Genomic DNA, 70,888 nt, shown 5'->3' on the forward strand with positions numbered 1-70,888 from the left:
TCTGGGAGGCCGAGGCTGGAGGATTGCTTGAGCTGAGGAGTTCGAGACCAGCCTGAGCAAGAGGGAGACCCTATGTCTACTAAAAATAGAAAAAAAATTAGCCAGGCAACTAAACATAGAAAACAATTAGCCAGGCGTGGTGGCACATGTCTATAGTCCCAGCTACTGAGGAGACTGAGGCAGGAGGATCGCTTGAGCCCTGGAATTTGAGGTTGCTGTGAGCTAAGCTGACACCACGGCACTCTAACCTGGGCAACAGAGCAAGACTCTGTCTCCAAAAACAACAACAACAAAAAGAAATCACCAACAGAACTAAGGATATTTAATCTGAAAAAGATTTGGGAGACATGATAGCAATTTTCCAGTATCTGACAGCTGTTGTACGGAAGTGGGATCAGAATTTCTGTGTTGCAATGGAATGATGTAGAATATGAAGGGAGGTAGATTTTAACTTCTTTTAACAGCTACACAATATAGAAAGGGCTGCCTAGTGACACAGTAAGCAATGTGTTACTGGAAATGTTAAGAACAGAAGATGGGCTGGGCACAGTGCCTCCCACCTATAATCCTAGCACTCTGGGAGACTGAGGCAAGAGGATCGCTGAAGGTCAGGCATTTGAGACCAGCCAGAGCAAGAGCGAGGCCCCATCTCTATTAAAAATAGAAAAAATTAGCCAGGCATGGTAATACGAGCCTGTAGTCTCAGCTACTTGGGAGACTGAGGCAGGAGGATCACTTGATCCCAGGAGTTTGAGGTTTCTGTGAGCTAGGCTGATGCCACCGCACTCTAGCCCAGGCAACAGAGTGAGGCTCTGTCTAAAAAAAAAAAAAAAAAAAACCACAGAAGATGGATGAAAGCTGCATTTTAAGGAAGAAATTCTTACAGTGGATGGGTGATTAATCTCTCAAGTCCTTCCTAACTAGATATGTATAGTACTGTGTTAAAACATTTTGAGGCCGGGCACGGTGGCTCACGCCTGTAAACCTAGCACTCTGGGAGGCCGAGGTGGGAGGATCGTTTGAGCTCAGGAGTTCGAAACTATCTCTACTAAAAATAGAAAGAAATTAGCTGGACAACTAAAGATATATAGAAAAAAGTTAGCTGGGCATGGTGTCGCATGCCTGTAGTCTCAGCTACTCAGGAGGCTGAGGCAGGAGGATCACCTAAGCCCAGGAGTTTGAGGTTGCTGTGAGCTAGGCTGATGCCATGGCACTCTTCCCTGGGCAACAGAGTGAGACTCTGTCTCAAAAAAAATTTTTTTTTGAATGCACAGACTAAATGAGAATGAAAAACATCTAAAATAGAAATTATCAATCAATAGTACTTACATATGTCCATACAGCAATACAGAAAGTGGCTCCAGTAGCTAATATAGCATTACCATATTTGTCATGAAAATCAGGTGTTCGTTTCTGGTGGCTCTGCCTTGCCATTGTTTGCTGAATGTTTCGAACTTACAGGAAAAAAAAATACAGAAGCATATCTATCAATTATCAGGAAAAGAGAACACATGTAACTGATACTGCTGATCAGGAAAGCAGAGGAAGTTACCTTTACAGTTTTATGCAGTTCAATAAAATGTTAAAACATATTGTAGCTAAAAGCAAAGTAGCATACTTTGAAAATGCACCAAAAATAAGATGGACAGATACATGATAAAACAAATATAGCAAAATAGCAAAATTTTAACAATTGTAGAATAATCTATGTGGTGGGTATGTGGATGTTCATACAATTCTCCCAACTTTTCTGTATGTCTGAGAGTTTTCATAATAAAATGCTGGGGGAAGAAAGCAAAGAATGGGGGATATCAGTAACATTCACTACAAAGTGGTATTTATATAACCTCTGGAATCCTATTCATTAATTTGCATACTTATAACTTTTCACTAAAGATTACTCAATAGTGCTCACCAACTTGCAACATACGGGGCAAATAAACTCAAAATGAACTTTAAATTAAAGCACACTAATTTCTGACCTTAAAATTACTACAACAAAAACCTCCAAAAACTAGGGTATCTTGATTTTTTAAAAATTAATCAATATGGCACCAAAGAAATGGGGTATATAAAAATGTGTAAGACACAGACCTTGTCCTAGGTTAACTTCCAGTCAGAAGTAATTTTAACACTTACTGTATCTAGAGGAAGTAATTGTAACATTTACTGTAATACAAAGTTGTAACACTTACCGTAATACAAGGAAGTATAATTAGCCAAGCACTTTGAACTGCAGACAGGATTTGGTTATGTAGATGTGGGAAAGGGGAATCTGAACAAAGGCAGATAGAAAAGCCCAGTGTAGTGAAAAACGAATTAAGTTTGGTTGAAGCACAAAGTGTATAGGCAAGTAATAGGGGATAAAATTACAAAGGATCATGGCGGGCAACTTTTTTTGGTAAGCAGAGGAAGCTGGTAAAGGTTTTTGAGCAGAATGGACAACATTGAAACTTTGTTTTTACTATTATTCTAATACAGCGGTCCTCAACCTTTTTGGCACCAGGGACCGGTTTCATGGCGGGGCGACGGCACTAGGGAGGGTATAGCGGAGCTCTGGGGCCAGGTCCCTAACAGGCCCGGGGGAGGGGGGGTGGAGGACGCGGCGGGGCGGGGGGGGGGGGGGGGGGGGACCGTAGTTCTACTGGAAAGAATGGAGTAAGTTTTTTTGGAAAAAGTGTGTTTCCTGCTGTTTTTTTCCTTCCTCTCCAATTTAAACAGCAGGTCCTTACTGTTTTAAAGAACCTCAAAATGTACTTACATATAATGAAAAGCATGTTAGGGAAACAGCAATGTTGCTCATCCACTAGCACTTAATATAACGGCTTCTATGTGGTACAACAGGTTATTTCATGATAGCTGTTTGACCATTATTGGATCTTTTCCTAAGTGCCTTACATAGCTTTCGTCTTCACTTTTTAAACAGCCACACAGAGATGAGCAAATTTACAAACGTTTCACATTCTGCTTCAGAAAAGTTAAAAAGTGGGAACGTGAATTCCACATTGGAAAAAAAAAAATAAAACCCTTTCCTGAGGTACAAGAAGGCCTACTTGCTCAAAGGGCAAAGAAATTAAGATTACCCAACAATTCTGCAACACCTCACGACTTCAAGTGCATTTCTTTAGACCTCTCCTCTGTGAGAAGAAATAGTTTAGCTACCACACATTGGTAATCTCATATAATTCTTCATAACTCTATGAGGTATTATTTACTCACCCCGTATTTTACAAAGGAGGAAAGTGCAGTTTAAAGAGGTTAAATCGTTTGCCCAAAGTGAAGAAGATAACAAACACAGTTTTTGGAATATGAAAAACCAGTCAGGCTACTATTTTGTGGTTATTTTCAAAGTTTCTTGAATGTTTAGAACACAATCTAGTAATCGCCCCAATGACTCTGTTAAATTTTTTAAATGGCTAATAGAGAAGCTAAATGGTAATTCAGGTCACCTTCATTGTAAAATAACTGCTCACGTTACTCAAGGTCACCTTCGGTGCAAATCAAGTATGGAAATACATTTTTTCTCTCCATTCTAGTCCATTCTCAATACACAATGCTGGACGCAAAATTTCCCTGTACCTGCCCAACTTTTAGATAAGAAAAAAAATGAATACGATTGCTTTCAGAGCAGCTAATATTCAGTTAACAACCCACAAATAACTTCAAAGCTGCATGGGTACCATTTAAGTAGTCTTCCTGCAATGAAAGCAGGTGAAGGGCTAGATTTACACTTCCGTTACGGTTACTAGGAACTGGAGAGGAGCTTCTTCTATATGGGGTTAGGAGTAAATGTACCCTCAAAGCTAAAATTCAGGACATCACTTACGGAACGAGAGGTGTTCACCAAGAGTGTCCTTCCCTGAAATCATAGGTTACTTAAGAATTAAAAAGCAGGGCTAGGGTATGACTGCAATAACAGAAAGAAAGCTGGGAACTGAAACAGAAACACTGGGTGATAAAGCCAATGGTAAGGACATCTTCCCAATAACTTCGGACCAGATGGGAGATAGAGCATTTAGAATTAGAAGGTCGAGATGCTGGTAGAGAGAGAAAGGGCACGAGTGACCAAGAGGACAAATGCATATAAGACTGCTGTAAGTGATTTGCTAATAATTTTTGCTCACCTTGGAGACGGCTTAGTGCGTTTTTGGCCAAGGGAAACATCGTGAAGCTGAAGATAGAACTGCGACAACTCCAGCTGCTGCTTGTGTGCAAATTCACTTCAGGTACCCTTGCAAAAAACGCTGAAAAACAAAATGGCTTTCGGCTGGGCTCCTTAATGAGATTTGACGAAATCGCGCGAGATCTGTGAAACCTGTAGAAATTCTAAGCTCCTTTACCGCGAGAATAAAGGCCTTTTGGGAAATGTAGTTTCAGGCTTTATAAATGACGTACTATGGTATTTAATGAAGAACTTGAAGCCAGGTTTGGGGCTCTATTGAGGGAAGCTGAGACACTGACGTTAGACTGAATCATCTAAGGCTGTGGTCCCCAACCCGGGCCGCGGCCTGGTACCGGTCCATGGCCTGTTAGGAAAACGGTGCCACGCATCAGCGCCTGAGCTCCACCTCACCACACCTCCTCCCTGCCTCCGTCTGTCAGTGGAAAAACTGTCTTCCATGAAACCCATGAAACTGGTCCGTGGTGCCAAAAAGGTTGGGGACCGCCGGTCTAAGGCACCAGCTTCAAGATGGTGTTAAAGTCCCAGAGGCTTGGGTTTGGTATCTCGCTCCACACGAGCTCCTTCTTTCTGTTCCCCCCAAACTTCTTTTATTTGTTTTTGTCTCCTCTTACTAATTGCAAGAATAGTAAGAAGGATCCCTGTAATACGTGATAAAGAAAATTTAGTAAACTATTGTAGAATCTTGGTGGTGGGTGTTCACAGTACTATTCTTTCAATTTTTCTGTATGTTTGGATATTTTCATAATGAAATATGGCAGGAGGCTGGGTGGTGGCTCACACCTGTAATCCCAGCACTTTGGAAGGCCGAGGCGGGAGGGGGAGGATCGCTTGAGCCCAGGAGTTGGGGACCAGTCTGGACAACAAAGCAAACCCTGTCTCAAAGGGAAAAAAAAGATGGGGTTAGAACTCTTGTGTACCCTTTACCTGTGTACACCAATTAATAATATTTTGCTACATGTATTTTCTCTCTCTCTTCCTCCATACATATATATATATATATATATACACACACATAGATATATTTGGGTGGGACTTTTTTCTGAACCATTTGAGAGTAACTTGCATACGTCATTCACCTTTACTTGTTAATACTTCAGAGTTCATTTTCTAAGAGGATATTCTCTTACATGATCACAGTACAGTTATCAAATTCAGAAAACTTAATATCAATACAATACGGCTCATATTCCAATTTCACCAATGTTCCAGAGATCAAGGTTTGCCTGAAGTTATTTTTTTCTTCAGACTAATGGTACATAAGCAAAGTAGTGTGTTCATAAGGTATTTAGATTAGTTTTTTTTTTCTTTAGTGTGATTGTGTTTTTCATTTGAAATAGAGCTGGGCTCCCTTTATTGTTTGCATTCAATTTTAGTTTTTCGCCCATTCTTACAGATTTTAATTTTTAAATTTATTTTCTAAATTGTGGTTAAATATGCATAACATAAAATTTACCTTTTTAAGTGTACAGTTCAGTGGCATTAAGTACATTCACATTATTATGCAACCATTACCACCATCCATCTCCAGGACTTTTTTCACCTTGTAAAATTAAAGACTTGGGGCCAGGCACGGTGGCTCACGCCTGTAATCCTAGCACTGTGGGAGGCCAAGGCGGGTGGATCATTTGAGCTCAGGAGTTCGAGACCAGCCTGAGCAAGAGCGAGACCCCGTCTCTACTAAAAATAGAAAGAAATTATCTGGCCAACTAAAAAATATATATAGAATAAATTAGTCGGGCATGGTGGCGCATGCCTGTAGTCCCAGCTACTCGGGAGGCTGAGGCAGTAGGATCGTTTAAGCCCAGGAGTTTGAGGTTGCTGTGAGCTACGCTGACGCCATGGCACTCACTCTAGCCTGGGCAACAGAGCGAGACTCTGTCTCAAAAAAAATAAAAATAAAAAAAATAAAATTAAATGACTTGATTTTACATTTTGATTATTTAAAATGTTAACATTATTCCAAAAGTAAAAACTATACAAAATGGTGTACTTAGAGAAGTGTCATTCCCTCCCCTAACTGTTCCACTCCATTTCCACTAACTCTTGTAGGTAACCAATTTCATTAGTTTTTGGTTTATCCTTTATGTATTTCCTTTTGCAAAAATGGGCAAATACATGTATATTTTCTTATTTCCCCTTTTCTTTTACACAAATGTAGCATAAAATCCATTATCATTTTACACAGGTCTTCCTCATTCCTTTTTTACAGGTGCAAAATACTCCGTGGTGTGTATGTATGACATTATATTCAATCAGTCTCCTATGTTTGAACATTTAGGTAGTTTCAAGAACATTTAGATTATAATAATGCTGAAATGAATAACTCTGTACACATATTTTCATATTGTTAGATATCTCTCTCCAGGGTAGATGCCTAGAAATGGGATTGCTGGATCAAATGATATATGCATATGTGGTTTTATTAGATATTGCCACATTAACCCCCATAAATGTTGTACCATTTTGCATTCACACCAGCAATGTATAAAGGGTGGTTGTTTCCCCACAGCCTTGCTGACAGCATGTATTGTCAAGCTTTTGGATTTTTGCCAATAGGCGAGATAACCCTTTTAAACTTTTAAAATTTACCTTAATTTTTATTTTTTAAATACACATGTAGTAAAATTCACTCTTTGATGTACAGTTCTATGAGTCTGACAAATGCGTAAAATCATGTCACTACCACAATTAAGGACAAAACAGTTCAAGCACCATAAAAATGCCCTATGTGGCCTCTTTGTCATCAACCCCTCTCCTTACCCCCAGCCTCTGACTGCCACTAATCTGTTCTCTGTTCCTATGGATTTGCCTTTTCCAGAATGTCATATAAATGAAATCATATAGTACATCTCAGTGTACTTTTATTTTGTATTTTTCTTAATATGAATGTCCATAATGATTTTAAATATTTTCCATATCTCTATTTTACATCTCTTCACTTCAGAACCAGGTATTTTTTCCATACCCATCTCCTTGTCTCTCCAACATAATGAAATTATTTTCCTGTGTTTTTTCCAGCAGATCTTAAAAGAGTAATCATATGTTCCACACCATCAAAATAAATCCAAATTATAGGCAGATTGATTTTATCTTGTTGGTGTTTTTCTTGAGTATATTACTATTCTCTAGATTAAAATCATCCCAGTTTTACAACCCACTAAGATAAAAACAGAACTGGGTCAAATAAATGGAAACTTCTTCAGCTATGTAGGATTTTAATTTTTTTTAGATGAGAGACTTGGATGTTCAATGAAAACAGACTACAACCGAAAACCTTTAAAGAGGGAAATTGCTTCTTTACAACCTTACGTTTGCACCCATCCCAGAAACAAAATAATAAATAGAAAAGAAGCCATTTGCTGTCTCTAACCCACAATTTAAGTCCTTGGCGCTTTAATGAAGTCAAGGAATTTAACTAAAAAAAATGTCATGAACAAAAACTTTAAAAAATTATTTTTGATGTTCTTTTTTACTCAGCGCTCCTGGCACAGTTCCTAGGACACAAGAGGTATTCAACAAGCTCTTGTTCATATTTACTTTTAAAAATCTCCCTCAGTTGATACTAGATACATTTTTGCTTTCCTAGTTTGACTTTTTTTCATTTTAATTTGAAGTACTTTGGAGGCAGAATGAGGGACGAATACAGCGCTTCTCACTCAAGTGGTCCCATTTTTCTAGACTGTTACACGAAAGAGGAATTTCAAGGACTTCCAATTGAGTCTTTGGGAAAACGATTGCGTTTTACCAACCTCAAGCCATTTTGCACTGCGAAAAGCCTCAACATTTTACAACTGCGCATGCGTGTTTGAAGTGCTGGTGAGCGCGAGATATTTACGTGAAATGAAAGGGGCGGCCCGTCATCTTTTGCGAACCAATGAAAAACCTCCAGATTGTCCATTTTGTATTGGCTAACGGGGACCAATTAGGAGTGATCTGTCTTTTAGCGGGCGACTAGCCGCAGAGCGCTGTGATGTAAAATGAGGGGTTGCGGGGCCGGACTGAGCTGGACCAATGAGGAAAGGCAAGGGGCTGGTTTGCCTGTTCTCACGCCCCACCCTCAGAGCCTGCAGGAGGAAAGTTTCTTCTGTAGGAAGGAAAGGAGTGAACATGGCAGCGCGTTGGTGGTTTTGCTGTGTCTCTGCGACTATGGCGGCGGCGCTGCTGCTCGTTTACGAGGTTCCTTCGGCCTTTGCCCAAAGAAAGAAGGAGGTGAGGACGCGGTTTCCAGCAACACGGGCTTTTCCCAATGAGTGGAGCTTAAGAGGGTCTGTTCGCTCGTTCTTACCTCTTTCTCCCCGTCTCCCCGCCAGTTCTGTGCCTTTGGTGGCTTCAATTCCGCCAATTTCAGAGTTGTGCGATTCGTGAGAAAAGCAACTGTAACTCCTTGTCTTCTGGGGATGTACAGTCTGAGAGTGGAATGGGGTAGGCGACAACCCGGCTTCTATAGGCCTGTGATTATACGTAGCTACCAGTTTTGACACTTCTTCGAGTATGGGCCTCATCGGGTGTTGGGGGTGGGGAGTTTGACTTTAGATCCAGAGGGTAGAGTATCTGAGCCTTTCTACTGTAGGCAGATATAAATCTCTGAATGAAGTGTAACAGCTGTCTAGCAATTTCACTTCTGGAGTGTGAGAATTAGACCGAAGAGTGAAATTATGCCATGTTTGTTACACTGTCCAAATAATTGTTTCAAAGCAACTTACCAAAGTGAAACCTCGTAACCATTTTCAGTCATTCAACAGATATCAAGCGTGCTTGGCACTGTTCTAGGTGCTTGGTATACATAAATAAAGAAAACTAAGCTTTCCTTGTGGAATTTATAGGCTTTAGGAAGTGGAGGAGACACAGTATTTTTTACTCACCATTAAACAAACCAGGCAGAAGAATTTTAACATAGTGTTTTGAAACATTTGTGATTTAGAGCCATATACTCTTTTTTTGTTTTATTTTGGTTTTTGTTTGTTTTTTATTTTTTAGATACAGGGTCTCACTTTGGTTCCCCGGGCTAAAGTGCAGTGGCACGATTATAGCTTACTGCAGCCTCAAACTCCTGGGTAGAGCCAAATACTCTTAGAGCTTTAAAAGATTACTAACAATTATTTATATGTTTTAATTTTGTAGATGAGAAAAATGGAGTCCTAAGTTTACACAGTTAACTATTGCACAGCAAGGACTTAAGCCCTAGGTCAGTCATTCTAATGCCATTTTCTGTACATTTTGTGTTTCCTGTAGTACACAAAACCTGTACACGCACTTTAAAAATACCAGTTAAACATTTCAGATGCTTGTCAACTTGAGCTGAATTAAGAAGCTATCTTTATGTTTCTGAATATTTGAACTATTCCATAAGAAAAAATAAGCTAGTGAATTAAAACAACAAATTACTTATTAGATTGGCAAAAAGTAAGATTTAAAAAATATACCGTTATCAAACGTGTGGTGAAGTGAACAGACTCATCATGCATTGGAAGTAGAGATTGATGTGCTTTCTTGGGAGGGTCCCAAGTCATTGTTATATGGAATACAAGATGCAGAGCAATACATAATTTTACATCCTAGAAGCCTTTTATATTAAAAACAACAAACCGTATATGTAAGTGTACATATATGTACAGAGAAATCTCTGTAAGGATACACAACAATCCCTTAATAGTGGTTATCTGGGCAGTTGGGATTTTTTTTAACATAAAAATTTTTAATTTATTTTTTTTAAAAAAAGAGCTAAGATCTATATCCACGGATAGCAGTGCAATACCAAGTTTATGTCGACTTGAAACAAAAGAAATGCCCATAAGGAAAAAAAAGCTGTATTTTAATTTTATCTAAATTTACTTTCAGTCAATAGTTTAGTAACATTTCCCTCCCGATACAGTACTCCCTCTCTCTATAAGGCTGTTCCTGGGAGCCAGACAGTTCAGGTAATGAGGGAGTTAAGAGAGTAACTGCTTGCAGTCTTAAATAGACAATAACTTTTTGCTTCCCTTTCAATGTGCTAATAGTTGTGTCTTAAAAAATATGCAATTCTTAAAAAGGTCCCATTTCTGATTTCTTTATTATATGTAACCTTTGGAAACTAATCAAATGAAACTACAAAATTAGCAAATGTCTTGAAATCTGTGTATAAAACATAAATTACCTCTAATTTCAAACTCTCATTTATTAGTGTACCACTCAATCTTTAAAAAAATGAAAAAAAAGCATCTCCAAAGATAGTCTTATACCATTCTTTAAAAAAGGAAACTGTTCCTTTTAACTTTACACCCACCCCACACCCCAGTTTCAAAATATATCATTTAATTGTCTTGGTCATGGACATTTCCAAGATAAGATTTTATATTTCGTTCCCATAGCTTCTGGTTATCAGGAAACCCATGCTTTCCTTTATTGAAGGAGTTTGGTCCACCTGATGTTGGTATATATCCCTTCCAATATTCTTCCTCATCTTTGCTTCTGGAGGCATTTTCTCTGGTTCACTACCGTCATCTTCATTAAAAGCCACTGCTACTGAAAGAGTTTTTGGAGCAGTAATCTCTTTCTTTTTTTTTTTTTTAGACGAGAGATTCACTTTTATTTGATGCTTTAGGTTCTGATCAAACCTCTCAGTCAAGTATCTTTTTTTAATTTCAGCATATTATGGAGGTACAAAAGTTTAGGTTATGTATATTGCCCTAGCCCCCCCCCCCCCAATCAGAGCTTCAAGCATGTCCATCCCCTTTAGGCTTACTTGATCCAAGTTTGATGGATACGGCTGATGCTTTCTTTGTCTGACTACCTATGGCAAATCCAAACTTGGAGGTCTTTGTAGGCTTTGTTGGGAGGTCTACAGCTTCTTCAGCTGATCTCTTCTCAGCACTGCTACCTGAACTTTCCCCTCCATTACTGGAAGAAACAGTCTTAGTTTTCACAGGTTTTTCTGCTTCCTCAGATCTTCCAGTAGCTCCAGCTCACTGTGACTTTTCAGGCTTCTCCTCTCCCGCCGCCCAGCTGGGATTGTTGATGATGGGAACATTTTCACTTTTTACTTTATATACTATAATATTAGTATTGTCTGAATTTGTACAATGACCACTTATTTTTTAATGAAAAAGTGAAGGCTTTTTTTAAGCTAGCATTTCTACCAGTGAAATTATATTTATTCATTTAATGTCACTGAACTAACAGAGGGCCTAGCAGGAAATAGATTATTTTTTAAAAAAGGAATCAACACTGAATTATATACTTTAAAATGGTTAATATGATGAATTTTGTGCTATGTGAATTTTACCTCAATAAAAAATTATTTTAAAGAAATCAGAGTCTAATTCCCTTCCCTGCAGGCCCACTTTTTAGACCCTTATCGAATTTGCAAATATATTGCAATAACTGCTTAACTGGCTGCCCTCCAAGCCATCCTTTCTAGTGCTGCCAGAATTGCTAATCTGAAAACCCTTCAACCTATTTTGTGGAGTATAAAAAGGCCTCTATAGCTTGTCTATGGTGTGCTTCTTCCTGTACTAGTTATACTGCATTACATGCCTTCTTTGATCTTTCTGTACTCCTGCAAGTGCATTCACCCTTCCCTCGCCCCCCCCCCCCCCGCCCCCCGACCCCGCACATACAGAGCTTTTGCTGGAGTATCTTCCTTTTCTGTTACTCCACCCTTTCATTCACCTAAAGGTTCTTATTCTTCAAGTGTTAACTTAAACAGTAGTACCTTCTTCCTCAGCTCAGCTTTCTTGGGTCCTCCAGGTGAATTGAGATGAATTGGGCACATTGTATTGTCATTGTTTGTGCGCCCATTTTTCCCATTAAACTGTGAGCGTCTTGAATGCAGAAGCTTATTTACTTTTCTTTCCCTCATGTCCAGGAGTGTCTGTCAAAATGTCCTCATTGAACATTTAATTAATTGTGTGCATATAGAATCTGGAATCTGTTTTTTCACTTGCAGGTTGCCTTAGATTTTACAACCTAAAATTGGGTTTTCTCATCAGTAACATGGAATTAATATAGACTGGTAAAGATGTTTTAGTTTTTACCCCTCCTCCTCTAATTGAGAATGTTTTAGGCTGTTTTTAAAAAGATTACTGTGATACTACTTATACATAATTTCAAAATATAGGTGTTCTGTTGGAGAACATTTATTTTTTGTCAATTATTGAAAACATTTTTAAAAATTCCAAGTCTACCCACTATAGTAGATTTGGCTTTAAATAGGGTAAATGTATGATCTTAAAAAAATCTAAGTATTCTTTTAAAAAGGACACCTTCCCTAAAGGAATATGTTTAAAAATTACTCAGGGCAGGGTGTGGGGTGGCTAATGACTATAGTCCCAGCACTTTGGGAGGCTAACGCAGAAGGATTGCTTGAGCCCAGGAGTTTGAGATTGGCCTGGGCAACATAGTGAGACCCTGTCTCTACAGAAAAAAATTACTAAAGTTCTTCATAGTTGTATATTGTTAAATGGAATGCTACCTTACTTATCTCATTTTTTTGTATGGGGGAATGAGGATGGGGGTTCAGTTCCCTTTTTTTTGTTTGTTTTGAGACAGTCTCACTCTGTCACCCCAGGTAGAGTACAGTGGCAGATGTGAGCAACCTTGCCTGGCCCTTATCTCCTTATTTACACCTTTAATGATGTTTTCCCTGGAACATGGACTTATTCTGTCATATTTATTGAATGCCTTCTACATGCCAGGCACCATGGTTTACATGCATTATGTATAATCCTCACATTAACACTTCAGAGTGAGTACTAATGCCCTTTGATAAATGAGGGAACTGATGCTAAACATGAGAGAGGTTGGGGGCTTGCCCAAAGAAGCACAACTCTAAGAAGCTGAGCTGGGATCCCACCCCAGGTCTGTCTGACTCCAAAGGTATGGTCTCTGCTAGGCCACAAAGGCTTGTTTTTGCAATGACTGGTTTTACTTCTATGGTGAGTTATTTTCCCCTTGCAATGGGAGGGAAGTTGCTTGTCCTCACATCTGGTGTTGTCTTGGGTAGGCAGCATGATAAAAATGAAAAAGCATGATCTTTGGTAAAATTACTCATAATTCTTTATTTCTGGGAATCTATGATAATAGAGAAATAGTGTGAAATATGGAAAAGAGTAAATGCACAAAGCATACAGAAGCATAATAAAAATGGCCATTATAATGCTAGGATGGCAGATAGGTCCCCCCTTTAGTTTTTTTTTTGTTGTTGTTGAGACAGAGTCTCACTTTGTTGCCTAGGCTAGAGTGAGTGTCGTGGCGTCAGCCTAGCTCACAGCAACCTCAAACTTCTGGGCTTAAGCGATCCTACTGCCTCAGCCTCCCGAGTAGCTGGGACTACAGGCATGCGCCACCATGCCCGGCTAATTTTTTCTATATATATTTTTAGTTGTCCATATAATGTCTTTCTATTTTTAGTAGAGACGGGGTCTCGCTCTTGCTCAGGCTGGTCTCGAACTCCTGACCTCGAGCGATCCACCCGCCTCGGCCTCCCAGAGTGCTAGGATTACAGGCGTGAGCCACCGCGCCCGGCCCCTCCTTTAGTTTTAAAAAAAATTATAAAATTTTAAAGAGGACGTGCTTTAATCTAACCCCAGTGATCCTTTTTTTTTTTTTTTTTTTTAATTTTATTTTTTTTTTTTTGAGACAGAGTCTCACTCTGTTGCCCAGGCTAGAGTGAGTGCCGTGGCGTCAGCCTAGCTCACAGCAACCTCAAACTTCTGGGCTTAAGCGATCCTACTGCCTCAGCCTCCCGAGTAGCTGGGACCACAGGCATGCGCCACCATGCCCGGCTAATTTTTTCTATATATATTTTTAGTTGTCCATATAATGTCTTTCTATTTTTAGTAGAGACGGGGTCTCGCTCTTGCTCAGGCTGGTCTCGAACTCCTGACCTCGAGCGATCCACCCGCCTCGGCCTCCCAGAGTGCTAGGATTACAGGCGTGAGCCACCGCGCCCGGCCCCCCCTTTAGTTTTAAAAAAAATTATAAAATTTTAAAGAGGACGTGCTTTAATCTAACCCCAGTGATCCTTTTTTTTTTTTTTAATTTTATTTTTTTTTTTTGAGACAGAATCTCACTCTGTTGCCCAGGCTAGAGTGAGTGCCGTGGCGTCAGCCTAGCTCACAGCAACCTCAGACTCCTGAGCTCAAGGGATCCTCCTGTCTCAGCCTCCCGAGTAGCTGGGACTACAGGCATGCACCACCATGCCCGGCTAATTTTTTCTATATATATTTTTAGCTGTCCATATAATTTCTTTCTATTTTTAGTAGAGATGGGGTCTCGCTCTTGCTCAGGCTGGTCTCGAACTCCTGAGCTCAAAGGATCCGCCCACCTCGGCCTCCCAGAGTGCTAGGATTACAGGCGTGAGCCACCGCGCCCGGCCTAACCCCAGTGATCTTTAGCAAATTATTCTGAGTCTGATTTTCCTCATCATTAGAATGGGAAAAATGCCTATTTCTTTGGCTGTTGTGAAAATTAAATGAGAAGAGGACTGTAAAGTACCTAATACTGTATCTGGCATATAGAAGATATTAGATGAATATTAGAAAATGAAATAAGGCCGGGCATGGTGGCTCACACCTGTAATCCTTGCACTCTGGGAGGCCGAGGCTGGAGGATCGCTTGAGCTCAGGAGTTCAAGACCAGCTTGAGCAAGAGCGAGACCCCATCTCTACTAAAAATAGAAAAATTTGCTAGGCATGGTGGTACACGCCTGTAGTCCCAGCTACTCAGAAGGCTGAGACAGGAGGATTGCTTGAGCCCAGGAGTTTGAGGTTGCTGTGAGCTAGGCTGATGCCATGGCACTGTAGCCTGGGCAACAGAGCAAGACTCTGTCTCAAAATAAAATGAGATCATGTTCCTCTGGGTAGTAAAATGTTTTTCAGTTGATCTTTTTGTGATGTTTTTATGAATAATATTCAGAAAGTAGAATCACCTATATATTTTAACAAGGTAGGCTATCATTGGAAAAACTTCTACATTGTCTGACACATGAAAGTGTCACATGTACAAAAACCCTGCAGTTATTTGGAAAATATCTCATTACAGAGAACTAGACTCAGTATCAGTTGCAAAACAAAACAACTTGAGACACCCAAAAAATTAAGGAAAGGGGACTGTGATATGTTTTAGCCGTATCCAGGAAGCAGGTGAACTGAGAATGGAGCTGATGACATTTAAGAATTAAACATGCTCTCTTCTCTGTTCACTGTTTCCTTTTATCTGCCAATTTCCAGATCTGTGTAATCTCTATATTTTTTTTTTTTTTTTGAGACAGAGTCTTGCTCTGTCACCCTGGGTAGAGTGCAGTGGCGTCATACCTCTCACTGCAACCTCAAACTCCTGGGCTCAAGTGATCCTCCTGCCTCAGCCTCTCGAGTAGCTAGGATTACAGGTGCATGCCACCATGCCCAGCTAATTTTTTTTCTGTTTTTGGTAGAGATGGGCTCGCTCTTGCTCAGGCTGGTCTTGGACTTCTGAGCTCAAGTGATCCTCCTGCCTCAGCCTCCCAGAGTGCTAGGATTACAGGCATGAGCCACCACACCCAGCCAGTCTCACTCATAATTTAGGAATAGAGTAGGAAATGTATGGTTTAACCAGGAATTTAATTTTACTAACATCTAAAGACTGGTAGATGATTAGGAAAGCTAAAAATAATAAAGAGTTTTTGTGAATAAACCCTGATATTAGAACAAAGATACAATCAATTAAGTTTTGGGGGAAAGGGAGGTACATTTTAGAGGAATTCAGACTGATTTTGCGTAGGTTTCTTTTTTTTGGGTTTTTTTTTTTTTTTTTTTTTTTGAGACAGGGTCTCATTCTGTTGCTCAGACTAGTGTGCCGTGGCGTCAGCCTAGCTCACAGCAACCTCAAACTCCTGGGCTAGAGCAATCCTTCTGCCTCAGCCTCCTGAGTAGCTGGGACTACTGGCATGCACCACCATGCCCGGCTAATTTTTTCTATATATCTTTAGTTGTCCAGCTAATTTCTTTCTATTTTTAGTAAAGACAAGGTCTCGCTCTTGCTCAGGCTGGTCTTGAACTCCCGAGCTCAAACAATCCACCTACCTCGGCCTCTCAGAGTGCTAGGATTACAGGTGTGAGCCATATGCCAGGCCGCTTAGCTTTGTTAACTCTGAAATTCAAAGGAAATCTGAATGGCAGGATCAGATTTTAGCTTTAAATGATAATTAATGGATTCCTATACTCCATTTTTGATGAGTGATATTCAATGACAGTAGGAGAATTGGTCATTAAGGCTTAAGCTACTTTGTTACAGCTAATCAGGATAAATATTATGCAAGCAGTTAGAATGAAATTAAACTGCTATCTCACTGCCCTTTCTTGGTCTTCTTAATACTTTCTAGTCCTAGATTTACCTAACATTTTGATTATTACTTGCAGGATTAGAGATATTAATTGACTTTCTAGTAGTGGGGTGATTTTGTAACCCTGCTAATTAAAATGTTTTAAGAGAAGAGAAAGACTTTAAACTTACTTTACTTTGTTGGTAAATATTATATTTTAATTGTGAATATTATTGCTCTTTTTGTTTTATTTGAATATTAGAAAATAGTCCAATGTACTCCAGGGAGAAGGAGGGAAATCAACTAATTGTGACTGTCTTTGCTTATAAATTTAATGTGTTTTTCCATAATGACTGTAATTTGTTTTAAATAAATATATCCAATGCAAATTAAAAACTTTGGATCAATATGTTTTCTTAAATGTTTAGAACTGTTAGTGGAAAAAGTATTTGCAGTAGTTGTTTCCAAATCAGTTGCTTTTTGGGGGAGTTGCTGATAAATAGGTTCACTTGATAAACCTATTACTTTTTTTTTTTTTTTTTTTTTTTTTTTTTGAGACAGAGTCTCACTCTGTTTCCCGGGCTAGAGTGCGGTGGCATCAGCCTAGCTCACAGCAACCTCAGACTCCCGGGCTCAAGCGATCCTACTGCCTCAGACTCCCGAGTAGCTGGGACTACAGGCATGCACCACCATGCCTGGCTAATTTTTTCTATGTATATTTTTAGTTGTCCAGCTAATTTCTTTCTATTTTTAGTAGAGACGGGGTCTCGCACTTGCTCCGGCTGGTCTCGAACTCCTGACCTCGAGTGATCCTCCTGCCTCGGCCTCCCAGAGTACTAGAATTACAGGCGTGAGCCACCATGCCCAGCCAATCTATTACCTTTAAATACTGTAGTCCTTGGAAATTGTGTTTCTTACTAATAATTTTAAAGTATTAATTTTTTTTGATACAGAGTCTTACCATGTCACTCCTGGTAGAGTTCAGTGGCATCATCATAGCTCACTACAACCTCATACTCCTAGGTTCAAGCTGTCCTCCTGAGTAGCTGGCACTACAGGCATGTGCCATGACGCCCAGCTGATTTTTCTATTTTTTAGTGGAGACTAATTTTTCTATTTTTAGTAGAGACAGGGTTTCACTCTTGCTCAGGTTGGTTGGTCTTGAACTCCTGAGCTCAAGCGATGCGCCCGGCCTTAAGTAATACTATTAAATAGTAAATAGAAGGACCTGAAGGGCACATGTGAAATTTTTTATCTTTTCCATTTGAGAGTTGTGACTTTGTAAGATAAAGGAATATTTGGAAAGTGAATATGGGACTGAGTGTAGAGGTGATAGAGGAACAAATTTTTTTTTTTTTTTTTGAGACAGAGTCTCACTCTGTTGCCCGGGCTAGAGTGAGTGCCGTGGCTTCAGTCTAGCTCACAGCAACCTCAAACTCCTGGGCTCAAGCGATCCTCCTGCCTCAGCCTCCCGAGTAGCTGGGACTACAGGCATGCACCACCATGCCTGGCTAATTTTTTGTATATATATATTTTAGTTGTCCATATAATTTCTTTCTATTTTTAGTAGAGATGGGGTCTCACTCTTGCTCAGGCTGGTCTCGAACTTCTGACCTCGAGCGATCCACCCGCCTCGGCCTCCCAGAGTGCTAGGATTACAGGCGTGAGCCACCGCGCCCGGCCGGAACAAAATTTTTAATGAGTTCTTGACAAAGGATGAGAAGCACCCCAGAGAAGGTTCTTCAGGGCTAGAGATTTACCCTGATCAAGAAAGCTTTCAACTCAAATTTGAAGAAAAGAGTAATCCCGTTGTAAAACCATATATTAGAGATGAGACAAGTAGTGAAAGAAGTAAGAATTATTAAGGTATTGTATTTGAGTTATTTAGAATATCACATTCTTCAACTGTTCCAGGAAGATCAGGATGTGGTTTATTATTAGGAATGGTGTGTGTGTTTTTTTCCTGTTGTGCATCATTTGAATCACTTAATGTTTATTTAACTTCCCTGTGTTATACATAGAAATTCATTAACGTAGTCCCTGCCCTTAAGAATTAGAACGTAGAGCTGTAGTTCTCAAACTTAAGTGTATGTGAAGAATCACTTTGGGATACATATAAAAATTCCATATTCTTGGAACCTACCCTAGACCTACTGAATCAAATTTATTGGGGGTTGAAATCTAGATGCATTTTTTTTTGTTTTGTTTTTTAAGAGATGGGAGTCTAGCCTGTTGTCCAGGCTGGAATGCAGTGGCTATTCACAGGCATGGTCGTAGCACACTCCAGCCACGAACTCCTAAGTACATGCAGTCCTCCTGCCTCAGCCTCTCCAATAGCTGGGAACTACAGGCTCACACCATTGTGCCCAGCTATTAATAGAAGTCTGCATTTTTAACAAGCTCCTTTATACTAACCATACTTTGAGAAACAGGGTCTAGAAAGTGTATTATTCATTGTGCTAAGGGCTTGCTCTAGGAAGTTTTGGTTTACTTTCTTTATCACCAGATCTTTGTTTTGTGTTGTATTCTGATCAGCAATGATTTGAGAACAGTTGTTCTCAACATTGGTGGGATGAATTTTGCTCCCCAGGAGATATCTGGCAATATCTGGAGACATTTTTGGTTGTTGCAGCAGTGGGGAGGGGTGCTACTAGCATTTAGTGGGTAGAGACCAGGGATGTTGCTTAACATCTTACAATGCACAGATAGGATAGCTCCCCACAACAAACAATTATCTGGCCCAAGATATCAGTAGTGCTGCTTTTGAGAAACTCTGGTTTAGAATGATCACAGCCACACATGGTGGCTCATGCCTGTAATCCCAGGACTTTGGGAGGTCAAGGTGGGGGGATCACTTGAGGCCAGGAGTTCGAGACCAGCCTGGGCAACATAGTGAGACCCCATCTCTACAAAAAAATTTTAAAAATTAGCCAGGTGTGATGGTGTACACCTGTAGTCCTAGCTTCTCAGGAGGCTGGGTGGGAGGATTGCTTGAGCCCAGGAGTTTGAGGCTGCAGTGAGCTATGATCATGTCACTGTACTCCAGCTTGGGCAACAGAGTGAGGAGACCTTGTCTCAAAAAAAAAAAAAAAATAGAATGATCATGGGCTGTTTGAATCCTAGCTCTGTCTTACTGACTGTGTGTTGCCTTGGGCAAGTTACTTAACCTCTTTAATCCTGTTTACTCAATGGTTAAGTGAGCTTAAAAATTGAGTACTTACTACTTCATGGTGTTGTTTTGAGGATTGAACTAAATTGTATACTCTATAAAATGAGAAGTAGCTTACCTGACACGTGCTAGGCATTCTAAATAGTAGCTTCTGTTTTCTCCATAAAACCAATTCAAGATAGGCTTACTTTAAGATATATTAAAACATTAGATCATTGTGAATAAGCATCATAACTTCTAGTTATCATGTTCCAGGCTATGTTCATGAAATTTTATTGTGAAAGTTTAAACTTAGTTCATTTGTTGTGATCTGTCTTCAGTTCATTTTAAAGAAAATGAACTCAGTAAGTAACCTAATTGCCTCTGCATTAAGCAGTCTTTTGAAGTGATTATTACATTTATAAGAGCCTGAAAAATATGTAATTCCTTTGAACTAATTTCATCTACTTCATAAATCATTTTAGGGAAAGAACAGCAGACATCTAGTCTTTCCAGTCTGTTAATAAACAGGAAGAGGAATATTATAATTTTTTTACATAGACCTTGTTGAAAAAGTCAATTCAAGAATTTTTGTAGGGCCAGATGTGGTGGCTCATGCCCGTAGTAATCCCAGTACTTTGGGATTACTCCTAGCCAAAGTGGGAGGATCACTTAAGGCCAGGAGTTCAAGACCAGCCTGGGCAACATGGCGAGACCTTTTCTCTAAAATAAGTAAATAAATATATAAATTAGCCATACATGGTGGTGTGGGCCTGTAGTTCCAGCTTCTCAGGAGGCTGAGGCAGGAGGAGTTAGAGGCTGTAATGATGCCACTGCAGTCCAGCCTGGGTGACAGAGTGAGACCCTATCTCAAAAAAAAAAAAACAAAAAAACACCTTTGTGTAAGAAACTCCCATATTTATAACTAATTCAAAGCACATATATTTATTTTGTTGGCATGACTGTATGTCTATATGGTTGAATAGAGATAGGAATACATTGCACTATGTAAATACCTGTTGCTGCTTTATACTTTTTTTCTCAAATAGCCCCATATAGAATCTGTAGTCATGGTGAATAAAATAGCCTGATTCGGGGCGGGGATGGGGGGAGGGCAATATACATAACCTAAACTTTTGTACCCCCATAATATGCTGAAATAAAAAAAATAGCCAAATCATATTTGAATTTACTGGTAACTGTCAAATTTAGTTTGAAAATATAGCAAAATTAATGCCTGCTTTAAAATATAGAATGCATATTTTAAAAACGTGAACCAGTATTGTTGTCTGAGCTATGAGGATCATTAAAATGGTATCAAATAGTAACAATTCATTTTGTTGGAAAAACTGAATAAATTTGATCTATCCAACCTTAATTTAAATCAAATATCCCCTACTCTTGGCAATTACTGCTAATTAATTCTACTGTTGAATTGATGAACTGGCAGCTTCCTAAGGCTATCTTGATTACTGCTTGTCCCTTATCCTACTACCCCTAGTTCACTCTCTCCTACAGCCTTTACCAACTACCTGTTTCATTGTTCCACAGTCTTGTTAATTATTTGTTATACCAGTCTTTCAAGAGTATGGGTTTAGGGTCTATGTGGTTTTCCATATGTGGCATATTCATTTTTTTTAATTGAGATAGGGTCTCACTCTGTTACCTGAGCTAAAATGCAGTGGCCTCATCATAGCTCACTGCAACCTCAAATTCTTGTGCTCAAGCGATCCTCCTTCCTTAGCCTCCCAAGTAGCTGATAGTACAGGTGTACACCACCACGCTTGGCTGGTTTTTCTTATTTTTTGTAGAGATGGAGTCTCGCTGTGTTGCTCAGGCTAGTCTTGAACTCCTGTGCCTCTGTCTCCCAAAGTGCTATGATTATACGCATGACCCACCATGCCCAGCTTTGTGACTCTTACAAGAATTATTTTGTATCTGCTACAAACCTAAGTTTTATGCATTCTTTTCCATCATCCATGGAAGTATCTTGGAAAATAATTGTTGTCAGTATTAGCTGATTTCAGATATGCTTTAAAGGCAGATTATGCATTTGTAGAATTCATGTTACTATTCCTTTCCTGAAATGAAAAAAAAAAAAGTTTTGTTTCTGTATGTGTTTATGTGCACAAGCCTCATTTCTTTTTTTTTTTTTTTTTTTTTTTTTTGAGACAGAGTCTCACTTTGTTGCCCAGGCTAGAGTGAGTGCCGTGGCGTCAGCTTAGCTCACAGCAACCTCAGACTCCGCGGCTTAAGCGATCCTACTGCCTCAGCCTCCCGAGTAGCTGGGACTACAGGCATGCGCCACTATGCCCGGCTAATTTTTTCTATATAGATTTTTAGTTGTCCATATAATGTCTTTCTATTTTTAGTAGAGACGGGGTCTCGCTCAGGCTGGTCTCGAACTTCTGACCTTGAGCAATCCACCCGCCTCGGCCTCCCAGAGTGCTAGGATTACAGGCGTGAGCCACCGCGCCCGGCCTAAGCCTCATTTCTTATATGTTACTTATATGTTATGTGCACAAGCCTCATTTCTTTTTTTTTTTTTTTTTTTTTTTTGAGACAGAGTCTCACTCTGTTGCCCAGGCTAGAGTGAGTGCCTAGCTCACAGCAACCTCAAACTCCTGAGCTCAAGGGATCCTCCTGTCTCAGCCTCCCGAGTAGCTGGGACTACAGGCATGCGCCACCATGCCCGGCTAATTTTTTCTATATATATTTTTAGCTATCCATATAATTTCTTTCTATTTTTAGTAGAGGTGGGGTCTCGCTCTTGCTCAGGCTGGTCTCGAACTCCTGAGCTCAAAAGATCCGCCCACCTCGGCCTCCCAGAGTGCTAGGATTACAGGCGTGAGCCACCGCGCCCGGCCAAGCCTCATTTCTTATATGTTATGCAAGTCAGTTCATTCCCAGTTGGGTTCCATTAAATAGAAATTCAGTATAAACTTTTTGAGTGCCTGCTATATGGTGAAGTACTGTTGTGTGTCTGCTTTATAGTAGCTAATAGTCTAGAGAGAGTGCTAGATTATAGGTCATGGGAAATGTAACTGTTGAAATGCTTCTGAATGATGAACCATTCTGTAATTTCCCAGCCTTTTACAGACATATCCATGTAAAGAAGAACAAAGTGATAAATTAGCATTAACTGTACATTGAGATTCTTGTCTTATGCACTTCTTGGTTATCCTTTCCTGCCTTCTTAATAAGACTAATGAAAAGATTAAACACTGAGGGTAGAGATGAAGAGAAAGATAAATATGATGGCATTTAATTTCAAACTGAAATTCCTGTTGACTAACCATGCTTCTCTTCCACTGCTTCATGATGACTGGCTATTAAAAAGGAACAACTAAAAAGTAGCTCTTTTTTTGTGTGTGTAGACATAAATTTTTATTTCTCTAGGATAAATGCCCAGGAATGCTGTTGCTAGGTTATATGGTAAATATGTGTTTAGTTGTTTAATTTTTTTAAGAGACTACCAAACTGCTTTCCAGAGTGGCTAACCATAGTACATTCCCACCAGCAATGTATGAGAGATCCAGTTTCTCCACATTTTCACCAGTATTTGGTATTGTCACTGAATTTCATTTTAGTAACAGATGTGTAGTGGCATTTCATTGTACTCTTAATTTGCATTCTCATAATGGCTAATAATGTTGAACACCTTTTCGTATGTTAACTTGCCATCTGTAGTTCCTCTTCCATGAAATGTTTCTTCATGTCTTTTGACCTTGTTCTAATTGAAATGTTTGTGTTTTTACTATAGAGTTTTGATAGTTTTTTTTTTTTTTAATCCTAAGGCTGGGTGCTGTGGCTCACGTCTATAATCCCAGCACTTTGGGAGGCCAAGACAGGAGGATTGCTTGAGGCCAGGAGTTCGAGACCAGCTTGGGCAACATAGTGAGACCCCATCTCTACAAAAAAAAAATTAAATTAAAAAAAATTATCCAGGCATGGCGGCATGTGCCTGTAGTCCCAGCTACTTGGGAAGCTGAGGTGGGAAGGATCGCTTGAACCCAGGTGTTTGAGGGTACAGTGAGCACTGATCACGCACTGCACTCAAGCCTGGGTGACAAAGCCAGACTGTGTCTCTTTCAAATCAAAACTGTAGTTTATTGTATTTCAAACAAGAAGCAGTACAGTTAAAGTGTGCACCTAAACTGTCAACACAGTTTTGCCATCTTATAACAGTAGCTTGCTTATGCCAGCAGCAAAGAAGCCTGGAAAGCTAGTGTCAAAATTGTGAACGGTGTTTTCCATAGCTTTTTGAGAATTGAATTTTTTCCTTGCAAGAAGTGGTCCAAATCCTGGAAGAAGTGGTAGTCAGTGCAAGGTCTGGTAAATATGGTGGATAACAGAGTTTCCAAGTCCAGCCTCTGTAATTTGAGCAGCGTTATGCGACATGTGGTTGAGCGTTTTCTTGCAAGAGGACTGGCCTGTCTTTAATTACCAATCTTAGCTGCTTAATTGCAAGCATCCTTATCATTTTGTCCAACTGGTTGCAGTAGACATCAGCTGTAATTGACTTACCAGGTTTCATGAAGCTGTGGTGGATAATACCAATGCTGGACCACCAAATAGACACCATTAGCTTTTTTTTTTTTTTTTTTTTTTGATGAATATCCAGTTTTGAACTGTGTTTTAGCACTTCATCTTTATCCAACCATTGTTCTGAACACTTGGGATTGTCAAAAATAATCCATTTTTCATCACACAAACAATATGGTGTGGAAATGGTTCGCCTTTATGTTATTACAGCAAAGAAAGGCAAGCTTTGAGACGATTTCCCTGCTGACGCTTAATTCATACAGTACCCATGTATCCAGCTTCTTTACCTTGCCCATTTGTTTCAAATGGTCCAATATTGTTGGAATAGTTAATGTCAAACCCTGCTGCTCATTCACACATAAGTTGAAATGGATTCGCTTCCACTACAGCTTTCAACTCATCATTATCCACCGTGGTCTCAGGTCGCCCATGTGGCTTATTTTCAAGATTAAATTCACCAGAATGGAACTTCTCAAACTGTTGATGTACTGTGCATTCATTAGCCAAATTCTTCCCAAATACTTTGTTGATATTTCAAGCTGTCTTTGCTGCGTTGGTTCCACGATGGAACTCATGTTCAAAAATAACACGAATTTTTTACTTACTCCTGGTTTCACAAAAATTGCTTTACAAAAAAAATTGAAAGATAATCACAAGCCAAACTGTGTATGTGAAAGAATGAGAATATGTTCCTGATCCATTAGTGAATAAAGAAAATAAAAAAAAGAAAGAATGAGGATATACCTTCACAATCAAACAAGAAGTGTCAAAATGAAATGTCAGAGATATCAACTGTCAGACTTAGTACTTAAGGTAATCAGACGTTTCATAGTTAATAATCTAATATTATATAGACACATACACATATACGTTTTAGCTACCAATCGTTTGTAAGATATATGGTTTGAAAATATTTTCACCTACTTTGTGGTTTGTCTTTTCATCCTCTTAACAGGATCTTTCACAGAGTAAAAGTTTTTAATTCTTATTTGGTCTGATTTATCAGTTTTTTCTATAAAAAGGAATAAATTTTCTTTATTCACTAATGGATCAGGAACATATTCTCATTCTTTCACATACACAGTTTGGCTTGTGATTATCTTTCAATTTTTTTTGTAAAGCAATTTTTGTGAAACCAGGAGTAAGTAAAAAATTCGTGTTATTTTTGAACATGAGTTCCATCGTGGAACCAATGCACAAAGACAGCTTGAAATATCAACAAAGTATTTGGGAAGGATTTGGCTAATGAATGCACAGTACATCAACAGTTTGAGAAGTTCCATTCTGGTGAATTTAATCTTGAAAATGAGCCACATGGGCGACCTGAGACCACGGTGGATAATGATGTCCTTTTGGTGTCAGGTCTGAAAACTCTTTGCCTACCCCTAGATCCTCAATATTTTCTCTTCTTTTTTTCCTAAAAGTTTTATAGTTTTACAATTTAGTATGTGATCCATTTTGAATTAATTTTTGTATAAGGTGTGAAGTTTAGTTAGAGGTTCATATTTTTGCCTACGTATGACCAGTTGCTTCTGCACCATTTGTTGAAAAGGCTACTCTTCCTCCACTGAGTTAGTTGTTCTGCACCTTTGTGCAAAATCATTTGTTTTTGTTTGTTTGTTTGTTTTGTTTTGTTTTGTTTTTCACTCAGAAATTGCTGGCAAAAATCATTTGGCTATACTTCTGTGTGTCTACTATTTCTGGGTTCTTTATCTGTTCTATTGATCTATGTGTTTGTCCCTTCATCAATACTACACCATCTTTATTACTGTAGCTATATACTAAAACTTAAAGTTGGGTAGAGTGATTCCTCCCACTTTACTCTTCATTTTCAAGATTTTCTTTGTGTTTTTTTAAGAGAGGTAAAATTTTACATAAAACTAGCCAGTTGGTGTAATTCAACATTCCTTGGAATCTTCGGCAAATGAAAGATTTCATGATTTTTTCATATTTTATTTATTAGTAAATAAGTAATTCACATCAAAAATATAATGTCTGATTAAATACTGTGAAATAATGTATTTTAATAATAATTATCATCTGGCCCAACTACCAGATTATGTTTTTAGATTTCTCACATCATTTTCTGTGTATCCCTTCTTGTTTGTCTTGATTTTAAATAAGTTGCTTAATTAAAGAAACTTTAATTTTTTTTTTTTTTTTTTTTGAGACAGAGTCTCGCTTTGTTGCCCAGGCTAGAGTGAGTGCCGTGGAGTCAGCCTAGCTCACAGCAACCTCAAACTCCTGGGCTTAAGCGATCCTCCTGTCTCAGCCTCCCGAGTAGCTGGTACTACAGGCATGTGCCACCATGCCCGGCTAATTTTTTCTATATATATTTTAGTTGGCCAGATAATTTCTTTCTATTTTTAGTAGAGACGGGGTCTTGCTCTTGCTCAGGATGGTCTCTAACTCCTGACCTTGAGCCATCCACCTGCCTCGGCCTCCCAGAGTGCTAGGATTACAGGCATGAGCCACCGCGCCCGGCCGAAACTTTAATTTTTTTTAATTTTTTTTGTAATAATAGAAACAGGGTCTTGATATGTTGCCCATGAGTTCCTGGCCTCAAGCAGTCCTCCTGCCTGGGCCTCCCAGAGTGCTTGGATTACAGGCATGAGCCACTGTACCCAGCTGGAACATTAATTTTTTTTTTTGAGACAGAGTCTCACTCTGTTGCCCAGGCTAGAGTGCCGTGGCATCAGCCTAGCTCACAGCAACCGAAAACTCCTGGGCTCAAGCAATTCTCCTGCCTCAGCCTCCTGAGTAGCTGGGACTATAGGCATGCGCCACCGTGCCCGGCTAATTTTTATATATGTATGTATTTTTAGTTGTCCATATAATTTCTTTCTATTTTTAGTAGAGATGGGGTCTCGCTTGTGCTCAGGCTGGTCTCGAACTCCTGAGCTCAAACGATCCACCTGCCTCGGCCTCCCAGAGTGATAGGATTACAGGCGTGAGCCACCGTGCCCGGCCGGAACATTAATTTTTAAATTAAATTTTTTTATTTTCATTTTTTAACGATAGCATCTGGACTCAAACTCCTGTGCTCAAGTGATCCTCCTACATCAGCCTCCTAAGTAGCTGGGGCTGCAGACATGTGCCCCTATGCCCAGCTTAAAGGAAGTTTAAATGCCAAGTTGTGTATATTAACAGCATGCTCACTTTGTCTTTTTTAGATGGTTTTATCTGAAAAGGTTAGTCAACTGATGGAATGGACCAATAAAAGACCTGTAATAAGAATGAATGGAGACAAGTTTCGTCGCCTTGTTAAAGCCCCACCAAGAAATTACTCCGTTATTGTCATGTTCACTGCTCTACAACTTCACAGACAGTGTGTCGTTTGCAAGTATGAACTTTCAGCTACACTTTAAATAACTCATAAGATTTTAACCATTTATCAGTCCCAGAAGAACCAAATGAGTTCAATGGGTACATAAATAATTAATGTGTATACCTTACTTAGGAAGGTATACATGTTGTAACATATAATACTGTTGTTCTTTTATAGTCAATTCTTGGGTGTCTGTATTAGCAGCAGGAGCATGGATAAAGACTGTAGTAGCCATCAATGTTTGCCAATGGCATTGATGTCATGTTTTATTATTTATAAGTGTTTTCAACTTCATACTTTTGTTTTATCACAATAATCCCAGAAGGTAGGGATAGCAAATATTCTCATATTTTTGGAAGGAACAGGCTTTAAAATTTTAACTGGTCTACCCAAAGCTTAATATGTTTATTAATGCAATAATAATAATGGTGGCTTCATTTAAGTTTGGAATATGAGAGAACAGGAAAATTTTTAAAAAAACGAAGATATATGTGATCTCATGTGGAATCTAAAAATGTCAAATTCATATGAGCAGAGAGTGGAATGGTGTTTACCAGAGGCTGGGGGGAAGGCATGGGGCAAGGGGAGATGTTGATCAAAGGGCACAAAGTTTCATTTAGATTGGAGGAATAAGTTCTGGTGATATATTGCACAGCATGGTGACCACAGTTACTAATAATGTATTATATATTTTAAAATTGCTAAAAATAGATTTTAAATGTTCTCACCACAAAAAGATGAGTAGGTGATGTGACGGCTATATTAATTAGCTTGATTTAATCATTTTACAATGTATGCATGCACCAAAACATCATTGTATCCCATAAATATATACAATTATTTGTCAATTAAAAATATTTTTTTAAAAAACCTGAAGATCCATGATTTAGAGATGTTTCTATTTTCTGGATTATTTTGTAATGATTGGAAACCTCACAGGTAGAGACTGATCTCACTTAAATTTTCATCAAATGATGGTTTATTGATTTTATTGTACTGTTTGTGAATGATCTTAGGGATAAAGATTGCTATTTCTTTAAACAAAAACACCATGAACAACTAAAAATGGTAGATAAGTAAAAACAGCTTTTGCTTTTTAGTGTTTTTTTTTTACTTATATTTTTAAGTCAGTATGTTTAATCTGGGAATTCACTTTAAATAAAAAGGCAGGACAAACTAGTTTAGTAAAATTTTGAGGCTCTTCAGATTCTGATAGCCTGGGCCATGTGAAGGAATAGACAGCCTTGTTTCAAAATAGTGTGTTATGCTACCCCAAATCTTGATAACTTTTCTTTCAGAATTTTCTCCCTAGAGGTGAGCGATAGTCAAGGTATTTGGTTCCATAGTGCTTATTTTGAGGGGTATATGCTGAATATAAATTAAAAATAAATGAAAGAAGGAAAAAGAATAGTAGGTATTAACTATGAATAAACTTAAAATCTAGAATTACTTTTAATTCAGTCAGTTCATACAGTAAGAATCAAGAGTATACAAAAATGGCAGGGAATAAATATAAACTCCTTCATAATTCTGTATTAAATGCAAATTAATGGAATTCTTACTAACCTTTTACTGGTATCTTACTTTCTGTGAGACCAAATTTAAAATTGACTCACATTTTCTTAAACTCATTCAACAAATAAAAATTAAGCAAGAGCAATGTGAATAATACTATATTTTTGGTGCTGTTGGAATGAGAAGTGTAAAAAAGATGCCCTACCCTTATCATCTGGTTAGGAAAATGAATTATGCACATGAAAATCTAGCTGACAATATAAAGCAATTTGTGAATAAGTAATAGATGAATTGTATACATAATAAATACTGTAAAGTTTCAGGAAGGACAAATAATAGGAGTGGTTAGGGTTGACCTAATGGAGGAGACAGGATTTGTGCTAGGGCTAGACAGAGGGATCAAATTTAGATAGAAACAAGATATTCCAGTTAGAAGCAATTAGGTACACAAGGATGCAGAGATTGGGGTAAATCAGGTGCTGGGATTAAGGGATCCTATTTGATATTGATTAGTAGTAAGGCTAGATAAAAGCTAGATGCATTATTTTGAGCTAGGTGATAAAGAACCTTGAATAACCAGTGAAACCAGTGGTATGTGCCCGTAGTCCCAGCTACTCACAAGGCTGAGGTGGGAGGATCTTTTGAGGCCAGGAGGTCAAGCCTGCATTGTGCTATGATTGTGCCTGTCAATAAGCCAGTGCCCTCTAGCCTGGGCAATGAAGCAAGACCCTATCTCTAAAAAACAATGAATAACCATTGAAAGAGCTTGGAGGCTGTATTCTGAAGGTAATAGAAAAGCAACAATGGTTTCTGAGAAGTGGAAGGGTTTCAGGAAAGTAGTAATTTAGGAAGACTGATATATATTGCAGTGTAAGAAGGATTGGAGGGGGAGAAACTAGATAGTATTTTAATATCCTACTATTAGTTATTAAGGATCTGACCTTAGACGATAGCAATAAAAATAAACAGGAGAGGATGGAGTTAAAAGGTAATCACAAGTGAGAATTGACAAATCTTGGAAAGTGAAAGCATATGGGAGATACAGAAAAAGTCACAGATGATTTGAGGTTTCGATTAATTTCAATTCTCTGGACTCTTCTTATCTTTCATTATAATATTAATAATTCATCTGATTGTATTTTTATTTCCCAAGTAGCATTTGTGCTTTAGATTTTTTAAATGGATTAATATTGTAGTTCTACTTTCTCTAGGCAAAATACTTATCTTTGAACTCTTAGAAGTAACTTAAGGTATTAAAAATTGTAGAGACTATTAGCTGTATTTGTCCAATGACCACTGAAAGAACTTTGGGATAAGAAACAGATGTGAGGTATAAAGTGGAGTCAGGTGATTACTACTTTCTGGTGAAATCCTCAAAACTTAGGAATAAGGCTTCTCTTATGCCAAAACAAGGTTTGTCCTTACCCTGTCAGCAAAGCTTAACTTACTTGTCAATGTTTTTTACTATTTCTTGTATTGGAAAAACTACTATGCTTGGTTGCATCTCTTTTACTGCTGATAAACTAGATTGTTTTTTAAAATTGTTTTATATGTTATCTTCACAAATCTGATTGCATCCAGGCAAGCTGATGAAGAATTCCAGATCCTAGCAAACTCCTGGCGATACTCCAGTGCATTTACCAACAGGATTTTTTTTGCCATGGTGGATTTTGATGAAGGCTCTGATGTATTTCAGATGGTAAGATCTTTGGTTTATTCTGCTGTATAGGAATAGGTAAAATGTGGATAAAGTGGAATACAGTTTTTTCAGTGGCTACAAGAAGTTAAATAGGACAGCTCTTTTTTTTTTTTTGAGACAGAGTCTCGCTCTGTCTCTCTGGGGAGACTGTAGTGGCATAGTGCAGTGGCGTCATGGTAGCTCACTGCAACCTCAAACTCCTGGGCTCAAGCGATCCTCTTGCCTCAGCCTCCCAAGTAGCTGGGACTACAGGTGCAGGCCATAATGCCCAGCTAATTTTTCTATTTTTAGTAGAGACGGGGTCTTGCTCTTGCTCAGGCTGGTCTTGAACTCCTGACCTGGAGCGATCCTCCCACCTCAGCCTCCCAGAATACTAGGATTACAGGCATGAGCCACCGTGCCCGGCCAGGACAGCTCTTATGTAGGATCTAGAGTAGTGAACAAAAAGCTAAACTTAAGCTAACCATGAAATGTAGTGATCGATGCTAACTATTAGAATGTGGAAATTAGGTAGTAATCAAGTAACTTATATATTTTTATTGTAGTGAAATATATAAAACATAAAATTTACCATTTTAACCATTTTCAAGTGTATAGTTTATCAAGTAATTTTTAAAATCATAGCATGGATTCCACCATTATATAATACTGAGGTCCTTAGTAGGGCAGTGCATAGAGGGCCAATGGGTTGCAATATGGAAGGGGAATGCCAAGCTCTAGGAACCCAAATATTCTATAATGGGTGGCAAGCATGCTTTCCCTTTGTTTTGGAGGGAAACTATCTCTAGCTTCCAAGCATGTACAAATACCCTTGATAATGTAGTGCCTTTGCCCACAAGTCATGCAAAAACAAGAGAAACTCATACAGAATTGTCTCCCAACATAGAACTTTTCAGGGACTTTAACATGTTGATATATGTTACACTTTCCTTTCTAATATGGGGCTCTAATACACAGAATTTCTCAAATTATTGGATCACTTGATGGAGCGTTTTGGCTAGATTTCATGAAACATACTTTTGAAAAGAATGGTATATAGACTAAAGCCAGAATTCCTTAGTCCTTTTCACTTCATGTACTCTTTACTCCAACCACACAACACCACATTTCTCATAATCATATTCTTTCATACACTATCTTATTTCAGCACTATTGATTGTTCATTTCCAAGAACATGAAGTATATTTACTTCCCTGTCCCTTTCTCTCCACTCTCAAAATAAGGCTTACGCTTTACGCCTCACTTCAGTTATTTCCTTTAAGCCTTTTTAAATCCTCCAGATGAAAAGTGAGTCATACTTTTTCTTTTATTGTCACACTACTTTCCTTATATTTCTATTATATACTTGTCCACGTTCTATCTTAGAGTAGAATTAGCTCTATAATTGTTTGACAGTATCTCCTAGAATATAGTTAGTACTTAATGGCAGAGCCAATATCCTGTAGCTATCAGTGCTCAGTATATAACAGCTATTCAGTAACTGTTGAAAAAATGGCTTAATGTTCCCATTTTGCAGTATATCATTGTGCCACTCATATTCTAATCTCACACAGCCATCCTCATAAATCAAAATTGGTACCTTTATTAAAAATGCTATAACCTAAAAATGTTAGTGCATTTGGCTTTATTAGACCAAAGGAAACACTTTCTAGAGTTTAAGAAATTACTCTCTCATTCTCTACTATTCAGGCTGGGATTGTTTAGAAAATTAAAAATTTTAATTCCATTGATTTTAACAAGATATCTATAACTTCTGCTAGTGATTTATAAAAATATAAAACTAATTTTTCCTACCTTAAATAGCTTTTTTATTGATATATAATATTTGTACATATTTATGGAGTATATGTGATATTTTGTTAATACATAGAACGTGTAATGATCAAGTCAGGGTATTTAGGGTATCCATCACCTCGAGTGTTTCTCATTTCTATGTGTTGGGAACATTTCAAGTCCTTTCTTCTTGCTATTTTGAAATGTACAATACATTGTTGTTAACTGTAGTCAACCTACTCTGCTATCAAACATTAGAACTTATTCCTAATATCTAATTGTGTGTTTGTACCTATTAACTGACCTCTCTTCATCCCACTCACATATCCTTCCCAGCCTCTGGTATCTATCATTCTACTCTCTACCTCTATGAGGTCAACTTTTTAGCTCCCACATGTGAGTGAAAACATGTCATATTTGTCTTTCTGTACCTTATTTCATTTAATACAAAGACTGTCAGTTCCATCCATGTTGCTGCAAGTGATGGGATTTCATTCTTTTTTATGGCTGAATAGTATTGTGTATATAAACCACATTTTCTTATCCATTTGTCCATTGATGGACACTTAGGTTGATTCTACATTTTTGCTATTGTCAGTAGTGCTGCAGTAAATATGGGGGTACATGTATCTCTTTGATATACTGATTTCCTTCCCTTTGCATAAATACCCATCTGTGGGATTACTGGATCATATGGTAGTTCTGTTTTTAGTTTTTTGAGAAATTTCCAGATGTTTTCCATAGTGGCTATACTAATTTACATTCCTCCCAGTGGTTCATAAGAGTTCCCTTATCTCCGCATCCTTGCCAGCATCTATTTTTTGTCTTTTCAATAATAGCTATTCTAACTGGAGCAAGATGATACCTCAGTGTGGTTTTGAATTGTATTTCCCTGATTACTAATGACGTTGAGCATTTTTTCATATACCCACTGGCCATGTCTTCTTTTAAGAAATGTCTATTCTTATCTTTTGTCCACTTTTTAATGGGATTAGTTTTTTTTGTTTTTTTTTTTTTTTTTTTTACTGTTGAGTCGTTAAGTTCCTCGTATATTCTGGATATTAGTTCCTTGTTGGATGAATAGTTTGCAAATATTTTCTCCCATTTAACAGGTTGTCTTTTTTCTCTGTTGATTGTTTCCTTTGCTGTACAGAAGCCTTTCAGTTCAATATAGTTTTGTTTGTCTGTTTTTGTTTTCTTGCCTGTGTTTTTATACCTCAAATAGTTTTTTGTTTGTTTGTTTGTTTGTTTGTTTTGAGACAGAGTCTCGCTCTGTTGCCTGGGCTAGAGTGCCGTGGCATCAGCCTAGCTCACAGCAACCTCAAACTCCTGGGCTCGAGCAACCTCCTGCCTCAGCCTCCCAAGTAGCTGGGACTACAGGCATGCGCCACCATGCCCGGCTAATTTTTTCTAAATATATTTTTAGCTGTCCATATAATTTCATTTTAATTTTAGTAGAGACGGGGTCTCGCTCTTGCTCAGGCTGGTCTCGAACTCCTGAGCTCAAACAATCCACCCGCCTTGGCCTCCCAGAGTGCTAGGATTACAGGCGTGAGACACCGCGCCTGGCCCTCAAATAGTTTTTAATGTTAATGCCCATTACTCCATTTTAGAGCTACATTTTAGAGTTAGAGATATAAGGATGATAGTGTGTCCATCTGTGAAAGAAATTCAAATCTTTCTCCAAGTAACAGTGTCATATGCCACAGTATACAAAAACTAAGCATGGATGAAAAGTGATACCTACGAAAAATAGTGTATCTTAGTTTGGCTCATTAACCTCCAAGGATTTTCAAAGCCTGCAAGATTATTTTGTTAATTTTTATTATTTTTCTTTTATTTTTACATTCTTTATTTTAATACAAAGATCAAAAGACATATTTTGTTAATTTTTAAGAGTGGTAAAATATACATGAAATTTCCCATCCTAACCATTTTTAAATGTACAGGTCAGTAGTGTTAGGTACATTCACACCATTGTATAGCTGATCTCTAGAACTCTTTTTGTCTTACAAAACTGAAACTATGTATCCATTAAACAGCTTCAGTTCCCCCCTCCTCCAGCCCTTGATACTCATCATTCTATTTTCTGTCTCCATGAACTTGACTAATATAGGTACCTCATATAAATGGAATCAGATAGTATTTGCCTTTTTGTTCTGCCTTATTTCACTTAACATCATGTCCTCAAAGTTCATCCATATTGTAGCATGTATCAGAATTTCCTTCCTGGGCCGGGCACGGTGGCTCACACCTGTAATCCTAGCACTCTGAGAGGCTGAGGGGGGAGGATCACCTGAGCTCAGGAGTTCAAAACCAGCCTGAGCAAGAGCGAGACCTGTCTCTACTAAAAAAAATAGAAAAATCAACTGAGCATCATGGTGAGTGCCTGTAGTCCCAGCTAATGGGAGGGGGCGGAGGCAGGAGGATTGCTTGCTTGAGCCCAGGAGTTTGAGGTTGCTGTGAGCTGTGATGACACCATGGCACTCTATCCGGGGTGACAGAGCAAGACTCTATCAAAAAAAAAAATTCCTTCCTTTTAAGACTGAATGATGTTGCATTGTATGTATATACCATATTTTGTTTACCCATTCATCTGTCGATAGATACTTCCACCTTTTGGAATTAGGAATAATGCTGCTGTGAACATGGGTGTACAAATATCTCTTCAAGACCGTGCTTTCAATTCTTTTGGATATATACCCAGAAGTGGAATTGCTAAATCATATGGTAATTCTATTTTTAATTTTTTGAGGAACCTCCATACTGTTTTCCATAGCAGCTGCACCATTTTACATTCCCACCAACAACACACAGAGTTCTAATTTCTCCACATTTTCACAAACACTTCTTGTTTTCTGGGTGTTTTGTTTTGTTTTGTTTTGGATAGTAGCCATCCTAATGGGTATGAGGTGGTATCTTTTTATTTATGAGGTGTTATGAGGTTTTATTTATGAGGTGTTAGTTTTTATTTCCACAATGATTAGTAATGTTAAATGTCTTTTCATGTCCTTCTTGGCTATTTGTACATCTACTTTGGAGAAATGTCTATTCATTCAGTCCTTTGCCCATTTTTTAATCAGGTTGGTTTTTGTTGTTGGATTTATAGGAGTTCTTCATATATTCTGGATATTAACTTCTTATCAGATAAATGATTCACAGATAATTTCTTTTATTCCTTAGGTTTATTTTTCACTATCTTGATTGTGTCATTAGTCTATAAGATATTTTTAAGTTAACTTATGTGTTATAAAGATGTTTTGCTAGTAATCAGGGAAATACTAATTACACTAACGAAAATACACACTTTTCACCCATCGTATCAACTTTTGTCAAGGATATGGGGAAATGGATACATTCCTACATTGATGAATAGAAGGGCAATTTGGTACAGTCACTTTGGAGGGAAATTTGGCTATATACATTTTAACTGAAAAATGTTTCTGTCCAATGACCTAACAATTTCATTTCTAGAGAAATACTTTCACATGGATACAAGAAGATATGTACAAGGATGCTCAATGCAACATTATTTTTAATTGGAAAAAAGGTGGGGAACCCTGAAAGTCCCAACAATAGCATAATTACTAAAAAACAATGAAAGTGAGGTTGAAATATATATCTCATGGATAGATTTCTCAAACATGGTTGAATTAAATAAAACAAATTGCAGAATGATACAGTTAATATGATAACATGTTAAAACAGAAAGCAATATTATGTTTTCTAGTGGTATATACACATGTATGTGAATAAATTCAGAAATATCTGGAAATGGTAACTGGATGCCAGAGTGCACTGGAATTCATCCTTATAACCATGTAACACTTTAAAAAATACTTTTTACAAGGGAAATGTATTCATATCTTACTTAGTTTTCATTTTTAGCTACATTTTCAAAAATTTAAAGCTGGTATAACTAAACAAATATCAAAAAAAGAGTTTGACCTAAAATTTGGGCACTATTGGTGGAGTGAATGCTGTCCGGGGTCTGGTTCTTAACTTTGCAAACATGGAAATTTAATTTTAACAGTGTAACCAGAATTTATTTACCTCTGAAGATTTTGTACACACTGACCAAACCATAAAAATCCATGGACGTTGGTAACCAAAGAGCTAACCTATTAATTCACTGTATTATGCAGCCAAATAGGTCAGTAGTGTTAGGTGCAAATGTACAGGTCAGTAGTGTTAGATACATTCACATTATGTATAGCTGATCTCTAGAACTTTTTTCCTCTTACAAAACTGAAACTCTGTATCCAATAAAGAACTTCAGTTCCCCCCTACTCCAGCCCCTGGTACTCACAAAGTAATCATATCCAGTAGTCAGTACACCCTCTCACCATATGGCAAGGTCTAAAAAATTATTGTTATAAAGTTTTTGTTGTGAATATGGAATCAAAGCAAGGGAGTTTTATTATTTTATTGGCTGATGTTTTTAAGTTAAAATTGTTTTGTACAAGCCAATCTCCATTATAGGATTACCTGCTGAGAGGACCTGAATACTTTCATGTTTTGGTCAGGATCTTTCCCCTGGTGTTAGTCAGACTTTCTCTTTTCCACAAGTATAGTTATACCATGTCAAGAAAGATATAGTGCAGATGAGAGGGTTATGGTTTCTTTACCTTCATATTTCCAGTGTTGTCTTCTCAGGTGTATCATGGTCTTGTGATGGAGAATAGGGAAATGTGATGATTAGCAGTAAACATTTATGAAACCTCTTAGAATTGACTGTTTCAACATTTGGCTACCATTTTGTACTGGTTTTTCACTGCCGTTTTAGAGCATTACCTTGTTTCCTCCAAATTGAGAATAGAACTCTATTTGGAGCTTGCCTCAGCTATGTGTGATGATTTTAGTGCTCATAAATGTATTCTTTTTGCCTAATCTCTGAACAGATTAAAATACCTGTGGTATGGGAAATTTTCCATTCTAATGGAGTAAAATGTAGGTTTCTTAGCTAGGGATTTCTATTTGGTCAGTAAATTATAATAATTAAGGTCACAGGCAGCCTTTTGTTTTAATCCTGGTTCTACCACTTATCACTTTTCCTAGGCAAATCACTTAACCTACCTAATCTGGGCTTCCTCATCTTTTTTTTTTTTTTTTTTGAGACAGAGTCTCGCTCTTTTGCCGTGGCTAAAGTGCCGTGGTGCCAGCCTAGCTCACAGCAATCTCAAACTCCTGGGCTTAAGCAATCCTACTGCCTCAGCCTCCTGAGTTGCTGGGACTACAGGCATGTGCCACCATGCCCAGCTAATTTTTTCTATATATTTTTAGTTGTCCAGATAATTTCTTTCTATTTTTTGGTAGAGATGGGGGGGGGAAATCTTGCTGTTGCTCAGGCTGGTCTCGAACTCCTGACCTCGAGCGATCCTCCCGCCTTGGCTTCCCAGAGTGCTAGGATTACAGGTGTGAGCCACCACGCCTGGCTTATATTTTTAATCTTTAATAAATTTCAAGATATTGTTTGTCATTAAGATTATTTTCTTGGTAACATATTTTTGTGGGCTACTTTTTATTTAGCTAAACATGAATTCAGCTCCAACTTTCATCAACTTTCCTGCAAAAGGGAAACCCAAACGAGGTGATACATATGAGTTGCAGGTGCGAGGTTTTTCGGCTGAGCAGATTGCCCGGTGGATCGCAGACAGAACTGATGTCAATGTAAGTTTCCCTACTTGTAGGAGGTTATTTTGCCATTATCGCCTTTAAATCTTACTAAGAAGCCCTAACTGGCATTGTCTCTTATCACTGAGGTGGTAATAGTTTGGCAGACCCTTCATAAGTAGTATTTAATAGAATCATCCTGATGAATGAGTGAAATTAAAAAACACCCTCTATTACTAATACCTTATTGAATTCAAATGGAAACCACTCTTTTGACTTTCTTAAATCCATGGGCTATCTAGCTGTAGTTGTCAAATCCTTCTTAATCTAAGAAATATTATGTTGTGGTTAAACAGAATATTGTACCTAATATATCCCATTTTAGGATATAGTACAGATTATTTTGGTCGTAACAAAATGAAAAAAGTATCATTTTTCCTGAGAGTAACCACATTAATTTTGATTGCTTTCCTTTCAAATTATTTAGACCCATATATTAATAAATAAATGTTATACTTTAAAATATTTCTCTCTCCTTTCCATTAGATTAGAGTAATTAGACCTCCAAATTATGCTGGTCCCCTTATGTTGGGATTGCTTTTGGCTGTTATTGGTGGACTTGTGTATCTTCGAAGAAGCAATATGGAATTTCTCTTCAATAAAACTGGATGGGCTTTTGCAGCTTTGGTGAGTAAACTTTAGGATAAAAATTATTTGAATAAAACTCCTAATAATGTATTTTAGGTAGGCTTTCATTTGTATGAGGAGTAGCATTTTATTTCTTACCCAAGGGAAAGAATTTTATATTTTTAATTTTCTGCTTTAAAATCAGTGTATTTCCTCATTTTCTCATTAGGATGGCCAGAGCTTCAAGAATCTGATTGTGCCCACTTTTTATTCAGCCTAAATGATAGACTGTCATCTCTATGAAAATCTGTAGTTCTTTTGAAAATCTTTTTCTAGGCCAGCACGGTGGCTCACGCCTGTAATCCTAGCACTCTGGGAGGCCAAGGCGAGAGGATCACTTGAAGCCAGGTGTTCAAGACCAGGCAGAGGAGCCTAGCATGACCCCATCTCTACAAAAATTAAAAATATTACCCGGGTGTGGTGCCATATGCCTGTAGTCCTAGCTACTCAGGAGGCTGAGGCAGGAGGATCACTTGAGCCCCACGAGTTTGAAGTTGTAGTGAGCTATGATGACACCACTACACTCTAGCCCAGGCAACAGAGCTGTATGCAAACAAAAAAAAAAAAAAGAAAGAAAGAAAAGAAAATAGAATATATTCTTCTTCTAAAAATCCTTTTCAATATTCAATTTTTAAACTTGTGTCTGTTTAGTTATAATTTTAAAAGTGTTTTCCTTTTAAAGTATTACTGAATTGTGACCCTTGTGATGAAATATAAGCCATAATAAATAAATCATTTATCTGAAAAGAATTCTATGTATTAGGTCATTAAATAAGAAATGTCTGATTTCAAATCAAAAGTTTATTGTGTCTCAAACAAGAAGCATTACAATTAATCAAAGTATGCACCTAAACTATTGACACAGTTTGGCCATCTTTTTTTTTTTTTTTTTTTTTTTTTTTTTGAGACAGAGTCTCACTCTGTTGCCCGGGCTAGAGTGAGTGCCGTGGCGTCAGCCTAGCTCACAGCAACCTCAAACTCCTGGGCTCAAGCGATCCTCCTGCCTCAGCCTCCCAAGTAGCTGGGACTACAGGCATGCACCACCATGCCCGGCTAATTTTTTCTATGTATATTTTTAGCTGTCCATATAATTTCTTTCTATTTTTAGTAGAGATGGGGTCTCGCTCTTGCTCAGGCTGGTCTCGAACTCCTGAGCTCAAACGATCCGCCCACCTCGGCCTCCCAGAGTGCTAGGATTACAGGCGTGAGCCACCGCGCCCGGCCCAGTTTGGCCATCTTAATAGTAGCTTGCTTATGCCAGCAGCAAAGAAGCCTGGAGAGCTAGTGGTGGTGAAATTGAGAAAAGCATTTGCCACAGCTTGTTGAGAATTGAATATTTTTCCTCGCAAGAAGTGATCCAAAGCCTGGAAGAAGTCATAGTCAGTTGCTGCAAGGTCTGGTGAATACAGCGGATGACAGAGAGTTTCCAAGTCCGGCTTCTATAGTTTGAGCAGTGTTGTTTTTTGGAACATGTGGTCTGGCAAGAGGGTTAGCCTGTCTGTATTGACCAATCTCAGCTGCTTAATTGCAAGCATCCTCATGATTTTGTCCAATTGGTTGCAGTAGACATCAGCTGTAATCGATTGGCCAGGTTTCATGAAGCTGTGGTGGATAATACCAGGGCTGGACCACCAAACAGACATCATTAGGTTTTTTTTGATGAATATTCAGTTTTGGACTGTGTTTTGGCACTTCATCTTTATCCAACCATTGTTCTGAACACTTGGGATTGTCAAAAAGAATCCATTTTTCATCACACATCACAATACAGTGTAAAAATGGTTCGACTTTATGTTGTGACAGCAAAGAAAGGCAAGCTTTGAGACGATTTCTCTGCTGGCACTCATTTAATTCGTGCGGTACTCTCCTTTCCAGCTTCTTCACCTGGCCTATTTGTTTCAAATGCTCCAATATTGTTGGACTAGTAATGTGAAGCCTTGCTGCTGGGCTGGGCGTGTGGTGGTTCATGCCTGTAATCCTAGCACTCTGGGAGGCTAAGGTGGGAAGATTGCTTGACCTGAGGAGTTCGAGAACAGCCTGAGCAAGAGTGAGACCCCGTCTCTACTAAAAATAGAAAAAATTAGCTTGGTGTGATGGCTGGGTAGTCCCAGCCTGAGTCCCAGACTCAGTAGGTGGGAGGATCGCTTGAGCCCAGGAGTTTGAGGTTGCAGTGAGCTATGATGACACCACTGCCCTCTAGACGGGGCAACAAGGCAAGACTCTGTCTCAAAAAAAAAAAAAAAAAAAAAAAAAAAAACAAAAAAAACAAACCTTGCTGCTAATTCAAATGTAGGTTGAGATGGCATCGGTTCCACTATAACTTTCAGTTTATCATTATCCACCTTGGTCTCAGGTCACCCACATGGCTCATTTTCAAGATTAAACTCACCAAAATGGAACTTCTCAAACCATTGACGTCCTGTTCATTCATTAGCCACATCCTTCCCAAATACTTTGCTAATATTTCAAGCTGTCTGTGCTGCATTGGTTCCACGACAGAACTCATATTCAAAAATAACACTAATTTTTTACTTATCTGTGGTTTCACAAAAATTGCTCTAAAAAAAAATTGAAAGATAATCACAAACCAAAACGTGTGTTTGAAAGAATGAGGATGTACCTTCACAATAAAAAAAAGAAGTGCCAAAATGAAATGTCAAGAGATATCAACTGTCCACCTATAGCTTGTTTTCATTATTGACTAGTTAGAGGACTTTTTTTGAGTCTTGGCCAACAAAATATCATTTCAATGTGTTAAAGATTTGCTCACAATAACATAGCACTATGATAAGGAAAAATTAATAATTATTAATGACTAATAGATTTCTTTTAACAGTAATGCAAAACTACTTAATATAATTAATTTCCATAGATATTACTTCAGTTTCTTAAAAATAATCTAAAGACCAGCCTGAGCAAGAGCGAGACCCCGTCTCTACTAAAAATAGAAAGAAATTATATGGACAACTAAAAATATATATATAGAAAAATTAGCCGGGCATGGTGGCACATGCCTGTAGTCCCAGCTACTCGGGAGGCTGAGGCAGGAGGATCACTTGAGCCCAGGAGTTTGAGGTTGCTGTGAGCTAGGCTGACTCCACGGCACTCACTCTAGCCTGGGCAACAAAGTGAGACTCTGTCAAAAAAAAAAAAAAAAAAAGAAAAATAATCTAAAGAAACCAGTACTTATTCATTCATTTATTCATTTGCCTTATAAATATTTAATGTCTACTCTGCACAAAATATTGTGCTATATGATTGGAATTCAATGATGATCAAAAGCAGACTTGTTCATACCCTCATGGAGGTTTTATTGCTAAAGAGCCTACTTTTCCAGTCAGATTTCAAAGCTAATTTCCTTGATATAACTTTTATTAAAATGCTATATTCATCACTGAGACTTCTGAAATGTAAATAACTTTGACAAATGTGGTCAAACTAATTCCATAATTTTATATAAATGAAGATCTTCCTTAGAAATTTTAAAATTCATTTATTATTTTAGAGTCTCACAATCTAGAATACTTACAATGATCACAAGTTTTTCTAATGGCACTCAAATATATGTCATTATGATAATTTGTGTTTAATCTACTATGAATTTCATTGATAAATATCACTATTAAAGCAAACAAAACAAAAGATATACAATAAATTTTGTTAGAAAATATATAGTCAAAAATTTATAAAACGAGGAGAATTCATGACGAAATAGTACTCTATTTTATATGCAAAAATAATACTTCAAATATAATATGGTGTATTGCATGTATCATTTGTTACTGCAATTTACCATGACTTCATCTTCACATTGCAGACTATCTCATTTACAACATATACAACAGAAAGCTGAACAGTGACATGCACAATGGATTTGGTCACTTTTATTTATCTATTTATTTTCATCTTCGTTCCCAGAAAAGAAAGTATTTGAAACAGAGCTTATATTGTTATTTACACTGACTCAGCAGCTAATTGGTATTTATCATACTGTCTCAGGAGTTCATTAAAGCAAGACATAATTGCATCCTTCATTCAAAGAGACAGATTCTTAAGCAGGAAAATATTCTACTACTGACAGATGTCAAACAATAAATTTTTAAACATTTAAAAAAAGAGAGAGATATCAACTGTCAAACTTAGTATTTAAGGAAATCAGACATTCCATACTTAATAACCTAATATTACCTAAACAGATGCGTGTGTCCTTATAGTATAATCTAATCAAGATGAGGCCAGTTGGGCTGTGAATATTTTATTATTTTTTGTTTCCTAGTGTTTTGTGCTTGCTATGACATCTGGTCAGATGTGGAACCATATAAGAGGACCACCATATGCTCATAAGAATCCCCACACAGGACATGTGGTAAGGGAAGTCTGGGATTTCTTTCCACTGTAGACCAAAGTTAATGCAATGATTATTACCCTGTGAGACCAGCACCAGCATATGAAGGAACTAGATTTAGTCTTGAATTTTCAATTTGTCTGTGTTAACAAGCTTCAGTTGGTGATAAGACCATGCAGTATTCTTAAAAGTGGGAAGTTCCTTATCCCATTTAGTGATTCCTTTTGACTAAGCTGGCTAAGAATGAAAGTCAGCCTACAACTGAATAGAATAATTGATCAAGTATTTGAGTATCTATTATTTTTAAGCACCATGCTAGGTTATTATTAAGATTAGATATGGTGATAAACAGGAAAAACATGATCCTTATCTTAATGGAGTCTACATTACTGTACCTCATGGTCTTTTACACTTAGATACTAGTTTTCTCAGCTAGTTTCAGAGTCATGTACCCATAGTCCCAGCTACTCAAGAGGCTGAGGCAGGAGGGTTGCTTGAGCCCAGGAGTTCCAGATCAGCTTGGACAGTATAGGAAGACACTGTCTCTTAAAAAAAAAAGAAATCCTAGTTTTGTAATATATTCTGTTGTTGAAAACATAGTATAAGTACAATGAAAAGATAAATTGAGAATAAATAATACAGAAATAGCTTTTATAGTAATCACAATTATTTAATGATGAATGCTACAGACTCAAAGTAGGTTACATGCTTATATATATCAGATGAAATAATAATTTCATAGAGTTTAAAATATCCAATTTTAGGGTTAGGATACCAAAATTTAATATATATTTAAAGATTCCATTTTGTCTTTTTTCCCACCTAGAATTATATCCATGGAAGCAGCCAAGCCCAGTTTGTAGCTGAAACACACATTGTTCTTCTGTTTAGTATCCTTTTTACAATAAGTCTCTGTTGCTATATTTTAATTTGTCTGTTTTCTCACAGTCTAGTGTTCTCTCTACAGCATTTGGTTGGGGCTGCTGTCTTAATGCAGGTCATAATACCCTTTGGAAATCATTACTATGTTACCCATCCCAGCCCAATCAACTAAAGACCACCAGAAACAAACCTGCAATCTGATAAAGCCAGGTTTATTGGGTCATTGATATAAGGAAGACTGCATATCACAAGAACCATGAGACATCTTATCAAAGAAAACACAGTTGTTATAGGATTTGGGAAAATGGTGAAATTTAGGTGAACTTTAAATAAAGCATTGTTTTGATAGGCTAAAAGCAAAGCAAGACTGAGCATAAAACGATCAACATCAGGTCTGAAATGTGAAGTAGACCCCGGGTTCTGTTTCCTTGGAAACTACAAAGATAAATGTGAGATTTTTTCTTCAAAATCTCCTTATTTGAAGTTCTGTACCTTGGTTGTAAATTGAGCCTACTTAGAAATTGTACTTGTAAATTGTGTGACTTTAATCCTCCAGGAAAGAATGGAATGTTTCATTCTTACTGGTGTAATTTCAAACAGTCTATGATTTTAGAAAACACTATTCCTCAGTGAGTAAGAAAACAAGTGGTTACTCAAAGACAGGAGTACTTTGACATTTTACAGCTGTAGCGTGTCCTAGAGAGAAATATTATTTCCTGTGGACTTTGCAGCTGCTTTATATGTGCGTTGTTCCATTTTCTTGAATGGCAAGGCAGATTTTTACCTACTCAGACTGAGCTAATTTTTACTTTCTGTCATTTAAAATGAGATGCCTCTGTAAACTGCAGGGAAAGGTAAGACTGACATCAGATAAAGAAGACTCCGAATTTCACAGTATTACTAAACACAGTGTATCCACCTGAATACATAAGCAGTGACACTGTGGGACAAATCAACAAGGTGAACAAAGGTAATGTTTCTAGAGTTGTGTTTCTCAGCCAGGGTGTCCTAACATTAATATGCTAGAATCAGTTGGAGCCCAGGCTGTTGGAAAGCCTACCCCATTTGCTGTGCCTTCTCATTTCAACAACTAGATGACTTAAAGGTCATCTGGTTCAACCTTTATTCTACTGAAAATGGAATAGGAAATAGAAAAAATATGCTAAGAATTTTGAAAGTGATTACAAACAATATGAGTAATTGGCTTGGCATAGTGATACACGCCTGTAGTCCCATCTACTCCAGAGGCTGAGGTGGGAGGATTACTTGACCTCAGGAGTTTGAGGCTGCAGTGAACTATGATTGTGCCTCTCTGCTCCAGCCTGGGTGACAGAGCATGACCCTGTCTCAATATATGTGTGAGTAATTGGAGCCTTTAAGAAAAGGAACTTAATTTTTTCTGAGTATAAAAGTGATATAAATTAACTAAAGAAAATATAGAAAATCCAAGTAAGTATAAAAAAAAAATTCAAAACCACCGCAACTGCCATCTTTAGTAAATGTTTGTGTCTTTCCCAGTTTTATTTTATTATGTCAATGATTAGAAAGATTTTAAGGAAAACATTCTGAAAAAAAATATTAAGCTTTTGGTTATACTTGAAGGACAAATGATATTTTCTCAGAACAATGTTCTTATCTAATATGGAAAGTATATTTACTGCTTAAAACCCAGCCCAAAGCCAAGAGAATTAATCTATTCAGCCATGAAATGGTGGGCTGAAAGACTAATAAGAAACACCTAGTCCCTATGAGAAAAAAAGAAGATTGCAAGGAAAATATTTCCAAACTTTTCTTAAAATCCTAAGCTGTAAGCTGAAAATGTTCATTTATAGTTTTGATGAATTAACAAATTATTGCACCTTAGAAAATTTTCAGTGTCTGGAAATAGTTAACAGTACTTTGAAATTGAACAATGGAGCAAAAGAACAATTAAAATTATAAAATATTAATTAATTGATTTGGGGGTTGTTGGTCTTTTAGCCTTGTACTAAATTTTTAAATATAATTATATGAGAATCTTAAGAAATTATAATTTTCTTTCTTTTTACTTCTACCTACAGATTAAACATTAGTCTAAGGTTTCATATACATTTGGAACAGATTACAAACCTGTTACGATACAGAATTTTTTGTAAGTTTGGTTATTAATATGCAAAATGGGGATTTTTTTCAGGGACAGACATGTATACAGATTACAAAACTGCCTTAAGTTCTATGGATTAGATACAATGGTGAGACAGTGGATAATTTTGTCAGACATAGGAAACATTAGGAAATGCTTAACCTCTCCTCCCTCTTTTTTTTCAAAGTAGACATGCTGCCTAAAGACCCAAAACATAGTTTTCAGTTTCCTCGTTGACGAGAATTAATAGAATGAGACCACTACTAAGTAGTAGTTATGACTTTGGAAAATATTCACATATTTATCATTGCTTTAATATTATATAATTTACTACATAATTAATAAAGCAAACTATATAATGAGTTGCCTGATCTACTAAGTAACTTTTAAATTACATTTTAAACTTTTTAATTTGAAATATTGCATTCATACAGAACAGTTCACAAATTGTAATTGTACAGTTTGAATTTTCACAAAATGAACACACCTGTGTAACCAGCATCCAGATCAAGAAATAAAACTTTAGCCACATCCCAGAGCATCCTCCCCTCATCACCCTTCCTGATGGCTACCTTCCCACCCAAAAGTAACTACTATCCTGACTGCTAACACCGTGGATTGGTTTTATCTTTTTCTTAACTTTACATAAATGGAATCCTACAATAAATATATTTGGATTTTTAAAATAAGGTAGCAATATGGAAAAGTTCCCATTATCTAAACCCCTAATATTAAAAACTATGTTTATTTTTGTATATTCTCTTGTATTCTTTGCCCATATGTATGGTTTTATCTTTTGGAGACAGAGTCTCACTCTGTTGCCAGTGCTAGAGTGCAGTTGTGTCATTATAGCTTGCTACAACCTCAAAATCCTGGGCTCAGGGGATCCTCCTGCCTCAGCCACTTGAGTAGCTGAGACTATAGGCACGCACCACCACACCTGACTGATTTTAAAAAATTTTTTTGTTGAGATGGGGTCTTGCTATGTTGCTCAGGCTGGTCTCAAACTCCTGGCCTCAAGCAGTCTTCCCACCTCGGCCTCCCAAAGTGCTAGGATTAATGGTGTGAGCACCACGCCTGACCTTTATGTATGTTTTGTGGGGAGGGTGTTCCTTTTTTGTATTTTATAGACATGTTTTGCATGGAGTTTGGTATCTTAATATAAGCATTTTCTATATTGTGTGACCTGTATAGTTATAAAAATACGTGAGGATTACAGAGAAATCTGAACATACAAATAAGAAAAAAAAAGTAGTCATCATTCTTAATGTTTATATAATGGATATTTCATAATTCAATTATTCTATTGAACATTACAAAGAATGTTTTCTAGGAGATAAGAAATAATTTGGCATATTTCCAAATTTTTAGACTATTCATAACAAAGTATACAAATCTATCTGTTGCTCTTGATGTGATGTCTAAATTGTTTTCCAAAAGGATTTTGCTGCCAAAAAGGTATACGTGCACTGGTATCCCTGGTAAGTCGTAACCATCATTATATATCCTCATTTTTTAAAGTGCTAATTCAACAAGCAAAGAAATTATATTTAATTGTTTAAATCTACCTTGGATAATAAAGTAATTTAAACATTTTTCAGCAGTTTTATAATTATACTTCATTTTATGCAAGTGTCTTTGCCTTAGTCATATATAATGTACTTTTTAAATTCTACTAGCTTTTAATAGCCAGTCTAGTTCTTGTATGTTATGGAATACTGCCTCTATTTTCTGTTCAGTTCTCCCTGAGTAACATTTAATGACAATTATATAATTATTTATTTCATTGCTTATATCCCCCACTAGAGTGTAAATTTGTCCATGGAAGGGTCTATATTTTGTTCAACTTTGTAACTTCAAAAATTATTAGTGCCTGCCATATAGTAGGCAATGTTAGTAAAAATTTAAAGAACCAGTAATGAAATGAAACAGTACACATGGAAGTGCATCATAGCTCTTGACAGCTGAGAACAGCACACAAAGAACTTGGGGTATATAGCAAGATAGAAAGCTCATTGAAAGCAAAAGAATATAGCCGATGACACAAAGACAAACGGTCCCCAGAACAAGTCTTAACCATTAGAGAGTACCCAGTAACCAAAGCCTATAGAAATGATCAATCTTTGCATGAACCCAAATACAAAGAACCTCAGTAAGAGCAAACTGCTAGAGAAGAGACTTGGCTGAGCAACTTAAGAACATGATGAATGGCCATCATCCCTAACAAGAGGCTATTGAAGAGAGAATGCAAGATGGTAATGAAGGGATGAATACTCAAATTATAGAGCCAATTATAAATTCAGGCCTCATCTGAACACCTATTTTTCCCTTTCTACTTAATTATAACCACACGTGGTAGCATACAATGTGCATGTGTATATGCATAATTAATTTGGGAATTTTTTACCCTTATTAGTATTCACTAAACTACAGGGTGAATCTTTTCTACTAGAACAGATTCTATTTGCTTTAAAACTCAATTTTACTTATTTTAATATTCAACCATGGCATGTGTTATCTATTTGCACAGATAGTTCCATTTGGTATTTAGATAGCTCCTATTATTCAGCTGAATAAAAGTGAGGTCATAGCACATGTAAAATTTTCCTTTTTATTAGAATAGGATAAAATTAGGCAGCTTAGTTGTAATTTGTGCTTTAAGGGTTAATTGTTGAAATCCTGGTAAAATTTTTGAAATGTTATTAATATTTTTCAAAGAAGTAGTTACTAGTCTCTCTAAAATGGTGCACATTTCAAGTGTGTTCTTTGAGGGAGTGAAATATTATTTGAATGGCTACTTAATATTTTAAAATGTGTATGGGGTCGAGGTAATTGCTGAATATCCAGGCAGGTTATTTCAAAGTTTAATTTTTTTTTTTTTTTGGAAACAGAATTTCTCCGTCCCCCCGCCTGGAGTATAGTGGGGTGACCCTAGCTCACTGCAGCTTCCAACTCCTGAACTCAAGTGCTCCTCTTACCTCAGTCTCCCAAGTAGCTGGGACTACAGGAATGTGCCACTATGCCCAGCTAATTTTTTAATTATTTCTTTGTAGAGACAGGGTCTTGCTATGTTGCCCAGGCTGGTCTTGAACTCCAGGCCTCAAGCAGTCCTCCTGCCTTGGCCTTCCAAAGGGCTGAGATTACAGGCATGAGCCACCGTGCCCTGCCTCAAAGTACAATTTCAGGAAAGCTCATATTTTGTCTGTAAGTTACAGTGGGACATTTGCTAAAAGTATCAGTTTTTCTTTGTACAAATGAAGTAATTTTCTAACCTTAATTTTTTTTTTGAGACAGAGTCTCACTCTGTTGCCCAGGCTAGAGTGCCATGGAATCAGCCTACCTTACAGCAACCTCAAACTCCTGGGCTCAAGCAATCCTCCTGCCTCAGTCTCCCGAGTAGCTGGGACTACAGGCATTCGCCACCATGCCCGGCTAATTTTTTCTATATATATTTTTATTTGTCCATATAATTTCTTTCTATTTTTAGGAGAGATGGGGGTCTCGCTCGTGCTCAGGCTGGTCTCTAACTCCTGAGCTCAAACGATCCTCCTGCCTCGGCCTCCCAGAGTGCTAGGATTACAGGCATGAGCCACCATGCCCGGCCTTAACCTTAGTTTTTTTAATTATATCTTCATAGTAAATAATTATCATGCTGTATAGATATAAGATTTCTTAGTTAATATTTTATAATTCAGTTGAAGATTTATATATTCATTTTAATTTTCTTCATGAGAAACTAGGAATAGTAAAATGGTATGTCTTTTGTGTCTGTGTGAATTTCTCCTTAACCAATTTTTCTCAGATGGCGGAGTTACCTTAGGGATGGTACTTTTATGTGAAGCTGCTACTTCTGACATGGATATTGGAAAACGAAAGAGTAAGTTATATCGTATGCCAAAATGTAACAGTTCTGCCTTTAATACAAAAAAAGAATGATCTCTTAATCATGTTTCCCCTTTGTTGTAGACTAAGTACGTTATTTTACTCCTTTACTATTATAGAAATAATATATACTCATTATAGAAAATGTAGAAAAATCAGGAATATGAAACATTTAGGGAGAGATTTACCCATTATTCCACCATGGAAAGATTAATAATTTTAACATTTGAATATATTTCCTTCCATTTGTAAAAACATTTTTAAAATTGTATGTAAAAATTTTTTAAAAAGGTGATCCAAGTGATAGGTAAATAAAATAAAATTTTTAAAAACTGTATAAAATTTTGAATCTTCATACACCCATTTTTAACTGGAGTTAAATAATATTTTTCTACACATCATTTTAAACGTATATCCTATATTCTAATTTAGCTATTCTGATTTTATTAAATGTGTAGGTTTTTTCTAACTTTCATTATAATAAATACTTCTTTAGTGACTATCATGATACATTGAGCTTCATCTTTTTGTATTATTTCCTGAAGGTAGATTCCTAGAAGTAGAATAACTGTGTGGTCCTGTGTCTACATATTTTCAGTTCTCCTGATGTTTTAAATTAATCATGTCAAATTCTTTACACAAAAGTTATAATATGAGTAGTATTTAAGAAAGCTTATTTCAGCTGGGCATGTTGGCTCACGCCTGTAATCCTAACACTCTAGGAGGCCGAGGCGTGAAGATCGCTTGAGCTCAGGAGTTTGAGACCAGCCTAAGCAAGAACAAGACCTCATCTCTACTAAAAATAGAAAGAAATTATATGGACAACTAAAAATATATATAGAAAAAAAAATTAGCCAGGCATGGTGGCGCATGCCTGTAGTCCCAGCTATTCGGGAGGCTGAGGCAGGAGGATCCCTCAAGCCCAGGAGTCTGAGGTTGCTGTGAGCTAGGCTGACTCCATGGCACTCACTCTAGCCCGGGCAACAGAGTAAGACTCTGTCTCAAAAAAAAAAAAAAAAAACAATTTCAATGTCATCAAAATAAAGTCTAACATTTACTTTATCTTTTTAAAAGTAGTTGAAGACACTAGATTTCAATTTTGAGAAATACTTATTTTGCTGAGTTAAAATGAATTTTTACATATTAGAATGAAACAACTGATATATCCATTTTATTTATCTAATCAATATACATCCTTCCACTGCCTGACTTTTAAAAAATTGCCCATTTAAGTATTCATGGGAAAAGGCCATCTAAGTGCACTGCTGGCATGCATTTAAACTGTAAAACATTTTGGTGACATATATTAAAACAGTCACCATATGATCTACTTCTAAGTGTGTAACCTAATGAAATGATCACAAATAACAACAACAATAATAATAAACATTTCTTTAGCATGTACCAAGAACTGCTCTAAGCACTTTTAGATATGTGGAAAAAACAGTATCCAAACATATGCAGAATCATGTTGTACATACATGTATTTGTACATTTTCTTAGGGAAAAAATTAAGTAATTCTTCTGCACATTTTTCTAACATTTATAATTTTTCCCTTATGTTGTCAGGAGATTAGAAAAGGAAAAAGAATTGTTCCCTAACTATAACAAAACTAAAAGTTATTTTTAATATCAGTCACTAAGTGTGTTTCTCTAGAGCTCCCATTGCTGTAGTACACATGCTTTCCCACATCCCCATCTCTGTTTTTTTATGTTTTTTGTTTATTTGTTTGTTTGTTTTGAGATGGGGTCTCACCCTGTTGCCCAGGCTGGAGTGCAGTGGCACATTCACAGCTCACTGCAGCCTTGAACTCCTGGGCTCAAGCAGTCCTCCTACCTGAGCTTCTCAATTAGCTGGGACCACAGGTGCCTGCCACCACGCCTACATAATTTTTTTTTTTTTTGAGACAGAGTCTTGCTCTGTAGTCCCAGGTAGAGTGCAGTGGCAGGATCATAGTTCACTGAAACCTCAAACTCCTGGGCTCAAGCATCTCCCTGCCTCAGCCTCCTGAGTAGCTGGGACTATGGGCAAGAGTCACCATGCCTGGCTAATTTTTTTCTTTTTCTTTTCTTTCTTTCTTTCTTTCTTTCTTTTTTTCTTTAGAGACAGGGTCTCACTGTATAGTCCAGGCTGGTATTAAACTTCTGGGCTCAAGCAATCATCCCCCCTCAGCCTCCCAAAGTGCTGGGATTACAGGTGTGATACCACACCCAGCCTGGTTTTCCATTTCTAAGAAAATCACTCAAGTCAGTGTCTTCAGGTCTTTCCTCTTGGGGCTGGTTGGGTCTTCCAGAGACCCATTCTCCTACATGAATGATAAAGACTGGTACTCCAGGGTTTTGGGAGACAAGTGTGGGAAGATAGCAGGAATCTCTGCATTCAGCATGCATATGTGCATTTAGTGTCCCTGTTTGCTCTGGTACCTTTGCCTCCAAGCTAGGCTTGGTATTTCAGTCCAGAGACCCTCTGTTTTAGCTCTTCATAAAATTAACCTGTAGTCTGCAGGGTTGGGGAAGAAGACCTAGGGGTCTGAAAATTTCTTAAACAGCTTTTAAGCCATCCTGTTTCTTTTATCTTACACCCTTTCACCCTCACTTCAGAGAAACCTAGTGCTACACTTGCAGAACTTACTGAAGATTCAATTTTTTTCTATTTTTGGTAGAGACAGTGTCTCACTCTTGCTCAGGCTGGTCTCGAACTCCTGAGCTCAAGTGATTTCCCCCCAGCCTCGGCCTCCCAGAGAGCTAGAATTATAGACGTGGGCTACTGCGCCCAGCCCCAGCTAATGTTTTCTTTCTTTTTTCTTTTTTTTCTTTTTTTTTTTTTTTAACTTCTTATAGAACCAGGGTCTCGCTATGTTGCCCTGGCTGATCTGGAACTCCTGTCCTTAAGCAATTCTCCTGCCTTGGCCTCCCAGAGTATTACAGCATGAGCCACCATGCCTGGCCCCTGTCTCTGTATTTCTTAGCCAATATTAGTCCAGGGACTCAAAAAGCCTCAAGTCATGGGAATCCATACTTGAACATTATGGGATCAGTATCTGTAGTTCAGATCAATAACTGCTATGCTAATCCAAAGCATGTGAGGTTAGTGGAGAGAGCTATGAATTTAGAGCTAGGAATCAGATTTTTCTTTTTCAATTTAGAGCTAGGAATCAGATTTGAATAATGAGGAATCCATGTTGAATGAGTTCTTCATACAAGGCTATGTAGTTACCTGTGCATGAAGTACTTTCAAGTGAGGCTATTACAGTGATGTTATCAGATGTCTAAGTCAGTATTTAACAGTAATATAATAAGGCTACTTTTAAGGGTTTAAACGTTTAATAAACAAGTGATTTTCTTGTCAGTAGGCAGACAGTGTTTCTAACACTGAATTCTTGAGTGTGATGGCTTTAAAGGAATTGGTTATTTCATACAATTGAATGCATAAATATGTAAATTAAGTCACTGTATTGTATTATAATAGAGCACTTTAAAGAGAAAGGCAGATTCCTGAAGATTAAAAAATGGGGATGAAAATTGTTGGAAAGTTGAGATTTATCAGTAATTTATAGCCCTTCCTTTTCACTTTTTGGAAGTGTAGACTAAGATTTATGCCCTGGTTATTTATTATACCTAACATACTCATTTTACTCTCCTTTTGTTTTTCTGCAGTAATGTGTGTGGCTGGTATTGGGCTTGTTGTATTATTCTTCAGTTGGATGCTCTCTATATTCAGATCTAAATATCATGGATATCCATATAGGTATGATTCTTATTTTTGATTTAAATAGTGATTACCTATACTTGTGATGATTATATTTGATGTTGCTTTATAATATTTTCCCTTTTTTTGCCTTGCTTTAAAACTATTCTGGCTTCTAAAGGAAAGAAATAAGCTTTAATTTAGATATGTTGCATATAAAAATTAATTTAAGATAATTACAGCATAATGGGTAATATTAGTGTATGATTTCTCAGGAATATCTTTCAGGGTTATTCTGACATCACATAATTTAATCTGTAAATCTATAATAACACATAAATGATAGAACATTTTATACCATATCTATTCACACAGTTCCTTGTCTGTATGCTATACTTCCTCTTGAGGAAGAAATGATTATTTAAATATTTTTTAAAACTTCTCACCTGTACTTTTAAAGGCTGTTTAGATGGCATAAACAGAACATTTGATTAGAATCCCATTTGTAGACAGTATAAGGAGTGTTTAAAAAGGTCTTAATCAGCTTGAAATATTCGTAGAGATCCCTAAGGCTCAGGAAGGAAAATGTTCTCTTGGCTATAGGTTCTTGATTTTATTCTGTTAATAAACAAGAAAAATGCACCTACATAATGGGGAATGTTCTAAGTTAGTTTTATGATCTGAGTGTCAGTTAATATAATTCCGTTTTGTTTTATTTTGTTTTGTTTTGTTTTGTTTTTGAGACAGAGTCTTGCTCTGTCGCCCCAGAGTGCCGTGGTGTCATCATAGCTCACTGCAACCTCCAACTCCTGGGCTCAAGCAATCCTCCTGCCTCAGCCTCCCAGGTAGCTGGGACTATAGGCACACACCACCACACCCGGCTGATTTTTTCTAAATTTGGTAGAGACAGGGTCTCACTCTTGCTCAGGCTGGTCTCAGACGCCTGACCTCAAGCGGTCCTCCCACCTTGGCTTCCCAGAGTGCTAGGATTACAGGCATGAGCCACCACACCTGGCCTTATTCCTATTTTTAATACAACATTGTCCTGTCATATAAAGGATTATGAACACTAAAGGTAAAGTGTATCAACTGATATGTTTGAGGTGCAAATTCATTCTTCATATTGTTTTTAATGCAAAATTTTAGTAGATAATTTTGAACAATTTCCTAATTGATTCATTATATTGTGGCATTGCTAGAGGATTTCTTTATTTTAGAGACAGGGTCTCACTCTGTCACCCAGGCTGGAGTTACAGTGGCACAATCATAGCTCACTGAAGACTAAAGGCCTTTTGATCAACAAACAACATAAATTAATCTTTTGCATTTTTTTCTTATGAACTTAATTTTAGACGAAAACCTCCTAGAACCTTAATTCTTGACTTAAAATCTTCCAACTTTATGCATACTTTTATTCTTCTGTATATGTGAGTTTTAAAATAATTTCTCTTCTACAGAATACTAACTGGTATGCGAGGGTAAATTTGCTGGGACTTCTGTTAATTATTTGATCACCAGGGTTGATATTTTTATCAATTAGTGTCTCTATTCAGGAGATACTTTAACTTAAAGTTGTATCTGTTTCTTTTTGTCATAATACTACCTGGTCTGTCAGTGTTTCTCACTTTTTAGTATTGGTCCGCAAAGATTATTATACATGTACCAAAATGCTTTTCGATCTGTTAAAATCAAGATACTACATATTTATTAGAAGTAAAGCCTACTTTTATTTCAAGAGACTAATAGATTGCTATATGTTTTTGTTTCAGCTTTCTGATGAGTTAAAAGGGATCCGAGAGATATGTAGACACTGGAGTAGTGAAAATTGAAAAACGAAAAATGTGTGTGTGTTTGAAAAGAAGAATGCAACTTGTGTATTTTATATTACCTCTTTTTTTTCAAGTGATTTAAATAGTTAATCATTTAACCAAAGAAGATGTCTAGTGCCTTAACAAGCAATTTCCTGTCAAAATCATGAACTATTTGGGAAGGATTCTCTTTTTTAACTTTCTCTTTCCAATGAACTTTATGGAACATTTAATTTAGTAGAAATAAGTACATTATAAAAATTTTAAAACTACTACTTTGTTTTAATTAGAACAAATCTCAAAACTGCTTTAGTTAACTTTTGGTCATCTGATTTTCTATTGTCTTATCCAAAGATGAGGAAAGAAAGTCCTGACCAGGTGTTCCCACAATGGTTATTATGAATAACTGCATCAGGAATCCATTCTTAGCTTTTCCATCTTTGCATGGATGTGTATGCTTTACACATCTTTCATTTTGGATAGAGAAATTATATGTGCCATGTGGTCTTCTGAAAACAGAACACCATTCTTCAGAGTACATATCTAGCCTTTAAAAAAAACAGTCAGTCCTCCTCCCCCCTGCATTTTTCCTACTGAAATACAGTGCTATCTATGCTTCTTGGTAGCTGTAGACATTAAAAAGTATTCCTAAATACAGTACTATGATTTGGATTATGATTTCTGCATGACTGTGGTGGTAACTACCTTGTATTTGAAAAGATTTCAGATTCATTTCATCTCCTTAGTTTTATTTAACATAGCCCATCTCTAATAAAAATACAGCTTAGTGCTAAAATCGATATAACTTATGGCCTAAAATGTTTCTGGAAATACAGATTGTCACTTATTTCATTTGTACCTAAAAGAAAAATAGGCTCAGTTGTGTTTAGGAAAAGGACTCCTATAGAGTAGGAAAAGAAAATCATGAAATATTAAGTTGTTGCTTGTATATAGAAATTAAGTGTTTCTTGAAAGGTATTCTGTTTTTGCTATTATTTCAGCCTTTATTCCCTTCCTTTAAGTGAAGAAACAAAGTAAAAATTTGAAGTTTTGTTTGAATTTTGTCTTTTTTTCTGTCAGTGGAAGTAACCATATGTGCTAACCAAATTTTTGTGAAGAATGTTTTCATGGTTATCATTATATCTAACTATAGCCTTCCCCATAGCTATGAAGAGTAACCTAAAATGCCACTATTATGGAAGTATGAGAATTATAATTCTGAAAAAGTCATTTTAAAGGAATCTTAGAAGTATTACGTTAAAAAGAAACTGTGACTGCCTCCTGCTACTTACCAACTAATAATCTCCCATGTGGTATAGAAATCTTACATAATAGAGGTTTACAGAAGGAGATGGATATAATTGCCTCAGAATAAATGTTTTATGTGGGTTTTTGTTTTTATCTTTTGTTAGTACATGTGGTGGGTGGGAGAATATAGTTGACCTTTTACTCTTTAATGGAGCCACTTTTTGGTAATTACTCCCCTGTAAATTGTATGATTCTGGATTCCTTATCTGCTGTTCTGTACTTGTCTCAGGCCAAATAAATTTATGCTGTGATTCTTATGAGATTTGTATGAAGATGCCCTGTTTTGTACAAATTGACCAGGGGAATACTACTGCTATGTAGTCTGTATAGCTCCAGAGAGTTTGCCATGAGCATTGATAAAAGGACAGTTTCTTGTGTTTGTTTTGTCTCCCTTTTAGAGCATATTCTTCTGTAAGGAGAAAGATAGCGTTCTGGCTAAAGTATCTTGAAAGCAGATTTACTACACTTACATAGTGTTACTTTTGTGGAAATTTTGAAAGTAGCTTTCATCTGAAGTGCCTTAAGTAGACTCTTAATTTACTTTTCTATAATAGTAATGGTTTAAATATCATTTGTTATGCCTTTTTAAAGATACTGTTCAAAATGACAGATTACAGTGGCAAAGATAACCAAATGTCTGGCTGTTTGCTTTGTGACCATATCAATAAACTTTTACAATCTAAATTCTGAGTTTTTGATTATCGTCTAAAGAAGGGTAAAATTAAAACACTAAACTAGGTGGGGTACAGTGACTCATGCCTCTAATCCCAGCTTTTTGGGAGGCTGAGGTGGGATGATTATTTGAGCCCAGGCATTTGAGACCAGCCTAAGCAACATAGCAAGACCCCATTTCTACAGAAAGTGTTTTAAAAATTATCCAGGTGTGGTGGCATACACCTGTAGTCGCAGCTACTTGGGAGGCTGAGGTGGGAGAATGGCTTGAGCCCAGGAGTTAGAGGTTACAGTGAGCTGTGATCACACCACTGCACTCCAGCCTGATGGAGTTACACCCTGTCTCTAAAAAACTAAAGAAACAAAACCACTGAGCTAGGATATTCCATTTTGAAGTTACAATTAATTTAAATTTCTTATTGTCCTAATGACAGTTTAATAGGACAGTTTCTTTTAAGTATTGCTGGATTGAGATATATTCTTCCAGGAATCCATACATGGTCCTTCATTAATGTTGTCACCCATTAGGTTAGTCAAAGTAGCCAAGATGAGAGATGAGTGGCTGCTTTCAATGACTGATCTACCTTTTGTCCCAGACAGTGAACACTCCTTGACTAGGTAATTTTCTCTTGTTAATAAAAATTTGAAACAGTTACCCTGGCAGATTAGCAAGTTATATGACACTAGAAAATAGCACATTTGCAAATGTGGAGTAGAAACACTGAATAGGAAGTAAAGAGATCTGTCTTTTCGTCCTTGGGTCTCTTTCTGTCTAGCTGCGTGACCATAGTCAGATCACTTGAACCTCTTTGTACCTATTTCTTTATCCTAAAGAGAATGTATTAGACCAGGGGTAGGGAACCTGTGGCCTTGTAGGTCCTTATGTGTACCCTTTTGACTGAATCCAAATGTTACAGAACAAATCATTTTATTAATACATTTTTATTTTGTCATATATATATATATATATATATATATATATATATTTGATACAGAGTCTCGCTCTGTTGCCTGGGCTAGAGTGCCATAGCGTCAAGCTCACAGCAACCTCAAACTTCTGGGATTAAGCAATTCTCCTGCCTCAGCCTCCCAAGTAGCTGGGACTACAGGCATGTGCCACCATGCCCGACTAATTTTTTTCTCTATATATTTTTAGCTGTCCAGATCATTTCTTTCTATTTTTAGTAGAGATGAGGTCTTGCTCTTGCTCAGGCTGGTCTCGAACTCCTGATCTCGAGTGATCCTCCTGTCTCAGCCTCCCAGGGTGCTAGGATTACAGGCATGAGCCACTGCGCCCGGCCTGTCTTTTATATTTTTATTTTATTTTTAACATGAATGTATTTAAAAATACCAAAGAATAAGTTTCATCAAAATAATCTTCCCAGATTGACTGGCACAATAGAATATTAGTAAGCCATAAGGACTAAATTGACAGCTGCTACACTCATGATTTAGTTCTGTCTTCTGCCTGACTGGCTTCCACTACTGCAACGAGGCTCGTTGTCGAGAGTTTATGGGGGTCGAGTACGCCAGTCTGTTATCAGCTTTTGACAACAGTGCACTGTGTTTCTGTTTGAAGTGAAATTTATGAATAGCACAGCTCAACAGTATTTTTTAATTCTGTCTGCTTAACAGCTCATCATGTCAAAGAAGACCAAGAGAACACTGAAGGAAGAAAACATTTTTTAATGAGAATTGAGAATTGCAATATTATCTTGTTTTGGCTAAAAATAAGATGATTTGCTTGTTTTGTGATGCTGCCATATCAACATTAAAGAAATTCAATGCATATCAGCATTATAACCCTCATAACAACCACAAATATTTTAAATTAGAGGGAGAGGAGCGAAAGGTGGTATTGCAGAAATTAAAAGATGAAAAGCAAAAACAAAGACAATTCTTTCAAGCAGCAATAAGACCTGAAAATAATGCCACTGAGCAACTTATAAAGTAGCTTATATAATTGGGAAAAAAGGGAAGCCATTCAGTGATGTAGAAATTGTGAAAGAATGCACTGTCAAAGTTGTAAGACGCTCAGACCCTGATAATGTTTCAAAGTACAAACAACTGCCTCTTTCATAGCTGATCAGCAGCATGAATTAGCCTTCAACTTAACAGAACAAATTCATGCAATACTTCAAAAGGAAAATATATATTATTCAATCCCTTTGGATGAAATAACTGATCCTACTGACTCGGTGCAGGTTTTATACTTCATTTGGATCATAACAGATGTTCTTTGCTATGAAGCCTTACTCACTTTGGGCATTCTTGTGAACAGAACAGAGGGACTAGATATCTTCAACAACTTTCAAGATGAATGTCATGAAGTTGTACTGAATTTGATAAATTTAGTGAGTGTATGTACAGACTGTGCACATTCCATGATAGGAAAACATGAAGGGTTTATTGCACAGATTAAAAAAAAGTTTTAAGAGATCCAGATGTTCTCATTTCTTTTCATTATATTTTGCATCAGCAAAATCTCTATGCTAAAGCTACTTACTATTTTAAGTGACACTTTGCAACAAGTTATAAGTATGGTCAATTATATTCGTGAAAATGCAACATGGCATCCATGGTCAGTTTTGTAACATGCTGAAGATGAGATGAGGTATTCAGTGTGGATTTGCCGTATCATTCTAAAGTGCGTTGGCTATTGCAGGGAAATTTTGTTAGGCAAAATTTTATCTCTGCAAGAACAGTTAAATTTTATGAAGAATAGAATCAGCAGTGTGAATTATTGAAAGAAGATTGTTATAGGAATGCAGAATTTCTGTGTGATACCATGTCAAATCAAAACTGCTTGAATGTTTATCTGCAAAGTAAAACTGAGTCTATATATATGTGGCAAAAAAATCTTTTTTCAAAACACTTCTTCAAAAGGAAATTTCAGATGAACATTTTCCCCAGTTAGCAAAGGTCATTGATGAGCAGGTTGACATATGTGAATCATCTGAAGAATACTCAACTGTTGTAGACCTGTTAATTGGAGAATACAATGAAAGGTTCACTGACTTTGAGAATCATGCCATTACAGTCAAATTAGCATTTCAGTCTCACTTAATTGATATCACCAAGGCACCTAAAGAACTAGAGATGAAATTCATTGAGCTCTCTGTAGGTGGTGACATTGTAAAGTCATTGTTTGATGCTAAGAAAGATCCAGTTGAAATAAGGAAAAATGCAGAATACCCATGCCTTTGGCAACATGCCCAAAAAATGCTTTCTTGCTTTTCAACCACTTATTGCTGTGAATCTACATGCTCCCACCTGACCTAAATCAAGACACCCTTAAGGTCACAAATGACTAATACCCATCTAGAGCAGCAGTCCCTAACTTCTTTGGCACCAGGGATTGGTTTCATGGAAGACAATATTTCCACAGATCGGCAGGGTAGGGGGCCTAGGCAGAACTCAAGTGGTGATGCGATGGGGAGCGGCTATAAATACAGATGAAGCTTTGCTAGCTCATCTCCTGCTGTGGGGACCAGTTCCCAAGTTTCACGGAAGACAATTTTTCCATGGGGTAGGGGGACGGCCAGGGGGGTGGTGGAGCTTAGGTGATGTGCGGCCCAGTTCCTAACAGGCCATAGACTGGTGCCAGGGGTTGGGAACTGCAGTTCTAGAGAATCAACTGAAATTGCAGACCTCTATGCTGCAATCAAATATTCAAATGCTTTCCAACAAAAAGCAGACACAATAAAGTCACTAAAAGGTTAGTTAACTTTAAAATTAACAAAGAGTTTTCATTTTTTGAAATTATTAAATACATAATAGTTAGATGCGTACAAAATAATGTACATTTTTTTTTTTTTTTTGAGACAGAGTCTTGCTTTGTTGCCCGGGCTAGAGTGAGTGCCGTGGCGTCAGCCTAGCTCACAGCAACCTCAAACTCCTGGGCTTAAGCAATCCTCCTGCCTCAGCCTCCCAAGTAGCTGGGACTACAGGCATGCGCCACCATGCCCGGCTAATTTTTTTTCTATATATATTTTAGTTGGCCAGATAATTTCTTTCTATTTTTAGTAGAGACAAGGTCTCTCTCTTGCTCAGGCTGGTCTCGAACTCCTGACCTTGAGCAATCCACCCACCTCAGCCTCCCAGAGTGCTAGGATTACAGGCGTGAGCCACCGCACCCGGCCTTGAAATAATGTACATTTTTAAGTATATCTAGTCAAAGTGTCTTGAATGCAGCCTTATTTGATTACAGCTAAATTAATACTGCCTTCCAACATGAAAAGTTTCCCCACTCCTGTTTTAGACTAAATCACCTTAGTGTTCCTTCCTGCTCTACTGTTATATTATGCAAAATATTAAAGATGTATTTAAATTTTGAATAGATATTGTTTTTGATATCCAGGTTTGGTGTTGAATTACATCAATTGAAATGTAGGATATTCTGTAGTCAGATTTCTGAAGAAGCTATGAAATGTGGTGGAGGCCATTATAACTACAAATAGTTCAATAAAATGCATTGAAATGTTTTTTAGAAAGGATGCGCTTGGAACCAATATAATATCAGATCATGATTTAAATGGGCTCTGCGCAATTCTGAGCAAGAGTGAGATCAGCAACTGTAGTAGTATGCTGATATTATAGAAAGTCAAATCCAAAGGGTCCTTAGATACCATTGAAATCAGCCCCTTCATTTTGACTGCTGAAGAAAACCTGCCCTAGAGAAGTGAAGTAATTTACTGAAGGTTATTCCAAGGAAATGCCTACAGGTTTCTCATTTTGCTGCAAATTCCCTATGTATTACATTTCACTTGTAGATGCAAATTACTCCCTGGAGACTTGGAAACCATACTGTTGTTAGTCAACTAGGAATGCTTCCTGACATCTAGATTGCTGGGAGTAGTGTCCTAATGAGAGAGGCATTTCCCTGGAGGGGGTGATGCAGGCTTCCTAAAGAGGGAGGAATTTTGGTTCACTACCTTTAATCTGTGAAAGTAGAATTTAGGTGGGGCAACAGAGAAACTTTCATTCAGAAGGAAGGCAGGAACAATTGCCTAGAGATTACTCTTCAGAACTTTGTGTCTGTACATCCCTTAAACTCTGTGCTCTCAACTTTTCCTGTGAATAATTAGAGAGTTAAATATCAATGCTTTTCACCAACCATAAGGGAAATGCAAACCAAAACCACAATGAGAGACTACCTCATACTCATTAGGGTGGCTACTATCAAGCAAACAGAAAGTGGCCAGGCATGGTGGCTTACACCTGTAATCCTAGCTCTTTGGGAGGCCGAGGAGGGAGGATCACTTGAGGCCAGAAGTTTGAGACCAGCCTGAGCAAGACAGAGACCCCATCTCTACAAAAAATAGAAAAATCAGCCAGGTGTGGTGGCGTGTATGCCTGTAGTCTCAGCTACTCTGGAGGCTGGGGCAGGAGGATCGCTTGAGCCCAGGAGTTTGAGGTTGCAGTTAGCTATGATGATGCCACTTATACTCTAGCCTCGGCCACAGAGTGAGACCCTGTCTCAAAAAAAATCAGTAAGTGTTGGCAAGGATATGGAGAAATTGGAACCCTTGTGCACTGTTGGTGGAAATGTAAAATGGCATAGCTGCTGTGGAAAACAGTATAGGTTTGTCAAAAAATAACAAAAAGAATTACCATGTGATCCAGCAATCCCATTTCTGGCTATATACCCAAAAGAATTGAAAGGGGGGACTTGAGATATTTGTACACTCATATTCATAGCAGCATTATTCACACTATTCAAAAGGTAGAAGCAATCCATTTATCCAGATAAATGGATAAACAAAATGTAGTATATACATACAACACATTATTCAGCCTTTAAAATGAATTCATGCTACAACACGGGTCAATATTGAAGACATGATGCTAAGTGAAATAAGCCAAGCACAAAAAGATAAATACTATATGATTCCACTTATATGAGGTACCTAGAGTAGTCAAATTCATAGATACAGAAAGTAGAACGGTGGTTGCCAAGGGCTGGGGAGAAGTGGGATTGAGGAGTTGTTTAATGGGTATAGAGTTTCAATTTTGCAAGATGGAAAGAGTTCTAGAAATTGGTTGCACAACAGTGTGAGTACACTTAACATTACTGAACTATACACTTATAAATGGTTAAGCTGGGCACAACACTACTGAACTATACACTTAAAAATGGTTAAGCCAGGAGTGGTGGTACATGCCTGTAGTCTCAGCTACTCAGGAGGCTGAGGTGAAAGGATCACTTGAGGCCAGGAGCCCAAGGTTGCAGTATGCTATGTTCAAGAGTGTGAGTAGCCACTGCACTCCAGCCTGGGCAACATAGCAAGGCCCCTTCTCTTAAAAATAAATGTTAACATGGTAACATTTATGTGTATTATACCACAATTAAAAAAATTTTTTTTAGCACCAATGTCTGGGCCCCAAATCCATATTGGCACATCCCCACTGACACCACTTTGTGTTTGATCTTTAATGTGAGTTCTGAAAATATGAGTACAGCTGGATAGAATATGACTCATGGTGGAAATGTTGACAGACGGTCTTCAGGCTCTTTGGGGTGATAGTTTAAGGACATTCAGCTAAACTTTGCCTGCAAAATCAGTGATTATTAGGATATGCTAATAAGTGCTTCATAAATAATGACATAGAGCTGGGAAAAAACTCATTAAGATGTGTTGGCTCTGCCCAATTTCTAGGCTCTGAAATTATCCATTTGGTCTGAACCTTTCAGCTTATAATGCCTGGCCATAGCTTTGTGGCCAGCAGATGTAGCTATAGAACTTAGAGTCTGACTTTTTTAATGTTCTTCATATAAATTAATGAAATGCTTTCCCCCCTTCAAACACAGTTTGAACATGATAGCTTCTGGAAAGCTTTCCTGATTTCCCAGTTTGGGTGCTATACCCTCCCTCTGTTCTTCAGCACATGTTGATCTTTGTTACTCTATCTTATAATTGTCCCATCCCCCACAAAACTGTAAGCTACTTGACAATAGGGGCATTCTCTTACTGATCTTTGCATGTATGTTTCTGACATGTCTGCATAATACATGTTCAGTAAATTTTCACCAACTGAATGAAGAAAAAATTCTTTACTCTCAAGTAGCTTTCTCTCTTGTGAAGAGAAGCATGTAAACAAATATAATCCTGTGTACTAGTGGAAAAATATGTGTTATATTGTGGGTACAGAGAAGGGTGTAATCACTTTCTTGAGGAAGGGAGAAAGCTTCAGTGGCAGAGATTGAATTTTTAAAGGATGATTAGTTCACATAATAGATTTCTCTTAAAGTGATGAAATGCCAAACTAAGTATTTTTATAGGTATGGAATTATTTGAGTACTTAAAAATCTGAAGTCTGAGTCATTTACATCCTGAGTCATATCCAAAGAATTACATGGTACTTGAAAATTTCTAAATGAAGAAAGATACACTAGTTTAAAAGCATTTGTACCACTCTTATCACTTTTCCTGTTTTAAAATTCTCCCAAGGCATCTTGTTTTAATGACGAATTCCTAAGTTATTAGTGACTCTGAAAATATTTTTGTATATTTATTTATGTACTATTATTTTTTCAGACAGAGTTTCTCTCTGTTGCCCCAGCTACAGTGCAGTGGCATCATTGTAGCTCACCGCAACCTCAAAGTCCTGAGCTCAAGCGATCCTCTTGCCTCAGCCTCCCAAGTAGCTGGGACTACAGGTGCATGCCACCACACCCAGCTATTTTTTTTCTATTTTTAGTAGAGATGGGGTCTCACTCTTGCTCAGGCTGGTCTTGAACTCCTGAGCTCAAGCAATCTTCCTGCCTAAGCCTCCCAGAGTGCTAGGATTACAGGCATGAGCCACCACACCCAGCCTATCATTTTTCTTTCTTTCTTTTTTTTTTTTTGAGACAAGGCCTCACACTGTTGCCCATGGTAGAGTGCAGTGGTGTCATGATAGCTCACTGCAGCGTTGAACTCCTAGACTTAAGCAATCCTCCTGCCTGCCTCAGCCTCCTGAGTAGCTGGGACTACAGGTGCATGCCACAACACTAGGCTAATTTCTTTTGTAGAGGCAGGGTCTCACTATGTTGCCCAGGTTGGTCTTGAACTCCTGGCTTCAAGAGGTCCTCCTGCCTCAGCCTCCCAAAGTGCTAGGATTACAGGTGTGAGCCACTGCACTCGGCTGAGACTCACTTTGGGTGCAAAGACACAAACAGGTTGAAAATGAAAGACTGGAAAAAGATATTCCATGCAAGTAGCAACGAAAAGAGAGCCAGGGTAGCTATACTAATATCAGACAAAATAGACTTTAAATCAAAAATTGTTATAAGGCTGGTTCTCCTCTGCAGGGAGAACTAGCCTCTACTTTGTGGAGTAGATTTAAAAAAAAATTGTTATACGAAATAAAGAAGGACATTATATATTGATAAAAGGGTCAATCCATCAGGAGAATATAATAATTATAAACATAGACAAAACTAACAATATTGCCCCCAAATATGTGAAGCAAATATAACAGAATTGAAGGGAGAAATAGATAGTTCTACAAAAATAGTTGGAGACTTCAATAATCTACTTTCAATAATGAATAGAACAACCAGAAAAATTAACAAGGAGATAGAGGGCTTGAACAATACTATGAGCCAATGAGACTGGCAGATATATACAGAACACTACACCCAACAAGAACAGAATTCACATTTTTGTCTTGTGCACATGAAACATTCTCCAGATTAGACCATATATTAGCCCACAAACAATATTCAATAAATTTAAAAAGATTGAAATCACGAAGTATTTTCTATGACCACAATGGAATGAAACTAAAAATCACTAACAGAAGGAAATTTGGGAAATTCACAAATATGTGGAAATTAAACAGCAAACTTTTAAACAACCAATGGGTCAAAGAAGAAATCACAAGGGGCCGGGCGCGGTGGCTCACGCCTGTAATCCTAGCACTCTGGGAGGCCGAGGTGGGCGGATCGTTTGAGCTCAGGAGTTCGAGACCAGCCTGAGCAAGAGCGAGACCCCACCTCTACTAAAAATAGAAAGAAATTATATGGACAGCTAAAAATATATATAGAAAAAATTAGCCGGGCATGGTGGCGCATGCCTGTAGTCCCAGCTACTCGGGAGGCTGAGACAGGAGGATTGCTTGAGCTCAGGAGTTTGAGGTTGCTGTGAGCTAGGCTGACGCCATGGCACTCACTCTAGCCTGGGCAACAGAGTGAGACTCTGTCTCAAAAAAAAAAAAAAAAATCACAAGGGAAATTAAAAAAATACTTTGAGACAAATGAAACAAAAACACAACATACCAAAATTTATGGGATATGGTGAAAACATTGCTCAGAGGGGAAATTATATCTGTAAATGCCTACATTAAAAAGAGGAAAGATTTGAGCCCATCCAGGAATGCCAAAATTTTTTTTTTTCTTTTGAGACAGAGTCTCACTCTATTGCCTGGGCTAAAGTGCCGTGGCCTCAGCTTAGCTCACAGCAACCTCAAACTCCTGGGCTCAAGTAATCCTCCTGCCTCAGCCTCCCGAGAGGCTGGGACTACAGGCATGTGCCACCATGCCCGGCTAATTTTTTCTATATATTTTTAGTTGTCCAGCTAATTTCTTTTTATTTTTTAGTAGAGACAGAGTCTCGCTCTTGCTCAGGCTGGTCTCGAACCCCTGAGCTCAAAGGATCCACCCACCTCGGCCTCCCAGAGTGCTAGGATTACAGGTGTGAGCCACCTCGCTCAGCCCCCAAATTTTTTTTTTAAAAAAGAGGAAAGACCTCTTCATGAACTGGGTTTTATCTCAAAAAAATAAATAAATAAAAGAGGAAAAGATCTCAAATCAATAATCTAACTTTACAGCTTAAGGAACTAGAAAAGAACAGCAAACTATACCCAGAGCTAACATAGGAAGGAAATACTAAAGATTACAGTGGACATAAACAAAATAAAGACTAGAAAAACAATAGAGAAGAATCAGTAAAACCAAAAGTTAGTTCTTTGAAAAGATGAATAAAACTGACATTAGGTAGACTAATAAAAAAAGAGAGAAGACTCAAATTACTAAAATCAGTAAAGAAAGTGGGGACATAACTGCTAATCTTACAGAAATAAAATAATTATAAATGGAATACTATGAACAATTGTACACCACATAATTAGATAACCTACATGAAATGGATGAATTCCTAAAAACACACACTACCAACTCAAAGAGAAATAGAAAATCTAAACAGATCTATAAAGTGTAAAAAGATTGTGTCACTAATCTTAAACCTTCCAACTAAGAAAAACCAAGGACTATATGGCTTCACTGGTGAAATCTACCAAACATTTAAAGAAGAATTATCATCAATCCTTCTCAAACTCTTCCAAAAATAGAATAGGGAACATTTCCTAACTCATTCTATGAAGCCAGCATTACCAAGATACCACAGACAATGACATCACAAGAAATGAAAACTACTCACCAATATCCCTGATGAATATTGATGCCAAAATCCTAAACAAAATACTACCAGACAGAATTCAATAGTGCATAAAAGTATTATACACCATAGCTGAGTGGGATTTATCCCAGGGTGATATGAAAAGAAACCAATGTAATACACCAAATTAATAGAATGAAGGAAAAAAATACATGATCATCTCAATTCATGCAGAAAAAGCATTTGACAAAATCTAACACCCTTTCGTGATGGAAAACACTCAAAAGTAGGAAGAAAAGGGAACTTCCTCAATCTGATAAAGGCCATTTATGAAATCCCACAATAAGGTTTTAAGGTAGAAAATTTAACTATTGTATTGGAATTTTGGGGAAACACCTTTTAAAATAATATTGAGCTAAAGTTTATGTTGGCATAATTGCTACTTAGATTCATATTTGCTGGCAGAAAATAGATGGTCTTGTTGCTTACAAAAATTAAAATTATTTAGTTTCTCCCATAATCTTTATAATATATTCTCATTACAGGAAATTTGGAGCAAATGGAAAAGCACAAAGCAGAAAAAATCACTCTTTTTACATTTTTGAATGTATCTTCCAATCCTTTTTTCTCTTATAACACATCTTCTTTCAAATGTAATTTTTAAAAAAAAATAATACTCTAGCTCTTTTGCTATGACAAGGGGTCTAGTTGTTATCTGTGGTTTATGTATCTTGCTCTGTAAACCTATATCTTGCTCCCGCTCAATAAATTTCACCTTGTGCTTGCCTTACTTTGGTGTGTCTGGTCATTCTTTGGCCAAGAACTGAGAACACAGATGGAGATTGCCAAATCTGACAATTTTCATTCCATCTTTTTTTGAGGTTTAGTACTCTGGTCAACACAAAATATATGGGATCTGTTGTCACCAGGGTTTTTAATTCCTTTACTGATTGTACTATAATTTTTTTAAAGCAATGAGTCTCATGTCAATTTAAAGTGAATAACAGAAATACTAACACTTTTAACAAGTCTCATCCAGGGCAGTTTGGGAATAAACTAAAGGATAGGTGCCTGTTTCAAATAGAATTTGAGATTACTACAATAACTAGCTATGAAGTTTACCATTACTAGTTGCACATCCCTTAGTTTAGACAACCTTAGCATTTGATATTTTCCACTTTTGATCTGGAGATGTAAGGAGCTCCATTCTTTTTTTTTTTTTTTCTGTGACCCAGGCTAGAGTGCAGTGGAGTCATCATAACTCACTGCAATCTCAAACTCCTGGGCCCAAGCGATCCTCCTGCCTCAGCCTCCCAAGTATCTGAGACTACAGGTGCAGGTCACAATGCTTGCCTAATTTTTCTATTTTTTGTAGAGATGGGGGTCTCACTCTTGCTCCGGCAGGTCTCAAATTCCTGGCCTCAAGCAATCCTCCTGTCTCAGCCTCCAAATCCCAAAGTGCTAGGATTACAGGCATGAGTCACTACCAGGAGCGCCATTCTAATCTAAGCATAGCTGAGATGATTTTTACAATTCAGTAGAACTGCTTTAATGCTAATGGCAATGAAAAAGAACCCAAACTCTGTAAAATAAATTAAAGAGGTTTATTCTGAGCCACATATGTGCAACCGTGGCCCAGAGAGCCATGCCCAAGAAGCCTTGAGCAAGAGGTCTCGCCGAGGGTGGGGTACAGTTTGGCTTTATAGGTTTCAGGGAGACAGGAATTACATGTAGAGTCATAAATCAATACATGGAAAGTGTATGTTGGTTTGGCCTGGAAAGGCGGGACATCTTAAAGTGGGGAATTACAGGTTATAGGTGGGCTTAAAGATTCTTTGATTTGTAATTGGTTGAAGAAATGAAGCTTTGTCTAAGGGCTTAGAATGTTTTAGGTTAAGATAAGGAAGTCTGTTAATCAGAGACAAATCATGGGCATATACTCAGACTCACATGACCTATTAAGTAAATTGATGACCTGCAGGTGTGGTTTAAGTGTTGCCTTGTATGGCCTTAGGTCTGTTAATGAGCTACAAATGATATCCCCAAGAAGGAAGAGGGACATGACAAGGCATGTCTCACCTCCCTTCTCATGGCCAGCAGCTCAGCCTTAGGATATTTCTGGCGTCTCCTTGGCCAAAAGGGTGTCCATTCAGTCAGCTGGGGTGGGGGGCTTAAGATTTTATTTTAGTTCACACTAATAAGAATACTGTAGAAAAATTTTTAAGATGTTACTATCCATTTCTTTTCTATATTGCAAAATTCTTGGTATTGCCTCAGAACTGTGTATGAATCTATACTGTTCCCTGTATGCAGAATATATTACCTGGTTTTGTTTTTTTTTTTTTTTTTTTTTGAGACAGAGTCTCACTCTGTTGCCCAGGCTAGAGTGAGTGCCGTGGCGTCAGCCTAGCTCACAGCAACCTCAAACTCCTGGGCTCAAGCGATCCTCCTGCCTCAGCCTCCCGAGTAGCTGGGACTACAGGCATGCGCCACTATGCCCGGCTAATTTTTCTATATATATATTTTTAGTTGTCCATATAATTTCTTTCTATTTTTAGTAGAGACGGGGTCTCGCTCTTGCTCAGGCTGGTCTCGAACTCCTGACCTTGAGCGATCCACCCGCCTCGGCCTCCCAGAGTGCTCGGATTACAGGCGTGAGCCACCGCGCCCAGCCAGTTTCTTGATATAACCTATCTTGATATTCTCCACAAGTGGCATAGCTGAAATGAAAGTCTACTTGAACACCTTTTTATTTTTTTTTTATTTTATTTTTTTTTTGAGACAGAGTCTCACTCTGTTGCCCAGGCTAGAGTGAGTGCCGTGGCGTCAGCCTAGCTCACAGCAACCTCAAACTCCTGAGCTCAAGGGATCCTCCTGTCTCAGCCTCCCAAGTAGCTGGGACTACAGGCATGCACCACCATGCCCGGCTAATTTTTTCTATATATATTTTTAGCTGTCCATATAATTTCTTTCTATTTTTTTTTTTTAGTAGAGATGGGGTCTCGCTCTTGCTCAGGCTGGTCTCGAACTC

At 37.5% G+C, this 70,888-nt stretch overlaps 2 protein-coding genes and 1 pseudogene across 2 annotated transcripts in view; 1 reads left to right on the forward strand and 2 right to left on the reverse strand.

Moving 5' to 3' along the window:
• The window catches only part of COX7B (cytochrome c oxidase subunit 7B), a 5,385-nt gene extending 1,124 nt beyond the window's left edge, over positions 1 to 4,261 (reverse strand). Inside the window, exons 1-2 of the mRNA XM_069463628.1 lie at positions 4,125 to 4,261; positions 1,330 to 1,454 (exon numbers count right to left, since the gene is read on the reverse strand). Of these exons, the coding sequence (XP_069319729.1) occupies positions 1,330 to 1,454; positions 4,125 to 4,164 (165 nt within the window). The 5' untranslated portion in view covers positions 4,165 to 4,261. The remainder of the gene's footprint in view (positions 1 to 1,329; positions 1,455 to 4,124) is intronic.
• Positions 4,262 to 8,161: 3,900 nt separating this feature from the next.
• MAGT1 (magnesium transporter 1) lies at positions 8,162 to 56,097 on the forward strand. Its single transcript, XM_069464375.1, has 10 exons — positions 8,162 to 8,392; positions 27,330 to 27,499; positions 30,581 to 30,698; positions 38,001 to 38,141; positions 38,631 to 38,771; positions 43,048 to 43,137; positions 43,943 to 44,006; positions 49,923 to 49,997; positions 53,660 to 53,750; positions 55,460 to 56,097. Exons 1-10 carry the CDS (start codon positions 8,195 to 8,197, stop codon positions 55,473 to 55,475), a joined length of 1,104 nt encoding a protein of 367 aa, XP_069320476.1. The 5' UTR covers positions 8,162 to 8,194; the 3' UTR covers positions 55,476 to 56,097.
• LOC138378354 (PEST proteolytic signal-containing nuclear protein pseudogene) lies at positions 10,477 to 19,080 on the reverse strand (annotated as a pseudogene).
• Positions 56,098 to 70,888: the final 14,791 nt, after the last annotated feature.

This window comes from Eulemur rufifrons, chromosome 30 (genome assembly GCF_041146395.1).
Source record: "Eulemur rufifrons isolate Redbay chromosome 30, OSU_ERuf_1, whole genome shotgun sequence".
Taxonomy (NCBI): Eukaryota; Metazoa; Chordata; class Mammalia; order Primates; family Lemuridae; genus Eulemur; species Eulemur rufifrons.

Coding starts and splice junctions, on each gene's coding strand:
- MAGT1 (XM_069464375.1), top strand. CDS start 8,195: ATGAGGAAAGGCAAGGGGCTGGTTTGCCTGTTCTCACGCCCCACCCTC. Junction 8,393..27,329: donor TTGCCCAAAGAAAGAAGGAG/GTGAGGACGCGG, acceptor TGTCTTTTTTAG/ATGGTTTTATCTGAAAAGGT. Junction 38,142..38,630: donor CAGACAGAACTGATGTCAAT/GTAAGTTTCCCT, acceptor CCTTTCCATTAG/ATTAGAGTAATTAGACCTCC.